Here is a 60,948-nt window from a genome sequence, read left to right as displayed (position 1 = left end):
AGTCGCCGCCGACGGGTACGTAAAACAACGGGAACTGATGCTCACAGAGACTGGGGTCTGGAAGACTGAGATCAGGAACCTGCAGGCTCTCCCTTCCTGCTTCCTCTAGCATCTGCTGGTGGCCAATAAATAGTCCTGGTGGTCCATCACTTCAGTCTGCCTGGGTCTTCAGATAGCCTCTGTGCACCTGTGTCTCCTAGGCTGGGGCACCAGGTGACTGGAGGTGGGGCCTATCCTCCTCTTAACTCTGCGTGGCAGGCCAAGTAAGGTCACATTCACAGGTGCGAGTGGGACCTCAGCATCGTTTCAGGAGACAGCTCAGCTCAGAGCACCACCTTCAGTGGGTATTTAGCAGTGGTCCTTGTGGCTTCTGGGCAGAGCATCATGCTCTCTGAAGGAGAGACAGAAGCATGGGCAGCAGGAAGGGGCTGAGACCTGGACCAGTGTGGGGCAAAGGCCGCAGAGAGCAGGGCTGCTGCAGGGTACCTTCTGGAGGAAGAGCCAACAGAACCTCGTGGGCAGGTGGGTTTGGGTGGGTAGATGGAGAGGGAAGAGAAGGATGTGAGATGCTTCCATGCACTGGCCTGAGCCAAAGTGGCTGCTGCTCACTGAGGTGGAGGAGACCAGAGGAGGGGTATGCTCAGGGGTGCTTTGTCTGAGTCCCCTTAGGACATCCAAGGGGCGGGGTGCTGAATATGCTCGGGGGTCTCCCAGCAGAGCCAGGGCAGTGCCAGGGTTGGGCATAGCTCTCCACCCAGCCAAGGCTGTCTATAATCCCATGGGCTGCAGGGAGATGATGAAAAGACCCTGGGGTTTGGCTCACTTTGAAAATAAACACGTTTCCAAAGGGGACAAAAGGCAGAAACTTTCCAACCTCCTAAAATGAAAGATCTTAATCTAATTCTGTGCTCTCCTGACAGCTGCGGCCGCCTCGGCTGGCCTCATCAGTGACCACACTGCCCAGCTTAAAGAGATTTCTGCTCTCTTTTCAGAAAACGAAGCCTCCTCGGGCATCACGTGAGCTCTGAGTGGGGGGCAGGGGCTGCTTCTATTGAGCCTGCGGTGCCTTAATGGTCCAGCATTGATCTGAGTTATCGACCTCTCGGTTTCAAATAACTGACACGGTTTCCAATGGATCCAGATAATTAAGACTTCTCAAATGGCAACTAATAATTTGCATTTGCAGCGCGGTCGTCCTTGGGAGCTTGGGGAACCCACACGAGTGAGAAATGGAAGGGAAAGCTCATCCCGGTGGTCGTCTGATTCTCGCTAATGGAGTCTTGGAAAAATCGTTTCGCCCTCCTGACCTATCTCACCAGTGCTATCAAGTGACCTCGGGGAGTTACTTTCATTTATTGGAAAACACGTGGGACCAGCTCTCAGCATGAGGGAGTGCAGTCTGCTTCTCAAGTTCATCTGTCTCTTCCTTCACTCCTGCTCACTCCCAGGGCCAGTGCGAAGCACCCAGAGGGTCAACTGACCGAGTGCCCTGCTCCCAGCTGCTCCCTCCTCTGATCCATGATGACATCATAACAGGTGTGACTCATGCTGCACCCAAGCCTTCATTCCCCTGTTGCACACCTCCACTGCATGCAGAATGTGTGGGGGAAGCTCAGTCTTGGCACATGCACATTTCACTTCCAGCTGCCTGCCTGGACCTAAGTGGATGCCCTGCGTGTCATCCCTACAGCTGGAGTCTGGGCTTGACCGGTGACCTTAGGCCTCTGGGCTGTTAGCAGATGAGTCTCATGTGAAGTCCTGAAAGGCACTTGCCTGTTGGGCTCAGCCTCTTGAGCTCTGGCCATCTGCCAACGAGAAGAGCTTGTCCCAGGCGGTTGCTGGCTCATGGAGGACGAGAGGCATGGAGTGGACTGGGGCCAACCTGCAGGGGAGCCTGGCACAGTCACACCAGTGTAGATCAGCTGCCCTGCGGCTGCCATTCCTCAGAGCCCAGGGTGGGGAACTGGTGCCCATCCGTGGGGGTTGGAGGGTGCTCGTTAGGCAGCACGGTTAGGGCGAGAGCTGACATTGATGGCCACCACATAGGACAGTTATTTGCCTATGAGTTTTTTTCTCCTCTAGGATTGAGACGTTAAAGGCAAAGACCTCACTTGTCCTCATTCTAAAGACATCTCAGGATCTGCCGTAGAGTAGGTGCTCAGGAACTCTAGAACAGAAGCAGTGCCATGGGAAGCAAATAAGGAGAGGAGAGATAACTGGGACTGGAGGATCGATGACCTCACGTGCTGATGATGACAATGCCCGGGCACTAGCTGTGTTCCAGGCAGAGTTCTCACACTCCTAAAATCCATTTCCTCATCCATGTTAATACCCGTGGGTGTCAGTTGAACCGGGGCTCCGCGGGGCTGGGGGGTGAGCTTTTCAGCAATCCTTTGCTCCTGCGATTTCTCAGGCTGTGGGGTGGGGACCCCCGAGGTGGAGGCCTGTGCTGCAGCTCCCCGGCTGGAGGCGATGGAGCCAGGACTGAAGTGGTTCCCGTTTGCTCCAAACCATGGTGAGATAAAGGTGGTTCTCCCCAGGCACAGAGGGTGAGAAGGCCAGGGAGAGAGGCACTGAGTGTGGGGACAGTGAGCCCTGGGAATGCTGAGAACAGGCCTGTGGAGGGGCAGGGCTGCAATGGCCCTGGAGGGGCCCGTGGTGAGCAGGCGGGTTCCACTCTGAGGGGTGCCAACGTGCAGAGCTTGGCAGCCAGCACAACCTCATGGTTGGCTTGTCCGGGGGGCCCTGGGTCTGGGCTGACCTGGCTTCCTGGAGCTCCTGCAGCACCTGAGGTCCATCTTTGCCGATTAGGCTTCCTGCATGCTCCCTGTCTTATTCATCCTCAGGTGCCAGGGCCACACACTCTGTGACAATAACAAGTGGTTACTGAGCACATGCCAGAAAGTGTGCTGAGCATGGTCCTGCACTCCGTGACCCGGGAGGGGAAGCTGCATCATCCCCACTTTACAGAGAGGGAAAGAAGCAGATTGCACTCCCTAATGCTGACCCACTGATGGCCCCCACATGGTTGTCCTCCAGCTCCACCAGGGAGGCTCTCGCTGGCGTCTGGTGTTGCCCTGCCCATGGTGGGGGTGGTGTGCAGGGAGACCCAGCTCCTCCTCCCAGTCCCATCTCCAGGCTGCTGCACAGGGCAGCCCTGCTGGGGACAGCGTGGGAGGACCATAGGAGGGAAGGCTGCGGTCTGCTTTATGTTGGAGTTAGACCAGCCCCTCCAATGGCTCAAGCAGCATCTTTTGGAGACCAAGAAAGTGCCGACCACTTGTTAAGAGTGGTCACTGCCATCTGCTGAGAGAGTGTTCCAAGCTGTGTTGGTGACCATGGTCCGTGTACCCCCAGGACTGGGCAGTGTACAACTTGGACAAGGTGTGTGGAGGCCCTGATCGCACATGCTTTGCAGTCTTGTTAGCTTTACCCATGAAATAGGGTTTTATAGGCATTACAGGGAGCTTTCTCATCACCATGACCAAAGGCCCAACAAACAACTTAGAGGAGGGAGAATTTATCTGGGGCTCACAGTTTTAGTCCACTGACAGCTGCCTCCATCGCTCTGGGCCTCAGGTGAGGCAGAAGGTCATGGAGGAAGGGTCCAGTGGAGGGAGGCTGCTCAGCTCATGGTGGTCTCAGGAAGTAGAGAGGGGAAGGGGCAGCCTCAGTGCCCCAACTGCTCCAGCCATACCTCACCTGTCCACAGTGACCACCCAGTTAGTCCATTCCAACTGGGGTGGACTGACGAGGACACAGCTCTCACAATCCAATCACTTTACCTCTGAACAGTTCTGCATGAGCAGGGGCTTTTAGTCCTTGTAAAAATTGGCTTTAAGTAGTAACAGTTATTTCATTATTACCATTGAAATTATCAGGCTTCAATTCAATGGAAATGATTTATAATATTGATAAAAGCATTTGGTATTTATAGCAGCTTTATAATTTTCCATTGGGGGTTCAAAATTGTTTTTTTTTTTTTAATTGCCTGGTACAGCCAGGGATCGGTCATCATTATATCCATTCTACAGATCAGTAAATTGACTCACGTTATTCAGTGACTTGGACAAGACTCGGGAATGTCAAAAGCAACATTTCAGCCCCCAGGATTCTCACCCAGGTTTTCATGGCACACCTTGCCCTGCTGAAGCAGAAGGGACATAGGCAATGGGAGTGTGTATGTGTGTGTGTGTGTGTGTGTGCATGTCCCTTCCTGCTGTGTATGCAATATCTGTGTACATGGTATGTCTGTGGTGTGTGTGCATGTGTGTGCATATGATGTGTGCATGGTATGTGTGTATGTGGGGCATGTTCAAAATGTACCTTGGCTAAAAGTCTTTGTAAGTTGGCTTTCATCACCGTCTCAGATTTATTGCTTTAATTTGCGGTGGCTTTGGATACACAGGAGCTGCATTTCTTTCTTTCTACCTCAGTTTGAACCTGCCCATAGGGTGTGAGAATATATTTTTATATTTCACCCTCTATAGTTTTCTCCTCTGGAGACCAATGTTAAGCAAGACAGTGATTTACTTGGACTCGCGGGTCAGCACACTGTGAACACATCCGTGTCTATCATGCTCATACTTTATGGCTAAAAGCCTGTGGACTGAGCCAGCCTTGAAGATCACTGCTGTCCTGTGGACGTGCCAGTGTTTCCAGAGGACTGGTGGCCTCGCTGTTCCACTTACTATCACCTCGGTACATGTCCTCTACTATGGGACCACTCCCACCAGGCCCACTCCCTGAGTGGCTCTCTGGGGCTGCTGCACAGCTGTCTGGGTTTGTCCCCAACCATGCCAATCCCCAATCAGCTGGCCACACAGAGCCATGTCTGGACATCTGTCTTTCCTCACGTGGCCTCAGAGAGGCTGCCACTGACCCATCTGCTGCTTTTGGAAAAGGGAACATGAGGCCTGGGGACTGTGTCACTCAAAACTCTGTAAAATGTAAGTAATCAAATGATATGGGGAAGGAAGAAAGGGTAGAAAAGGAGGCAGGAGGGAAGGAGGGAGAGACAGGAGCAGAGGTCTGCGCTTTGAGACACAAAGACCACATGGTTGGGTTCTTCCCTACCTTTGATCCTTCTCTGCAGATGCAGATTCCCTGTCTCTCCCCTTCCAGGCAACAGTCCCCAGGCAATCGAGTCCTCTGGGGCTTGATTCTGTTTCCTGATGTCACTCCTCTTGTCTGCCACCCCCTGCCCTGCCATGTATGCCAGACTCCAAAGCGTCACTGGTGACCCCTCCTTTCTCATCCCCATTTCCCATCCATCAGCAAACCTCATGACCTTCCTTCATTGTGTCAGTTCCCTGTCTCTATGGCAACTCCCAGCACATCCCCAGTTCCATGCTCCAACTCCAGCTGTGCACCCTGCGTGCAGCCCTAGGGGCACCCACCACTCCTGCCACCCCTTTGCACGGAGCTGCAGGGTCTGCATTGCTCTTAGGGCAGTATCTGACGACTTACCGTGGTCTCCAAAGCTCTGAAGCAAGTTCTTAGTTGCAACCACAGAATACTCCCTGTAGAAGAGGAATCTGTTGATGAATGGTTTGTAGCTTTCAGGGTCTCTGGAAGGTAAAGAATTGGGCCTGGGACTCCACTGTCACTGGGAGTGTTCTGTCCACTGCTCAGATGTCCCAGCTGCACTGAGCCCTGAGGGTCAGCAGCAGCCCTGTAGAGGCCTCCCTATACTGGCCTTTCCTCCCTCCCTGCCCCATTCTCCTGCCCTGCTTCCTGGGAAGGGATCATCTTCCAAATCAATCCAGTACATGTGAGTCCCGCTCAGGTGTGCTTTGGGGGAAATTGAAACTGAGTCAACACTATCCTTGTGTTCTGGCTTTCTGTCTGGGGATGGTTGTTCAAGGCTTCCCCCTGAGCCTGTGAGCTCCATGGGGACTCACCACACCCTGACTGTGCTTCCTGGCACATGGTGTGTGTTCAGAAGTCACCTGTGAGATGAAAGAAGGATGGCTGTTGGTGCAGCGTGCTCATCAAGGTGGTGCCGATCACCCTGCTTCTGAGAAAAACGCTTGCGGATGTGCCTGGCACAGTGTTCACTGGCACTTTGTGTGGCCTGGATAAATCTGCAAGGTGTGGCTTTCAGCTGACCTTCACTCAGCCTCTCTGGCCTAGGAAAGGGGAGCTAGTATGCTAGAGCTCTGGCCAATAGGGCTCCCAGGGGGAAAGTCAGTGTCTTGGAGGAGCGTGAGCAGGCGAGACACAGAGATGGGTGGAGCTGACAAGGTCACTGGATGCCCCATGTCCTGCCTCATCCTGGAAAGGACAGACACAGGAGCCTGGTCTGCTGGCAGGCCCCCCGCTGGGCTGGCACAGGAAGACCTCTGGTGAGTTCTCTTAAGCCTGGATTGTGGGAGCCCTGCCTGAGGGTGACAGGCTGGGGCAGGTGCTCCTGCCTGAAGGTGCTAGGCTTGGGGAGGTGTCCTGCCTGAGGGTAATAGGCAGGGGACATGCTTTTGCCTGAGGGTGGACAGGCTGTAGGAGTTCCTGCCTGAAGGAGTGGATGGGAGGGGTATTTGCTTTTATTCTAAACCAGGAGCTGCAAACGTTTTTCTGTCAAGGGCCAGATAAAAAGTATTTCAGGTTTGAAGGCTGGGTCATAAGGCCCTGCTGCAACTACATGGCTCAGTCATAGAATCAGGGCAGCAGCCACAACCATCTGTAATCCAGCAGACCTGCTTGTCTTATAAAACTACACAGGGTGTCATGTGGGCTTTCTGGCCCCAGTTTGCAATCCCTGCTTTAGAGTGACCTCAAGGCTCCATCCTGCCCTCTGACAGGCAGGCCGGTGTCCCTGTGTCCGGCACATGTGGCATCTCACCTCCAGCTGCAGGAGGTCTGGACTCAGCTGAGCTCTGACAAGTCACCTGGACTTGTTCTCCAGGCACCTCCCTGGCTCCTCCTTTTCACATCAGAACACCAGCAGGAGAGGTGCAGACCATGTCTTGTGGGGCACAGCAGCTGGTCTTAATCCCCCCAAATTGGCTGTGCGCCTTTGGCTAAGGGACTCAGCCTCTCTGAGTTGAGTTCACTTGTCAGCAGGAACAACGTAGGGAGGCACTGAAGCCAGCTGAGGGGTGCAGAGGTCACACAAGGAAGAGCTGAGCTGCACACTCAGGGGCTGGTGATGTGCAAAGGAAGGCAGAGAAAACTGAAGAGCAGGAAGAGGAAGGGCACAGGGCACAGGGACTAGCAGGCCTTTTCTGGGGGAAGCAACTCTCATTTGGGGGCATTGAACAAGCAGAAGTGCTCTTCCTGGCCAGCTATTGTCTCCTGCTTGCCTCTCCAGGGACTTGTGAAGCTCCAGTGAGGTACAGCGTGTGTTGTGGGCACCCAGGCTGAGCAGAGGCCTGGATCCAGCGTCTGTCCCTGCGGGCGTTGGATTTGCTTGAGCTAATCAGCCTGGGGAAGCAGGAGGGGATGTCCAAGGCTGCCCTGTGGCCTGAGCTGGAGGCCAAGCCCACACAGTGCTGTGTCCTCCCAGCTGTGGAACAGGGCTGAGTCCTGAGTCCCTTTCTTCACAAACTCTAGAGGGGCCCGCAGAGCCAGGATAGAAGGCTTCCAGCTCACAGGCTGGGAGCTGTGAGTCTGGGTCCTATTCTCACAACAGAAGATGCTGTGTCTGAGCAGGTAGGAGCCAAAGGGCAGGCTCCTGAACCCCATGTGGCACTCCTGCATCCCCTGGACCTGCCAGGTGTGTGTGTGTGTGTGTGTGTGTGTGTGTGTGTGTGTGTGTGTGTGTGCATGCTGTGTCCTGGTCATTCAGTCAAGGAACTGTATTACTGAAGGGCCAACCCCCTTCATTCCTCTCTGAAGGAGTGGATGGGAGGGGTATTTGCTTTTATTCCTCTCCTAGGGGAGCCAGCAGGGCCTGATGCAGACCTGGGGTGCATCTGGCTCTAGGCCTTGGACCGGTGTAGGTTTTCTAAGGCAGAGGCAATGGATCCCACAAGAGGTGGCTTAAAATAGCAGGAATCCATTCTCTCACAGCTGGGGAAGGCAGAAGTCCAAAGTCAAGGCAGGGCAGAGGCTAAGGCAGAATCCGCACCACCCTTCTCCCCCAGCTTCGGGCAGCTGCCGGCAATTCTTGGTGTCCCTCGACTTGTAGACCCATCCCCTCCGCTTCTGCCTCTGTATTCACGTGGCCTCCACTCTGTGTCTCAAATTCCCCTTTCCTTTCTTTTATAAGGACAAATGTCATTGGATTACGGTCTACCTGAAACCTAATAGATCTCCTCTTGAGATCCTTAACCTAATTTTACAGGCAAAACCCCTATTTCAAAATAAGGTGACATTCACAGTTACCCTGGAGCTGGGACTCAGAAGTGTCTTCTCAGGGCCACAATCCAGCGCACTAGAGTGGGAGTGCGCCTCGTCAGCACCTGCTCGCCGGCCCCTGATTTGTCCTCCTGTGGGGTCTCCATACAAGCCGCTCTTTCTAGCCAGTCACCCAGCCCCGGCCTGAACCCTCCATCCAGCTCTGCCTCAGGGTCTTGCTTTCTGGGTTTCCACTGGGAAAGCAAAGGGCAGAGGTGACATCCCTTTGGGGGCCACAGTGTAGCATCCGGGTGCAGGGTGGAGAACATTCTTAATAAGGATTGGGGGATGAGAGGCCACCCAGAGGTGGCCCACAAGGCTGATGAGGCCAGAGTCCACTTACCTCCCTGTCCTTCTCCCACTCTGAGGAAAGGCATTTTCTCTGGGAGTGAGTTTTCCCAGAAAAGATTCTTAAAACAATGCCCTAAAAGCTCTTCTCAAAACCACACCTAAAAACAGAAGCCTTGCTGCTCAGCATCTGAACTCCTGGCAGGGAAGGAAATTAAAAAGACACAGGAAATTGGCCCGAGTCTAGGAGGCAGCCTCGGAGGGAGCTGGTTCTGCAGCAGGGCGTCCTGGGGAGGAAGGTTCTCTGCTTCTCTGTTGCTTTCAGAAGTGGTTTCAGCCTCTCCTGGACCTGGGTAAAGAGAGGGGAGTTCCACCCCAAGTCCTGCGGCGCAGCAGGTGGTTTAGACACCTGCCACTAGCCTCAGGCAAGTCACCATGGTGCTCTGTGCCTTCGATTCCTTGTCTGAAAAATAGGAGTAATCAAACCTGCTCTCAGGACATCCCAGAGGAAAACATAAAATAAGACAGGAAAGGGTAGAGACCCGAGCCTGGCACAGAAGTGCCCAGGAGGGTTGTCCCATGCAGGGCTCTGGGACACTTGATGGATGCTTGATGGAGTCAGCAGGCTTCTCTTTCCACAGAGCTTCTGTCACTTGTCCAAACTCTCCAGGAAAAGGACAGCATCCAGAGAGACACCAGGTCTACGTGATTCCAGATGCCATGTTCTGTCTTCTTATTCTCTTCTGGCTCATTCTTTAGCCTTCGCCCTGTTTGCTCTTCTCTTTCTCCATGAAGCCAAGGTTTATGATCAGGATGGGGGCTGAGATGGGGCAGAGAAGATATAGCAGGAAACCCTGGCTTTGGACTCTGGCAGCTGAAGTCTGAATGCAGACTTGGTGTGCAGAGAGCCAGGGCCGGCACCTTCCCTCTTGGACCTCCGTCCTTACCCAGCAGCATGGAAGCAGCACCTGCCTTCGCCTGCTCTGGGTCCAGTGTTATGGTGTGGATATGGAATATCTCCTCCCAAAGCTCATGTGTTGAAAACATGCTCCCCAATGCGGCAAGGTTCAGAGGTGGGACTTTAAGACATTGCTTAGATCATGAGCACCTTGAGCTCATCAGTGGATTCACTCATGGTTAGCTGAATGGACTACTGGGAGGTGGGACCTAGTTGGAGGGAGCAGGTTCCTGGGGGTGTGCTCTGGAAGGGTTTAACTTCCCCCATCCCTCTCTGTTTCTGCTCCCTGGCTGCCAACAGCTTCACTCAAGATGCCCTTCTGCCATGATGTTTCTGTGGCGGAGTCAGCTGAGCAAGGACTGAAACTTCTGAAACTGTGAGCCCAAATAAATTGTTGCTCATCTAAGTTGCTCGTGTTTGGTATTTTGGTGGTGGCCATGAAAAGCTGACATGGTGAACGCATGGAGGAAGGGGGCGGAGCCCTCCTCGTTTCAAGCCATGCCAGGCTTTGCAACACACCACATGGAGCACTAGGAAGCCCGAAGAGGGTCCCCAATCTCCACTCTGGCTCACACGGCACCTCTGCAGACAAAAGCGTTCAAATTCATTTTATTTCTGACTCATTAGTTTCTGAGCCTCTAGAAAGAATACACAACTATAATGAGTTTTCCTGTTTCCTTCCTATTTTTTTCCAGTATCCATGACAGAGGTTTTAAAAAGCGTTTCTTTATGTATGCATATATATTTATTTACTTAATGTTTCTGAAGATGGTGACACCCACAGGCAAGGGGCACTGGTTCATGCTGCCTGACCATCACGGGTGCTCTTCCCTCTGCAGGAAGCACCCTCCTCCCTATTTCCCTTAAGTCCCACCAGCCCCTCCACCTGCAGCCTGGTCACTTTGCTCTTTTCCTCTGAGCCTGCAGGTCCCCTAGGGCTTCTGTGACTTTCTCCAGTGCTCCAGTTGGGGACTGTAATTTGCTGCCCACAAAAGACTCTGAACGTCACCTGCCCAGGTTCTCATGGTGTACGAACTCCTAGCGGTAGACCTGTCAGCCAGGTCAATATCTTCTCTAACTCTGCATGGGCACCAGTGATGGAGAGGCATCCCCCACATGCAATTTCATGAGACAGTCCCAAGGACCAGCCACAGAGGCTCAAGCAGGCAAATCAAATGCGTCTGCTTCAAATTAAGCCCATATTCTGGTCCAGTGGGGGTAGAGCTTTTTCTTAGCCAATAAATATTAATAAGGAAAATAAACCAATCTTTTAGGCTTCTTCCCCCAGCCGCCACCCCAGGGTTATAAATTATGTACTGCCCCAGTCTGTTTTGACAGCTGTGATAAAGTGGGTTTCAGATTCAGAGAGCGTTTCTCCTGAAAGAATGCAGCATTGAGCATTTTCAGTGCAATTGCCACCTCCTCCTCCCCACCTTCTCCTGTCTAGGAGGAAGACTTGCCTCCAGTAGCTATTTTTTCCTACTCTGAGGCCTTTCTGTTTCCTCTTTGCCAAACAGATTCTCTGTGATTTTTTTTTAAATATTTTCTCACCATGATAACAAACACTCAGGAGGATTTTATGAGGTAAAGCCCTTCAGTGCTGGGTACAATGGGCCATGGTCCCTCCCACGTCCCAGTCCTTGTCCACGCAGATCTTCAAGCTCAGGACCCCGTCCTATATCTGACCACTGAGTCCCCCGAACAGACTCTGAGCATCATTGAGGCCCTGGGCAGCTCCTGCTTCTTTCTGGCTGCTCCAGCTTCCTGTGGCCTCTCTCTTTGCTCCAGTCAGGACTAAGCCACACCTTGAATCTCCCCTCACCTGGCTGCTTCCCTCAGTTGGTTTCCAGTGTCACTCAGTCTGTCTCTCAGTAGCCATCAGTATCTATCTTTGCTTTAGCCCACGTAGGTTGCTGTGACAAAACACCACAGCCTGAGCGACTTGCAAACAACAGAAATTTATTGGAGGCTGGGAAATTCAAGATGGAGGCTGCAGGTCAATGTCTGGTGACATACCACTTCCCAGTTTCTGCACATGACAGAAGAGGCAGGGCAACTCTTTTATAGCCCACCCCTTCCTCCTTTTAAAATAAGGAAGCTAGTTCTATTCATGAGGATCTCATGGTGGGTTAGGGTTAGGGTTAGGGAACCCTAAAGAAATCTCCTTTGGTTACAGCATTTTAAACCACGCTCAATATTTCCTATTCATTCAGTTATAAGATGCACATTCCTGTCCTCTCTCTCTTCCCCACCTTCTGCATACATTTTGACATTTCTGACTTTGGGGTGTATCTTACAGTCAATGTGGTGATATTTTTCACTATTGAAGTAAGTTGGAACTGAGAAGATACACTCACTCATTCCTGAATGTATGCATTTGTCCAGTAAGTATATATGTGTAGTTCCTCCGAGGGCCTGTGTGCTGGGCAGTGAGCCCACATAGGGGAATGTGGTCTAGACTCAGTGTCTCAGGGCGGGTTTCCAGTCTTGGCGTGATTGACATTGAATGCTGGTGGTATTCTTTTATTGAAGGGCTGTCACTGGGGGTCACTGGGGGTCGCAGGTTGGAACACGCAGGGCATCCCTGTGAAACAAGATAATGAGAAAACACCAATGGACTGTGACAAAAGGGCTGTCCTGTGGCTTTTAGGATATTCAGCAGTCCCTGTTCTACACATAATAGATGTCAGGAGGGCCTCCACCCCAGTTGTGACAATCAAAATGTCCCTACATATTGCCACATGTCCCCTGGGGACAAAGACCGTCCCTGGTTCAGATCTTTTGCTCTTGAGGTCAGCTCCCGGGCAGCGTTTTCTTTTCTTCTCAGATCACCCATCAGGTTTCAGGTTGGATTCCCCGTCTCCAGCCCTGCAAGGGCACGCTGAAGTCCAACTCCTAATAACTCAGCGGGAGACTTTGTCTTATTGGGAAACTTCATCCACATGTAGGTCTAGGAAATTTCATATTTTTTAATTGCAGGCCTTTGGAATTGAATGATTGCTACTTTTAAGGCACTTACTATTAATAGACATAGGATTATTCTTTTTGAATCCTTTTTACTCATAAAATCTTGATATGAATATATGATTATATGAATTTATATAAGGAGATATAAATGTTAATCACCTTGATTTGATCAGTATATATTGTATATCTTACATCCTATTGTGCCTCATAAATGTGTACAATTATTATGTTAATAAAAATCTTAAAAATGTTTTAAGATGAAAATGTTAATGACCCTGATTTGATTATTACATACTACATACATGTTTAAAATGAACAGGGCTGCGGATGTGGCTCAAGCGGTAGCATGCTCGCCTGGCATGTGTGCGGCCCAGGTTCAATCCTCAGCACCACCTACAAAACAAAGATGTTGTGTCCGCCGAAAACTAAAAAAAAATAAATATTAAAAAAATTCTCTCTCTCTCTCTCTCTCTCACTCACTCTCTCTTTAAGAAAAAAAATAAAAATAAAAATAAAATGAACACACCACAGCCCATAAATTTGTACTATTAAAACAATAATTTCAAAAATATTTAAAACAATGCAGGACACACATAAAGACTCATAAAACATAGCTGCACTTTTTAAAACTCAATGATGTAGCCATTTCTATCCCCTTTTCAAATGAAGAAGCAAAAATAAGGGAGGTTAACTAGGTGTCCGAGATCACAGACCAAACGAGTGTCCCATAGATATTCAAGCCCTGTTATGTCGCATTTCAAAGCGATGGACAACCTCAAAGGGGCGCGTGACTCCCCCTGGGAGGGCCCCGCCAATGGCCACATTAGCAGGCAGCTGGAGTCTGAGGCTTGTGCGCTGCCTTATTCAGCCAGGGTCACTGGGGGTCGCAGGTTGGAACACGCAAGGCGTCCCAGTGAAACAAGATAATGAGAAAACACCATGGACTGTGACAAAAGTAAATGAGAGGTGTACCGAGAGAAAGGAGGAGAAAAAGAGGGCCCCACAGAGGACACTTGCAGCACAGGCCAAGGGCTGGCATTCCTCACTCCCTGGAACCACGGTTCTGCCTGAGATTGGGGAGTGTGCTGTCGGAGGTGGCCCCACTCTGCCCTTGCCTGGGACTTGTTGGGCTGTGTGGCCCATGGGCTCACCCTCCCAGCTCTGTGAGGATGGCCTTGCCTTGGGCTTGGAGGCGCTGACCGCTGGGGCGTGCCGTACTGTTGCCGAGTGGCCAGCATGCTTGGTTATTTCTTGTTCTTTGGAGGAACAAATGCTTCTTATGCAAATCCCCTGACTTAAAGTCTTATTTCAGAGTGAGAAAACAGAGGCAAATGAGGTTAAGGCACTTGATCCCAGGGGCAGAGAATTAGAGAGTGAGGGGATTGGATCATCCAATAGACCCACTACTCTTTCTATTAGGCTCACACAGACAGATGATTAATATCCATAATGTCTAAGATGCATTCATTCTCTTATTCATTCATTCATTTTACAGAGTTCTTGATCTTCAACATACACGGCACACACCTACTAAAATTCTTCTTTTGTTGTTTTAAATTTTTTTTTTATTTTAATTAGTCATACATGACAGTAGAATGCACTTTGATATATCCTATATAAATGGGGGTATAATTTCTCATATCAGTGAAAACATCTGCATCAGGCTGTAAAACACGCTGTAATATGCTGATTTTAAGTCCTTTGGGTATAAACTGAGGAGTAGAATAGCTGGGTCAAGTGGTAGTTCTATTGCAAGTTTTCTGAGGAATCTCCATACAGCTTTCAACAATGGTTGTAACAATGTGCTCTCCCACCAGCAATGTATGAGGGTACTTTTTTCCCCACATTCTCACCAACATTTATTGTTGCTTTTATTTTTGATAATTGCCATTCTGACTGGGGTGAGATGAAATCTTAAGAATAGTTTTGATTGCATTTCTCTAATTGCTAGAGATGATGAACATTTTTTCATATGTTTGTTCATCAATTGTATTTCTTCTTTTGTGAAGTGTCTGTTCAATTCCTTAGCCCATTTATTGATTGGAGGATTTGTTTTTTGGTGTTAGGTTTTTTGAGTTCTTTATATATCTAGGAGATTAGTGCTGTATGTGCGGTGCATGCGGTAAAGATTTTTCTCCCAGTCTGTGGGCTCTGTCTTCATGATATTGATTATTTCCTTTGCTGAGAAGAAACTCTTCAGTGTGAATCCAACCCATTTATTGATTCTTGATTTTACTTCTTGTGCTTTTAGAGTCTTGCTGAAAAAGTCAGATCCTAAGTTGACATGGTGAAGATTTGGGCCTACTTTTTCTTCTATTAGGCACAGGGTCTCTGGTCAAGTATCTAAGTCTTTGATCCATTTTGAGTTTAGTTTCATTCAAGATGGGAGATAGGGGTTTAATTTCATTTTATTACATGTGGATTTCTAATTTTCCCCACCACCATTTGTTGAGTGGGCTATCTTTCTCCAGTGAATGTTTTTGGCACCTTTGTCTAGTATGACATAACTATATTTATGGGTTTGTTTCTATGCCTTCTATTCTGTACCATTGGTCTACTTGTCTATTTTGGTGCCAGTACCATACTGTTTTTGTTACTATAGCTCTGTAGTATGGTGATGCCTCCTACTTTACTCTTCTTGCTAAGGATTGCTTTGGCTATTCTGGGTGTCTTATTTTTCCAAATGAATTTTATGATTGCTTTTTCGAGTTCTATGAAGAATATTGTTGGGATTTTAATTGGAATTGCATTAATCTGTTTAATGCTGTTGATAGTATGGCCATTTTGACAGTATCAATTCTGCCTATCCAGGAGCATGGAAGGTCTTTCCATCTTCTAAGGTTTTCTTCAATTTCTTTTTAGTGTTGTGCAGTTTCATTGTAGAGGTCTTTTAACTTTTTTGTTAGATTGATTCTCAAATATTTTTTGAGGCTATTTTGAATGGGGTAGTTTTCATAATTTCTCTTTTGGTAGACTTATCATTGATGTATAGGAACAAGTTTGATTTACAGATATTGATTTTATAATCTGCTACTTGCTAAATTCATTTATGAGTTCTAGAAGTTTGCTGGTGGAAGTTTTTGAATGTTCTAAATACAGAATCATGTCATTGGCAAGTGGTGATAATTTGAGGGTTTTTTTTCCCTTACTTATATCACTTTAATTTCTTTCTCCTATATAATTCCTCTGGCTGAAGTTTCAACATGATGTTGAATAGAAGTGGTGAAAAGGGGCATCCTTGTTTTGTTCAGTTTTTAGAGGTAATGATTTCAATTTTTCTACACTTAGAATTATGTTGGCCTTGGGTTTAGCATATATAGCTTTTACAATATAGAGGTATGTTTCTACTATCCCTAGTTTTTCTAGTATTTTGAACATGAAGCATTTTGTCAAATGCTTTTTCTGCATCTATTGAGATGATCATATGATTCTTGTTTTAAGTCTACTGAGGTGATGATTTATATTTATTGACTTCTGTATGTAGAACTGACCCTGTATCCCTAAGATAAACCCTACTTGATCATGGTGCACTATCTTTTTAATATGTATTTGAATGCAATTTGCAGAATTATTGAGAATTTTTGCATCTATGTTCATCAGGGATATTGGTCTGAAGTTTTCTTTCTTTGATGTGTCTTTATCTGATTTGGGGTATCAGTGTGACATTAGCCTCATAGAATGAGTTTGGAAGGGTACCCTCCTTTTCTGCTTCATTGAGTACTTTGAGGAGTAATGCTGTTATTTCTTCTTTGATGGTCTTGTGGAATTCGGCTGAGAATCCGTCTGGTCCTGGACTTTTCTTAGTTGGTAGGTGTTGTGTGTCATTTTCTATTTCATTACTTGTAATTTGTTTAACTCATAGCTGCCGGGATTCCCGATGCCACGTGACCTAAACCATGAAAGTCAGCTCTGGAGCAGCTTTCTTGTATCTTTGTTCCCATCATTGGAACTTTTTTCATCCAGCCAGGGCTTAGTTGTCAAGAACCCATGGAGAATCTAGACTTGATCTTGCCCTCAAGGAGCCTCCGTGAAATGTCCTGGACAGGCATGATTATAACTTCATCCCATGGCTGCTCACAATCATACAAGTCTGAAAGGAGTGATTGCTTGTTGACTGATTTTCAGATGTCTTCCTTCTTCAAGTGATGGTAAGTCCTTTGCAGGCTGGGAATGAAGCTTAGGACTTCAAATATTATGACTTTTCAGCCTCAATAAGAATCCCTGAAAAAACTTTTTCTGGGAGCCAGAGAGAAAATGAATAGGTTTAGGACTTGATTTGGCACTTGATGAGGAATAAAACTGACCAGATAATAAAATAGGTCCAAATGGGTACAGAGATCTGGGCCAGAATTAGCATCTGACAGGCCCCAAGAGCTCCACTGGTTTGTATCAGTTGGCTATCATTGCACAACAATCATTTCCTGAACTCAACTTGCAGCTGCTGTCAGCTGTGGTTGGGTTGGGCTCATACATGGAATCTGCAATTAGCCGTGGTTCATGCAGACAGCTCTGCTACTGGCCTGGGCTGGCTCACTGGGATCAGCCAGTTCTTGGCTGGGCTAACATGACCTTGGCTTGGATGAGTGCTTTTCTTCCCACGTGGTCTCTCTTCTGCCACCAGCCTACACTTTTGAGGGTATGGATTCTTATCAAGCTCACAGTCACTTTGCTACATTCTAATGACCAAAGCAAATCACAGACCACATATGAGAGGTGGGAAATACAATCCACCTCTTGGTAGGAGGAGCTTCAAAGTTACATTGTAAAGGTGTATGCCCTGGGAGAGTCGGAGGGTTAGGACCGTTCTTGCCATCTATGATATGGGTTAGAGTGAGGCAACCTGCTGGTAGATTCTATTTCATTTAATTTGAAACAAGGCTTTACCTAGACAAAGGATGGGAGCATGGGGCTTAGAATTGGAACCTTATAAAAGAAGACAGTGAGGGCTTCACCTTAGTTCGGGTCTCACCCAAGCAGGCTGAGCTACAGGATGAGGCTCTAATTTTGGTAAGAGCCCAAGTAGGACTGGAAGGCCAATACAATCACCATTTGATCCACTGGTCACATGGGATTGGATTTATAGCAGCCACAGCAATTCGGGTGCCCAGTCCTACCTCCTTCAAGGTGGCTAAGGCAGCAGCGTAGCTCCCTTCCCAGCCTGTGTTGGTGTCCAGGTGCCTGGTGTACCTCCTGCTCTGTTTAGAATGAAATCGGGAAGTGTAGGTGTAGGGTGAAGATCACAACCAAACTTCTGTTCCTAGAACCAAGTTCTTAGGCCTGGGAAAGGAGGCTTCCGTGATGGATGGGGTATTTTTACACCTGCAAGAACAGGTAGAAATAGACTCCTAGCCCTCTCAGATGTGAGCTGTTGGCTTAGAGAAGGCCTTGACCTCTCTGAACCTCACTTTTCACATATGCAAAATGGACACCGTGAGTGGTGAGGTAACCTCTACTCACAGTAGTCTGGCACAGTGTCCTAGCAAAAGTAAACATTTACAAACTGTGATTTCATTTGAAAATACTTTTCCATCTTTACTCCACCGATTTTGTAACCAAAAGAGCTTGAGCTTTGGAAGAAGTTAAATTAAAATGAAAAACTAACTCTCTTACCTGACTTGGACTGTCAATGAGATCAGCATTTACGTTCAATCTCTGGGGGAATGACTGCATTTCCATTCTATGTTAATCCTGTTCAACCAACATGGTCTCTGTGGGATGGAATTCACTGAGCCCCTGCCTGGTCCTGGGAGCCTGTGATTGATTCAGTGTTGTACATGTGACCTAAATCAGGCCAATCAAGTTTTTTTCCAGGAATTTTCAATTAAAAAAAAAAACATGTCTTCTCTTCTATAGTGTCTTCTCTTTTATGTTTCCTTTTCTAAAAGCTCATAGATAAGGAGCTTCTGGGGCCATCTTGTGAATGGACACTGAGAGTAAAGTTAAGTAGAGGTGAGCAGAGACTGAGAAACAGAGTCTGATCTGGTGGTTGAACATAAAATCTAGCTTTACCTGCAGCCAACACTACCTTTGAACTTCCTATTTATGTGAACTATTTTAATTTTCATTTTGGTTTAAGTTTATTGAGTTGTTATTCTTTCTGTTGCAACTAAGTGGCCCTAAATTATGATATGTAACCTTTCTGAGTCTCAGTGTTTTCATTCATAAGATATGTGAAAATAACACTTATGTCCCTAACTGTCTGTCTTATGAGGCTGCTCAAATCTGGAATGGCTGGCACGGGCCTGATCAGCAATGACCTGGGATGCTGTCTTTGGCTTGGGCATTTTGTTACCAGTGGGAGGCATGGAATTCTCCCACTTCTATTGGTTGTTATAAATTTCCCTATCTCTGTGACCCCATTAGTGGCTGAGAAGGACAACAGTTTTGCTTTTATCAAAACAGGGGGTAGAAAAGGTAGGTGATGAGTTTTAAGAAGGGGAAATTCAAGTGAACAACTCCTTTAAGATACCAAGACTGCCAATATCCTCCATTCATTTTCTTCAAGCTTCTTGTTTATTAAGCATCCATCCTGAATTCAGTTTCTCAGGACTCTCTGTACCAGATGGCACTAAATTACAGTAACTGAATATCCTGTCTTCATTTGCTGAGTGGCCATTTGAGGGCTGATTGTGCTGAAAGAAATCCTTTGCTCAAAGCTTGCTTCTCCAAAACCTGCTGCCAAATGCACAGGAACAATTTGTCCAAAGATGCTTTGGGGTTGGGAGGTAAGAGTAGAGCAGATCCTTGCTTTTGTGTGTATGAGTGAGTGAGTGTGTGTGTGTGTGTGTGTGTGTGTGTGTGTGCTTCCACTGCTTGGTTTCTATCTGACTTCATTTGAATGAATATTTGTTAAGTATCTATTACATGCCAGGCATAGTGCTTAGCATCTGGGAAAAGAAAGATGCGTAATTATGGATGATGGCTTAAAATATCCTATTTTAAAATATAGACAACTAGGAGATACAGTGGATAGAACATTTTTATAAGGATTATAAAATGATAAAATTATAAAAATATTATTATTCACATTAAGGATTGTTACCACCTATTGGACATCTTTTAAGGGGAGACTGCTAGGTATTTCAAGATATCTCACAGCATTCCCTTTTGGCACCTTGAAAGATTCATATTCTCATTGTATCAGAAAATTTAAGATCCAAATAATTAACTCGACTTGTCCAAATTCTGCAAAGATTCCAAGTTTCCCACTCAATGTTGATTCCACATTTTTTTTAATGTTGGAAATTCTGTATAGTTGAGTGGATGTTGCAATGTGCCCCATTATAAAAGTACATTTTCTATCCCCTTTTCTTTCATTCATATTTTTTATTTGTTCTAATTAGTTATACATGACAATAGAATGCACTTTGACACCTCAGACATAAATGGAGTATAATTTCTCATTTTTCTGGTTGTACATGATGTAAAATCACACCGGTTGTGTAATCATATAAGCACATAGGATAATAATGTCTGATTTATTCTAGTATCCTTCCTCCTCCCATGCCCCTCCCATCTCTTCATTCCCCTTTACCTAATCCAAAATAACTCTGTTCTTCCCTAGGCACCCACCCTTATCGTGAATTAGTGTCTGCATATCAGAGAAAACATGTGGCTTTTGTTTTTTTGGAATTGGCTTATTTTGCTTAGCAAGAGATTCTTGAGCTTCATCCATTTACCAGCAAATGCCATAATTTTATTCTTCTTTACCCCTCTGGCTGGTGAGAATGGCCAGAGAGATAAATAAGAAGTTGTTGGACGAGGCTTCTGGAAGGAATTCTTTGAAAGGAGATAAGTTATCTCAGAGAAGCACCCTTTATTCTGTGTCCTACTCTCTCTTTTCCTTGCTTGGGACAAAGGCATCATGGCTGGAAACTTCTTGGACTATGAGGTCAGAGAAAATGGAAATTGCAAGCAAACTGTGATGGAAGAGAAGTGAGAGAAGTCTGAGCCCTGTGTTACCACGGGGCTACCAGCACAGCCCTGGATTGCCCACGCCAGACTCATTTTAATCAGGGAAAATAGTCATTATCTCACTTACTTCACCATTCCAGATTTCTGTTCTGCACAGGCAAGACGACTTCTCAAAGTCACACAGCTAGTAAATGGTAGAGCCAGTGTTATAGATGAGGAGTTTCTTTGTAGAATGCTAACTTCATTCACCACCGTGCAGTTCATTCACACAGGAAGCATCCATGTGTGTTCTCTAGGTGCCTGCCCCTGTGGAGCTACCAAAGACATTCAGAGAAATAAGACCATATGATGATGTCGTTATAACACACAGTCCCAGCATACCAGAGAAGGAACAACTAAATACCTGTGTAGCATGAGGAATTTCAGAGTGGGTGATTTCAGCAGAGACTTGTGATGTTTGAGTTTGCTAACAGAGAGGAGGAACACCAGCATTTAAGATGGGAAATGACATGTTCAGTTAGGTGGTTCAGTTTCTGTGGAGGGCGATGGAAGGCAGTTCTTTGTGACAGTATCTTTAGCATAAACAGCTTTATGGGGGCATCAGACGTGGCTGTAAAGCAAACTACCCATAGTACAGTGACTAAAACAACAACAACAACAAACATTTCATTGCTTAAAATTTCAGCAGTTGGGACTGGATTCAGCTGGGCATTCCTCAGGTCTTGCCAGACTCCTCAGGATCCTGAATGATAGAATAGGAGCATGGATTCACTGTAGGGATGTGTTTCCTGGTGATTCTTGCCTTAGAAACACATTTATGATGATGTTTTCTTATTTTTTCTTGTTTTTCCACTGATCTCTGACATACAAACTTTGGGTTCACATGATGAGTGCATAATTTCTATTGTATTAGATGATTGTTCAACATTTTTACCCAAAACTCATGTTGTCACCTGCTCCCCTTGGATCTTTAAGTAAACTGTTGTCTTTGAGCTTAAAATACTATTACTGCTCTTAAAATTACTGAGCTTTCATAATATGACCCATGAACTTGAAGAACCTTGTAACATGCAAGACACAGTGTTGATCTTTACGAACCCAGAAGTGGTTAGGGTGGCTCCCCCCGCAGTCTGTAATTTCCCTTCTTCAGCTGTTCAGTCTCCACGTGAACAAGACCCCCTGGAGGACTGCTGGAGGGAATGAGGGATGCTGAGTGTTGAGGTTTAGATATGAGTTGTCCCCCGACATCTCAAGTGTTCGACAGTGCAAGAAGGTTTAGAGGTGAAATGATTGGCTTATGAGAGCTTTAGCCTACTTAGTGCACTAATCCACTTGAATGGACTGAGTGGTAACCGTTGGCAGGCAGGGGGTGGCTGGAGGAAGTGGGTCACTGGGGGAGTGCCTTTGGGTTTATTTTTTGTCCCTGGTGATCACAGCCGTCTCTCTGCTTCCTGGGTTTCATGTTCTGAGCTGCTTTCCTCCTCTACACTCCTGGAATAATATTCTGCCTCACCTTGGGTCCAGAGCAATGGAGTCAGCTGTGTATGGACTGAATCTCTAAATTCATGTGCCCTAAACAAACTTTTCCTCCTCTAAAATTGTTCTTGACAGGTATTTTGGTTGTAGCCGTGAAAAAAGATGCAAGAGTGTGCAGGGAGGACTTGGAAGTGTGGAATCACTAACATCAATCTGAGAGTAGGTTCCAGTTGGGAGGGGAGGGGGCTCTGTGTGAATGACTTCCGGGGTACAAGTTGGCTGTGGAGTAGCCATGTGGTTCAGGAGAAGGCCAGGAGTTTGGGCTGGGTGCCTCTGTGGTCAGAGGCAATGGTGGGTGTGTGGGTGTGCACAGATCATGGAAGCTGGGAAGTGGGAGCTCTGGGCAGAGGAAGCACAAACCTGAGAAAGAGTAAAGCAGTCTAATGTCACTGGAGGGGACATCTCTGCAAATTTTAGCCACAACCTGCAGATCAGTGTCCCTTCTCTTGGGAACAATGCATCTCATGAAGGATCCATGCCATCCTCTTGATTCCGTTAGGCCCTTTATTAACACTCATTAGCATTTTACCTTCCTTCATGTTTGTTCACCAATGATACAGACACAAAAGGAGAGTCTCACACTTGTTCCCATTTTCCAAATGAGGAAAGTGAAACTGGGAAAAGCTAGTGACTTGGTCAAGGAGACTCAGTAAGGGGAGGGACCAGAACCTTCATCTTCCGTGTTCTTCTGACTCCCACCTGCTCCTTCAGAACTTGGATTCAAGTCTCCTTTTTACATCCTCCCGATTGCCAGCATGTGTTCGTGCTTAGTGTGTGCCCCACAGTGCTCGGGGATATGATACTAAGCAAGAACATGTCCCTGCCCTTGGGGCTGGGCTTGTGGTTCAGTGGTGGAGCGCTTTCCTAGTGTGGGAGGCACTGGGGTCAATCCTCAGCACCATATAAATATAAATAAAATAAAGGTATTGAATCCATCTACAACAAAAAAATATTTTAAAAAATGAAGACGTGTTATTGTATACACTCACACTCATTTGGATTTTCCAAGTTCAAGGGTGGCCCAGTGGGGCTACCCTTCCATTCAGGGCAAGCTGAAAGAAAACAGAAAATCATTTTAATTGCATGAACAATAAAAAAGCATAAAGCAGAGTGAGGGGCTGGGATTCCAGGAAGGTGGACAAGGAGAGCCTCCTGGAGGCCTCCGAGCAGGGCACCTGGCTTCCGCCTCACTTTCTTGTCCTCTGGCAGGTCCAGGCTCTGTGGGATCCGAAGCTTATACAACTTCAGAGTCTGTCTTTAAGAAAAGGAATACAATAAAAAATAGATTAAAATGAATGTATATTGAAAAGACAGAAGAGATGACAATAAGTTTTCTATATTGAAAAACTACAAAATCTAAAATAATCTTATAAAACCCAGACAATTAACCTGATTTTGGCTATGAATTTCTGGGCGTATGTCTATAGTGTGTTTTCCTGGGATTCCAGCTGAATCCTCTTTAGTTTCTTCTTCACACGACACCAATTTCATAATAATTTAAAATGAGAGATAGAAAGTAGACTTGTTTTCCGTGGTGGATGACAAAGTTAATACTGACAGTTTCCAAAAGTTGTTGTAAGCACCCCGAGCCATCGTTGTCCATGCCATGTAAATCTTTAGGATCGTCATCAACTTTGGGAAAATTCCACCACATGTATAAGCTTTCAGGGCATTTTAAGTTTTCTTGTGTGATGATTCAATCTTAAATCATCTTTAAATTTCTGACCCTCATTAAATAGCTTGTTAATAACATCCCCTGTTACGAGAGTATGCTGAATTTTACCTGGCTACCTTTGATGTCAGACTTTGGCTCAAACCATCCAGAAATGAGAATATCTCTGCAGTATGTTTGGATGATTCCTTCGTTTACTCTGAGAAAAACCAGAAGATCCAAAAGTCAACTTCCTATCTCTCTGAGGGAGACAATTCTTCCTTTTAATGAATGTCCACATTTTGTATGATCTGAACATTGTTTTTGCTACAATTTGCTTCTAGGTGTCAGGATAATTTCTCTTGCTTTTCTTCTTCATATTTTAATTTTGTTTCCATTAATTTTTAATTGAATTTCCTCTCATCTTCTTAATGTATAAACTTAATGATTATAAAAGAATGTGTTGTTTATAACATTCAGTGCAGGAGCCTGTGATTTCTTGCTTGCTTTATGAAAATATTCCAGAATGCCTTTTCAAAATGACTAAGTAAAATGGTGTTTTATCAACTTTTTGAACCCATTTTAAGAACATTTTGTTTGCACTAAGTTTTCTCCTTTGTTATCAAAAACCTATGTTAATATCCATTAAAGGTCTCTGTGATCATGGTCTCCTCTTGAACAGCTCTATAATCCCAGACCACTAGGCCACCCTTAAACTCCTTAAAGGAAAATCCAAATGAGTGTGGGTGTATAAAACAACACATCTTCTGTGTAAACTTGAAAACATGTGCTGTAGCAGAATTATTAAACCCAGCACAGAACAGGCAGCTTTTCTACAGAAGTAAGGAGAAAAATGCCCACTACCCATGTTGTGGCACTTTAAAATGGCCATAAAAGCATGTGGAGAGCTCCTCTCTCTGTAGTGGCAAGGTTTTCATGCAGCTGACCATGAATGGCACTCAAGGACAGCCACAGTACTCCAAACACTGTTGCACTTTGAAAAATGTTGTAGACAACTGTCGGTTGGCAAAAGCATTAACAATTGCTTGTGGGTTTTGTGTTAGAAGCGCAGCACACAGTGTTCACGGGGATCAATGCTTGTTACAGCCAACTTGAGGTCTACTACAGTGGAGCTGAATTCAAGGTCTGGTCACTTGATGTGCCACGTGATGCAACCCAACCCAACCACACCAAGCCATGGGTCTCTAGATGGGCCATCATCATCCCAGCAGAAAAGGTGATAGATGCCTGTTCCAGAAGTACCTTGTCTATCGTAAGTTCTGCTTTATTCTTCGTAAGTATTACTGGATCACAATATTGATAAAGCATAGTTGTTTTTTAGAGAAACAGATAAAAATGAAAATGCTTCTCACTGCAACAGGCCATCATGAAAGACCTCAGATCTAGCTCTGTTGGATGAATGCAGTGACACGGAGATGCTGGTGACCCTGGACACGGGTTCTGGTTTTTTTGGGGGGTGAGTGGGTATTGGGGATTGAACTCAGGGGTACTCCATCACTGAGCCACATCCCCAGCCCTATTTTGTGTTTTATTTAGAGACAGGTTCTCACTGAGTTGCTTAGCGCTCGCCGTTCCTGAGCTCGCCGTCCTCCTGCCTCAGTCTTCCTAGACGCTGAGCTTACAGGCATGTGCCACGGCGCCTGGCTGGACGCCAGTTCTGGGTCGCACAACTGTGTTCCCCTTTGCTCTAGTTTTCTTGTCTTTCCTGCGTTGGTTTCTGTTTGGAGGTGCCCTGACTCTCACAATCTTTGTCACCACCTGTCATTTTACTTTTCTATTTTTGCCTACCACACATTGTTTCCTTTTCTTTACAACTTTCACCATCAGCGTCTTAATTTCAGATATACTAAAAAAGTTTTTGGCATCTTAAAGATTCTGCCAGTCTATTTTATTTTTATTTATTTACTTTGACTTCTAATTAGAGATTTCCTTCCAGTCAAACCTGAAGTTTTGTATGGCCCATAATTCTGAAAACATATATAATTAATCTGAAATTATGGCACACAGGAGAACAATTCAAATGCTTTTAAAAACTGCCCGAGCTTTGAATTGAGCCACTTAATTGTGTGATCCAATTATCTTTCATCCACGTGCATTGACTTAACTGATGAATGTGTAGGAGTTTGTCACTTGCTTCTTCAGGCTGTTTTCCTCCATCACTGACAATCTCCTGTTGGCTCGTGTTGATCTGGAGCCAGGAGATCCTTTGGAATAAGACACATTGGGTGTGCTCTGCACGACCCAGATCCAGTATAATTGTAGGTTGGGATGTTGTGAACACACAAATACTTTCTGTTTACAGCTGCAGGCTTATGCTCACAGGTAATATGATAATTTTGTATAATTTTGTAAGGGAGGATACGCGTACGTTATATGCAAACACTATGCCAGTTTATGCAAGGGACTTGAACCTGAATAGATTTGGGTAATTTCAGGAGTCTTTGGAATCAGTCCTGCATGGTGGATGCTGAAGAACAATAGTAGATCCTAACAAGTGCCCACCACACATGCCCCACACTCAACATCTGCTTGGGCAGATCCCCCAAATTCCATTGCCATGCCGCCGTCCCTCACCATGAGTGGATGCCTGGTGGTGGACACAACAGCGGAAGCAGTGGTGATCCTGCAGATTGAGGTGCAGCGACTGACTCTGGCAGATTTCACCACACATATGACCATGAAAACATTTTGCTATGACCTGCTTCCAGGGCCTTGTGTGGCTGGGGAGAAAAAAAAAAGACCCTGATATTATATCTTTATTGGCTCTGAAGTCCACCTCATAGACAGGGGCAATGAATTCATGTCTGAAGTAGGAGTTCTGGTGTACTAAGATGTGGTAGTATTCAAGGGCCACGTTCTCAGCCACCAGAGCCCCATCATGAGTTAATATCAAGGCAGCAAACGTCATGCAGAAGGACATGGTGGAATGGAGCTGCTTAGCTCAAAGCAGCTGGAGAGCAGAGAGCGAGAGGAAGGGGCCAGGGGAAGATGAACCCTTCTAGGGCACATCCCCGGTGACCTACTTCCTCCAACCGGGTCCCACTTCCAGCAGTCCCTTCAGCCATTAGTGGATTAATCCACCGACGAGGTCAGACCCTCATGATTCAATCACTTCCTGAAAGCCCCACCTCTGGAAGGACCCCTCTTTGTGGGTCCTTCTAGATTCAAACTGTAACGCTCTCCCAGTCCACTCAGACAGGAGGGGACTCAGCTCTTCCTTGATATTCACAGCAGACAGGGTAGATGACACCCTGGAGAACAGGAGGTCACAGGCTCTGAGGAGGAAGAGACCTTAGAGAAACACAGTGGGCAAGGCCCTTCTCAAGGACAAACACTGGGGGTGGGGGTGGGAAGCAAAAGAAAAATGAGCAAAATAAATATGCTTCAGGGGACAGGGCCAGCTTTTAAAAATGGGAAATGAGAATTTTAAAAAATCATAGACGAAAGTCACAAACTAGGTACAAAGTGAAATATCAGGTATAAATGTATAAGGTGGTGTGACTTAAGACTTCCGAAGAACTGCACTGATCAGGTGGAGAGCCAACAGAACAGAGGAGGAGTGAAGGAGTGAAGACAGGCCGTGCCTGCTTGGGGCAGGGCCTTGCTCTCACAGAACCTCGGAGCTGTCCAAACATAGGGCTTTCTTCCTCTAGAAAACAAAGACTTCATTGCTAAGCAGCTGAGAACTAGTCTGGCCAGGCTTCCTTTGAGGCAAATGGCAGCCCTTCCCACTCCCTGGCAGACCATAAGCCTGTGTCACTGAGGATGACCAAGCACCTCATTGCAACAGGTAAAAGTGCTGGGGCTAGTTGTCTCCTCCAATTAAAAATAAGAATTACATAAATTGATTTCTTAGGTTTAAATTTACACTGTGTAGAATACTGCCTAGTCCCTTATGTTGCTTCCATGCAGGGCATGGCCCTTCCCAAGGTGGCTTTAGTCACTCCTCCCACCCAGAAGTGGGGTCTGTTCTACTCTCTTGAGTCTGGAATGACCACATAACTTGCTTTGACCATACATGCAGGAGGCATGTGGAGCAAGTTTCAGGACCTCTGCACATGATGGCTGGCAACATCCATCTTGACCTTTTGCAAGGCTTCTTGGAGACCTCCATGCAGCAAAGAAGACAGAATGGAAGTCCCAGTGGAGAGAAACCCAGACATCACAGCTGCCACAGCTGCGGAGGCCCTGCTGCCCTGCTGAGCCCAGCCTCAGCCACTCACCAGCAGGCTGCAGCCACATGAGTGAGCAGGAGAGACAGGAGAGCCACCCATCAGGAGAGTCACAATAGCACAGCACTGATTGTTTTAAGTGACTATTTCATGGTGGATTATTAAGCAGAAATTGTTGGGAACACATCCATTATTATTCTCTAAAAACATCTTAGAGTGCTAGGATATAGATTGTTGATCCCTTTGTTCGGATGAGAAATGAAGTCTCAGGGTGTTTATATGGCATGGCACAGCCTCGCGGGTAGGAAGGTATGGGCTGCACCATGTCGGAGAGAGGGATGAAGAGCCACAGGCTGGCATGGGGGCTGCAGTGGGGTCAGGTATCAGGGGGTGCCACTGGCATGGGCCAGCCACACAGTTTGGCCTCTCTCTTGCTTCCTTCTCATATCTAAGGCATTTTCCTGGCACAGAGCCTTGAAGCCAGACAGATGAGGCTTGACTTCCTCTCTTTGCCACCCACTTCCTAGCTGTAGGACCTTGACAAATGATACCACTTCTGAGCCTCAGTTTCTTCCATTGTAAATTGGGGGCTATGGTATTAAGCACTGGGTTTCCCAAGATTTTATGGGTTGGCATTTGTGTGTGACCATGCTCCAGGCCAGCACCCATGTATTGCCCAATAAATATTTATTCAGACTCTCTTTCCCAGCTTCATTTAACCACTCTTTTGAGTGCCTCTTGTAGAAAGTAGGGGAAAACATAATTTTTAAGCTCATAGTTTTTTTTTTTCCCTTTTTTCTGAGATGGAATGATATAATAATGGTGACAAAGAATTTTGTAATTTGTAAAATAAAATTAATATGAATCTTTGAGTCCTGTATTAATCAGCTTTGCAGCACTGTGACCAAAATACCTGAGAAGAACAACTTAGAGGAGGAGAAGTTTATTTGGGCTCATGGTTTCATGGGTTCAGTCTATGGACAGCTGGCTCCATTGCTATGTGCCTGAGGTGAGGCAGAACACCATGCGGGGGTGGGTGTGGCAGAGGTAGGCAGCTCAGATCATGGTGCCTGAGAAGCAGAGAGAGGGACAAAGGCATCCGGGACAAAATATAAACCCAACAGCACACTCCCAGTGACCTACCTCCTCCAGCCATGCCATACCTGCTGCCAGTTTTCACTCAGTGTGGCAGTTCTTCCAGTCAGTAATATGAATTAATCCACTGACTAGGTCACACCTCTCACAATCTAATTGCTGCATTTCTGATTATCCCTCACATGAGCTTTTGAGGGACACCTCATATCCAAACCATAACAAGCCTCAAAGACTAGTTAAGGGGGCAGTAGATTATGGTGGTTGATGACCTGGGCCATGGTAACACAAAGACCTAAATTATGAACAAGTGATCTAATCTTACCAGCTTTAGAACTATGGACCAGCTAACTAACTAATTCTATGTGCTTCTGTTTCCTGACATTTAACTTGGATAGAGTGTAAGCCCCACCTCAGATACTTGTTGTGAGGATTAAATGAGATTGAAAATGTTCAGCCTTACCCTGGCACAGCAAGTGCTAATAATTTTTGTAGTGGGAACAACTGCTTCCCTTTTCCCACCATTTTTCTTTCATCTTCAACTCATTGTGAGGCTGGGAGCCCTGCTCCAAATGTGAACTCTTGGTTTTAAAGAAAGAAAAGATATAATATCAAAATTTCTATCAGTACTTTGGAAATCATAGTGTGAACGGCTGGTCTATATGGCTCTGTGCCAGCAGAGTGCCAGGGATCACCCTCTACCCACGCCTGAAATCTGTTCCAGTTCCAGGAGACAGTGAAGCTCCCGGGGGTCCACTTCCTGTGCACTCTCCTGGGCACTGCTCCTCCCCACACAGCGACCCGTAAACTACAGATTAGCTATCCGCTCTACCTCTCAGCACACACACCCGACAACCCATAGCTGTGTGTGCTGAAGAGTGTAGATAGCTGTTGTAGACACTCCAGTTCAAAAACAGGAAGCCAGAGTCACACAGACATCGCCGACCACAGCAGTTTTGAAATCTTCAGTTCCTCCATTAGTGCCCAGGCCCAGTCCTTGGGAGCCGCTCCCCATGCAGCCTGGCTCTGCTCCTGAGCACCTGATCCCACTCAGTCTCACATCATTTCCCCCAAGATGCACCTGGGTGTTTTCAAAGGAAGGAACGTCACAGCCTGCTCTCTGAAGATGAGGGTTAAGTGTCCTTTATTGTTAAGATTTTTTTTTTTTAATTCTACGTCTCTATTTCAATCTGAATGTGCACAATTATTTTGAAAATTTTGTGAGCTTCTGGTGTAATGATTTATAATTACTCCAGTCGACAACCCTGGGACACAGCTGTCCTGGGGGTACACCTTTGTTTTCCCCTGGAGCCCTCAGAGGGCTGTGTAAGGAAGCCCTGTTGTTTAATGCAGATGACCTGTGAGGAATCCCTTCAGCCTCAGGAGGCGTCTGTCCACCTGGATGTGTCTCTTGGCTGCACCTCAGAAGCCACATTCCCAGCCTGGGCTAATATTTTCTCAGAGGACCTGTCTTACTTCGAGAGTCTTCCACTGAGAGAGACTTGGAATGAGACATAGTTTGCTTTTTGTATCCAGCATGTCCTGGTATCTTTTTCTTTTCTTTTCTTTTTTTTTTTTTTTTTTCAAAATTTTGCTTAAAAACTGAAGAGTGTAGCATTTTCCCTTGTCCGTATCTGGTCCTCTCCTAAAGGAAACCAATGGGTTCTTTTAACATCCTGTCTTGAAGTCTCCTCAGACCCATTCATCATTTTATTAGTTCTATTTCTTATTTTCTATGTCACTTCAGCAGACGGTGTTGACGAATAATGAGACATTTTTTTTCTTCTAAAGAAGAAATTTCACACTCATGCCCCTAGTGCACCCCAAGGCGGCAGGACCCTCCCTGCTCCTGCTGTTCTCCCATCCCACAGCCAGAGCCACAGGCAGAGGTTTTTGGTGTGTCAGTCTGCACTTTTACCTTGTTTGTGACAACAAATCATGGTTTATTTGAGCCACATGTAGGTTTAGGGCATTGAATACATTTTAGAAATTAAAGTTGTCTGTACTTGGAAATTGATGAAAATTAAAATTTGATGGAGTCATTGTATCACCTCCAAACTCATTGGCATAAAACAAAACAATTAACATTTATTATTTCTGGCTGGGTCCAGTGGTGCAAGCCTGTATTCCAACAGCTTGGGAGGCTGAGGTAGGAGGAGCTCAAGTTCACAGTCAACCTAAGCAACTTAGTGAGACCCTGTCTCAAAATAAAATAAATAAATAAAAGGGCTGGGGATGTGGCTCAATGATTAAATGCCCCTGGATTCAATCCCTGGTACAAATCAAATACATATGAATATCATTTCTCACAGATCCTGTGAATCATAAATTTTGATGTGAATTTGTATGGCAGTTTTGGCCCAGAGTCTCTTGGGGGATGTGGCAAGGTGTTAGAAAGCCTGCAGAGAACTGAAACCCCAACGAAGCGGGAGATCCACTCCCAGAAGGCTGGCTTACAGCACTGGACTGGTGGTTCTAGCTTTGGTGAGCCCCTGAGGGCCTCCCCACGGGGAGGGTCCTCAGAATGTGTGAGGGGCCTCAGAATGCAGCAATTGGTTTCTCACAGAGGCTGGTGAGCCTCTAGTAACCCAGCCTTGGAAGTCACCACCACCACTCTCACAATATCTCAGGGTGACCTAGCCAGCTCTGGTTCCAGGGGGAGAATGCCCGCAGGTGAGGTCACCTGGGCCATCTTGGAGACTGGCTACCACGCCTTGGGTCAGAGACGCCCCATCAGAGCCTGTGCCATAGCTGGATGGGTTCAGGAAAGGCTTCCTGCAGAGGCCACAGGAGCTGAGACTGGAAGGACACGGTGTGAACAGGAAGCTCATGGAAAGGCCTGAGAGAGTGGGGTGTCTGGGAGGTGCACTGGTACACAGCAAGGGGAGCAGGAGACGGAGGGCTCAGGAGTGAGGTCCAGAGCACTTTCACTCTCTCCACTCACTTCCTCATCTCCAAAAAGGCAAAAGTGATATGAAACTGATATGGCCTGAGCGTTTGTCCCCTTCAAAACTCATACTGAAGTGTCATTGTCCTTGTGATGGCATCAGGAGGCGGGACATTTAAGAGAGAGTGGTAGGTCAGGAAGCCTGTATCAGGAATGGACTGACACTGTCCTCCTTCATGCAGGAGGGCTCTCTCCCCTCGACTCCTTCCTCCTCCCCTTTCCTGGAGCACCGGATGTCTTCCAGGTGACCCTGTGGTAAGAAGGTTCTCGCTGGGTGCTGGCACCTTGGTATCTACATTTCCAGCCTCCAGAACTGTGAGCCAGGACATTTTTGTTCATTCTAAATTCCTCAGTCTGTGGCATCCTGATATAGAAGCACAAAACAGAATAAGATATAATCAGTTGCAAAACACTGTGAAGTTTAAAAGGAATCAGGAAGGGAAAGCATAGGTACTTGGTAGAGCAAATTGACTATATTATTAATCTTATAATGTGATTGCAAAGATTGATTTCCAGAAACATTAGAGAGTCATAACTACCATGTTTCAGGCATGGAGCCCTTGGGGCTGGGTGGACTCTGCAGCTCTTTGGGAAGGGCCAGGAGGCTTGGCAGTGGCAAGGTCACATCCTGTCTTCAGTGAGCGTGTTATGGTGGAGGCCAGCCAATTGGCAGTTGGATAGTGAAAGGGAGTCTCCTTGTTTTTTTCACCTGTGCTCAGTTGTCAATCACAGATGAAGTGGATAGTAACTTTACTCCTCATGCAGTGGAGACTCAAACCAGAGACAGATGCGCCTGCTCTTCGCACTTCGCAACAGGCCAGTAGTCACTCTGGAATTAGGGAAGGACGCTGGGAATGCAGGAATGTGATCCAGGCTGGAAGCCTGTGGGAAGGTCTTTGTAGAGCAAAGGTGCCTACAGTCTGCTTCCTACAGAAAGCCCTCTGGGTGTCTGAGCCAGTCCTTCTGCACTGCGTCTGTACTCGGAAGCTATGTTTAGTTTGGACACTGCAGAATGACATTGGAAGTTGGAGCTGGGATTTGAACTGAGATTTGCCTGATCTCAAGCAACAGAATGTTTTCTAGTTTCTTGAGATACTCTAGTTTCTCTGTGAATATTACATTTCTGACTGGAAATATAGAAACCGTAGTCTGGAGTTAATTAGCTAATAAATAATAGTGACTTAGAAGGTTAAAAATAAGAATTGTAATGCAAAAAAAAATAAACATTTATTCTTCATTTAAAAATAAATAAATAAATACATAAAGACCTATCAACAACTAAAAAAAAATAAAAAATAATGGTAATAGATTGTTTTCATTTTGAAATGAAGATATTGTATAATATAATATAAAATGCAAACATTGTGTTAATAATATAAAATATAATATAGCTAAGTGAACTGATGTTAGGTGTTCATATCTAACAACTCTTAAGTGCTTGCTGCTTTTTACCTACAGCATTAATCTAATTATCAAGAATACTTAACAAAGAAATACTCAAAATTCACTCAAAAAAAGAAGGTTAAAAATAAAAGGGTGGAAGAAGTATTCCTTGAGAAATAAAATGAAAATAAAGCAGAATGTCATGCGATATCAGCCAATGCCACAATCCATAGTAAAGTACATGATGTAAAGCAAAGGAAAATTACTGTATAAAGGAAAAGGGGGACTTTGACAGTGTGGATGTAAGAATTAGGAATTGCTCTGCACCACTTAATACAACAGAATAGCATTCATCCTCAAAAGGTAAAGCATACAGGAGATACAAGGAGAAGCAGAAAGCATATATCAAAAATAGGAGACATCAATAATAGGAGACTCAGTTAATGTATCTCAGAAAAATCAAGAGGGGGAAAACATGCAAAATGATGGGAAAGCCAAATAAAATGATCAGGCATCTGGGCTACTACTAAACTTTATGCATTAAAAGTCAAAAATGTTCCACAGAGCAGGTGCTACCCTTGAGCAAATACTAACCCAAAGGAAACTTCAATAAATTGCAAAAAGTAGGAATAATATAGATGTGTTCGATAAGAATTAAATAATGCTAGAAATTAACAAAATAAAAATAATATTTAATTCTTAGAAGTTAAAAGTATCTGGCACAAGTGGCTTTAGGCTCTAAAAATAATCTACAAACTCAAAAGTGCAGTCTATCTAGAAACATCGTTAATAAAAATGTTGCGTATCAGAGCTTGCAGGGTACAATGAAAACATTCAGGAGAAAATTCGTAGTTTTCAGTATTGAACTTCACAGAGGAGAAGAAATGAGGATGCATGAGTTAAGCACCCAAAGCAAAAAAATTAGGAAGGGCTAGTGACAACAACCACGGTGGGAAACCAGAGAAATGCAGAAGAAAATAAAGCATAAAGAAGCTAGAAGCAGAAATCAATAAGTTGGAATAGGGGGAAAGAAGAAAATTGGTCAATAAAAACCAAGAGATGATTCTCGGGAACAAATATGCTGTGAGTTTATCTCATTACAAATAAAAGGTGGTGAGATTAAGTGAAAACCCTCAGCATTTAGAAAAGGGGAAATAGCAACAGAAAAAGAAGAAATTAGAATCAAAATGTTTTTAAAAAATGTTGCTTAAATCTGTGTAAATAAAATGAATGTCCTGAGTGAGGTTTTAATTTTCTAGGGAAACATGTGTTCCCAACTGACCTAGAAGAGATGAAAGGAACCTATTATGTGGAAGAAATAGAGAAAATCATCATGGACAACCTCTTCCACAAATTAAGTGCCAACAAGTCAAGGTGTTTTCCAGGGACCTCTGCCCAAGGTTTAAAGAGCAGACACTTCCAGCACAGTTAAAACTTCCCCAGAATGTACAGAAAGAAGAAAAACATCCGAATTATACTTTGTCATGAATAGAGCCTTGAATCCAAAACATAAATAAAATATGGTACTGAAGTGAATCTTAAGAAAGTCTCGTTTCTGCAAATAATACAAAATCCTAAATAAAACATTAACGCACAATTCAACAGCACATTAACAATAGCTCAGCAAGACCGTGTGGTATTTATTTTAATAATTCAAGAGTGCTTTGTTATCAGGCAGTATGTTTCAATCATCATGTTTATGGATCCAAGGAAGACAGTCAAGATAATCTTCATACATGCCAAAAAGGCATTAGACTAAATTGAATATGCATTTTTGATTCAAAAGATTCCATAACACAAGAACTCACAGATTTTTCCACAGCTTGGTAAATGATGCCTCTATTCTCCCAAAGGCCATTTTAGCATATATGAGGAAATACTAAAAACATTCTCATTAAATTCAGGAAAAAGACAAGGCTGCTCACCCGTTACTATCATAGTTTATCACAATATTAGATGAGCTAGTGGGGTAAATAAAATGTATGTACAAAAATTTGAATGGAAAAAGTAAAATTATCACTAGTTAACAATGGTATGATGACATACCATTTAGTAAATTTCAAAGCAATTTACTAAAAATGAATAGGAATAGTAAAATATTTCAATAATATACAATGATTAAAAATTAACATATGAAAATCAATAAATCAATTGCCTATATATACATAGATCTATTATATATAATAAACCATTCCTTTTTGATAGATGGTGGAGGAAAACAGTTAGATGCAACTCTGGAGCCCAGGGTACGTTCCTGACTATATCCCTCTGAGAGTTTCTCAGAGACCACTTCATCAGGGAGCCAAGGGCTCTGTATCTACAGGAACCCAGATTCCCTTCCAAAGACTCTCCAGGACTGCATCCTTCCTGGCTGTCCCTGTGGACATGCTCAGCAGCAGAAATTCCAGAGCCAGGAGGAGATCTTCCCACTTGGTAGGGGAAGCAAGCCAGGAGTACCACAGACAGTCCAGGAAGAGCTGATGAGTGCTGAGCACTGGCAGGGGTTATAGAGATGTGAAGCAGATGGACTAAAAAATATAAAAGAAGTGAAATTGGACAGATTGGTGAATGTCTCCAGTATTTGTCCTTGTAATAGTATATTATCACTTTAGTTATTATTATTATTGTGGCAAATGAGAGAAAGCAGAGACTGGTGTTTACATCTTGGTAGTGATAAAAATGCCTTGCTCACTCCCCAGTAGCTGAACCCAACTATGTGTTACTTGTAATTTGCAGTGAGTACCAGATGTTTTCATAACTGTAATGGCTAATGTGAATTGTCAACTTGATTGTATTAAAAGATGCTCATAATTAAGAGGCTTATGGGTGTGTCCATGAGGGTGTATCTAGAAATGATTGGCATGTGGGATGGCCAACTGAAATGGAAGCCGTCCCTAAGTGTGGGCAGCACCATCCAATAAACTGCAGGCTTGGATGGAATAAAAGTTGGAAGAACAAAGAAGCAGCAGCCCATGCAAGCTTGGTTCTTCTTGAATGGGTTCTTAATTGCAGCTGAGATTGTCTAAGGATATCAGACTCTAGCTTCTTCACTCTTACAAAGTGGACTCTGCCAGTAATTCTCCAGAAACCTTCGGTCTAGGACTAGGGTAGCAGTGTCGATCCCTCTAGTTCTGGGGCTTCAGCCCCTTGGACTGCGCAGCTAATGGTTCTCCTAGCTCTCCAGCTTGTAGGTGGCCACTGTGGACTATGGGCTTCTGGTCATGTAAGCCAATCTAATAAGACCCCTTTTATAATTATACTTCTTGTTGATTCTGTTCCTCTAAAGAACCCTAATACAATAATTCTTCATGGGGTGTCTCAAAACCTAAAGTTACTGATGGAGTTTAAACTGAACAGTAAAATACTATGTTGAAACTGAGAGAATGAATGAAATGCAAGGAGTTTGCACAATCTCCACGCATGGCCCTGCAGTATGTTTGGTTCAGTTTGAGCTGTGCTTGTATACATGGTATGTGGGGGGCTTAAAGGTACGTGTGTGTCCATGAGCATGGGAAATACAAGGTACTTTGGGACATAAGAGAAGGAAAGCAACAGGTGCCTCTCTGGCATAAGCAAGAGTGGACATCACATTTTTCAATGAAATTTTATGTGCAATCACCTGTTGATTGATCTGTGGGTTGACTTTTGCCAATGAGCCCATCAAATGGAAGAAAGCAGACTGATTTGATACTTTAGGAAGTTTAGCAAACCAGCACATTAAAATAAAATTGTTCATTTGGGAAGCAGAGTTACACAAAACTGGAAAACCATAATTTTTGAAAGTCCTCAATACCCAATTCTCTACATTTTTTTGACCAGAGTTTTACATTCAAGTCCAGACTAACGATACAGTTTATCACCACTGAACTCTGCAACCTGGCTTAATTTCCCATTCAGATTGGCTTGGTAATAATATCTGCTTAATGAAATCCCATCTCCAAAGTTTCTAGTCATCTCTGCATAGCACAATGGACAAAGCTAATCATGTTGTAAAGAGAATAAGTGACATAAAAAGGTTCATTATGTCTTAGTCTGGAATATTAAACATCTGTGACCTGGGAGAGGAAAAAGGCAGAGATCAAGTTTGATGTTTGAGTGGAAATTAGGTGATAAAGACAATTAGGGCATTAATGGAGGGAGATTCTGTGCGTCTAGTGTCATTGACCTTTCCAAGCCCACTGCCTCCTTGTGCATCATCTCTTTGACTGCAAAGGTCCTGAGAGGCGGAAAGAATAATTCAGGGAGTGAATGAACATTCGTTCAATTTCTTTGTCTGAGGAGGGTTGCGACTCCACCCCATTACCCTGGGGATTTTTCCTAAGCACTGAGCTTCTGGACCTTTGGGACTTGAGATGATAAGGATTGTAGGGTCCAGGTGACCTGTCTGACTCTTAATGCCCTCCAGTGTGTTCACTTCCACTGGATTGTAGACTAAACGGAGGTTGGTTGGGGGGTGGGAAAGTCAGATGATGGTATTGTCAGCCCCGTAGTGTTACCAGCTGGGTGTCTGCAGGATCTGCCATCATTTACCTCTTAGAACCAAAAACCGCATTTCCTCCTCAGTAAGAGGGGTTGTGAGATCAAATGAGAACTGTAAATAAACATCTCGCATAGCCCTTGGCACAGGGGCCCAAAGTCAACTACATCTTTCCTCTTTGCTTTCTAGACTCCTGGGAAGAACTCTTTTTTTTAAATTTTTATTTTTAAATAAAGATTTTTGTTCATTTCCTCACAGAAGGCCAGACACCAGGGCTATGTGCTGGGGATTCAAAGATCATTAAAGGCGTATCATGTTCAGTAGGTTCAAGTTAAACCTATCAGATGACAGAGAGAATGGGGCTGAGTTCATCACTATAATGTGAAGATGTTTTGTTTTATATTCTCACTTTAAACAATTAGTAACTGATACTGAGTGAGCATCTGTTTTAGTCAGTTTTTTTTTTCTGCTGTAACTAAAAGATCTGATTAGAAAAACATAGAGGAGGAAATGTTTATTTGGAGGCTTATGATTTCAGAAGTCTCAGTCCATAGGCCACTGTGCTCCTTTCCTTGTGGATCAGGTGAGGACGGACATCATGGTGGAAGAGTGTAGTGGAGGGAAACAGCTCAGGACAACACATCAGGAAGCAGAGGTAGACTCCATGTTCCAGATACAAATATATACCCAAAAGCACACCCCACTGCCCACTTCCTCCAGCCACATCCTGCCTGCCTCCAGTGACCACCCCATTAATAATAACTGTCAGGGGATTAATCCACTGATTGAGTTAAGTTTCTCAAAACCCCCAAATTTCACCTCTAAACCATTTTGCATTGTCTCACACATGAACTTTTGGGGGACACCTAATATTTAAACCATAAGAGCATCTGTTGTATCCTAAGTACTACACTCAGAATTTTAAATGTGATAGAAAACTTGGAATGGAATTACCATTTGACCCAGCTATCCCACTCCTTGATCTATACCCAAAGGGCTTAAAATCAACATTCTATAGTAATGCAGCCACATTGATGTTTATAGCAGCTCAATTCACAATGGCTAAACTGTGGAAGCAACCTAGATGTTCTTCAATACATGAATGGAATCTAGAAAAGAATACTAAAGAAACTGTGGTATATATACAGAATGGAATTTTATTCAGCATTAAAAGAGAATAAGATTATGGCATTTGCAGGTAAATGAATGAAGTTGGAGAATATAATGCTAAATGAAGTAAGCAAATCCCCCAAAACCACAGGCTGAATGTTCTCTCTGATAAGTGGATGCTGATCCATAATGGGGGGAGGCATGGAAAAAATGGAGGAACTTTGATTGGGCAAAGGGGATAGCAAAGGGTATGGGGGCAGGAAAGATGGTGGAATGAGATGGGCATCATTACCTTAAGTACATATTGTGTGACACTACATCATGTACAACCAGAGAAATGAAAAGTTGTGCTGTAATTGTGTACGATGAATCAAAATGCATTCCGCTGTCATAGATACCTAATTAAAATAAATAAATAAATTTCAAAGAATGTGATTTTTGTTTTTATTTTTAAAATATTATTTTCTGATTGCATATAAGATTCATTAAATTATAAAGTTTTTAAAAATGCAGTTAGGGATACATTGAAACATAAGAAGAATGGTGCAAAATAAGAATACATGTGCAAGGCTCTTGGTTTAATGCTCAACACTGAAAAAAAAACAATAATGATTAATATGATTTCCTGAAAATACTATTATGTAGAGTTATCTAGTAGTAGAATTTGGGTATATAACTTTCTAGAACTTTCTGATGCTTTCTTTCTATTAAAAATTTGTGTGTGTGTGTGTGTGTGTGTGTGTGTGTGTGTGTACACATACATGAATCCCAAAGCATGGAAGAGTTTATATGTGTGAATGTATATGTTAGATATTACACAATTTTGAAAACAAAATGGAATCACAGATTATAAATTTATAGCTTTTGGCTCAATAGTGTACTATGAATCTCTATTCATGTTCTATAAGTTTTAATTGCTTCTACTTTTATAAGCAATTCTGAAACGTTCTGTACGCACATCCTTGCCTATTTAGCCAATGGCCTTCTTAGGATTAATTAATTACTAGATCTAGGACCCCTGGGCTCACTTTTTACCTAAGGGGCTTCTATGTCTGGAGCCAAATTCTCTCCTGATATAGAAAAGCATTGTGTTACTTTTCTCATCAGCTTTGCCTAAGCTCTATTCTTTTTTTCTTCTTTGCCATTTAATAGTTGAAGCTACTTTCTTATTTTAGTTTTTATTTCTTCACTTTTTGGCTAAGCTGATTATTTATTTATTTATTTATTTATTTATTTATTTCGAGTTTTTGGGAATGGAATGGAAGGCTTCCCAGATGCCTGGCAAGTTCCCTACCACTGAACCACTGAGCTACATCCCATCTTTTAAATTTAATTTAATTTAATTTTTGAGGCAGAGTTTTGCTAAGTTGCTGAGGTTGGCCTTGAACTTGTAATGCTTCTTCCTGAACCTCTGGAGTAGCTGGGATTACAGGTGTGACCACCACATCTGATTTTAGCTTATTATTGTGTTACTCTCTTTTACTAAACTTAAAGACCTGAGTCTGGGTGCTTCATAAAGAAAATAGGTTATTTGGCTCATAGTCCTGGAGGCCCAAGCTCCTGGTTGGTAGTGGTATTGGCTTGCTCTGATGAGGGCTCCCTTGGCCACATCCATGATAGATTGTGGTACCGTGGCAGGAATGCATGTGTGCGGGAGAGATCACAAAGGGAAGCAGGAGGCCAAAGAGGCTGGCACTAGTCTGACCCTCTCTTTATAAGGACACTCTTGTTAGAACCGCTTCATGGTCCCATGAGGTTGAATTGCCCTCAACCAGTCTGAGATGGGTGCTCTGGTGACCTCACACTTGGTACCCCCTGTTAAAGGTCCACTGCCTCCTCACACCACCCTGGGGACCTCTCTGGGACAAACCACACCAAAACCCCAGCCATTGTTTGTTGGCCATTTATGTTATCTTAGCCAGTTCCTAAAATCATTTAATAAAATTTGAGTTACTTTCCCAGTTTTAAAATAAAATCACACTCAGATCCGCCTCTTGATGGAACTTACACTATTTTCTCTATGTCTTACCTCTACCTTTTTGCCAATCCACAAGGGGAGCCAGGGGCCTGGACGACACGCCTGACCAATTTCTACATCCTTTTCTTTGACAGTCACAGCAAACGCCCCTACTGTAGAGCCCTAGTAAGGCAAGATCATGGAGAGTATTTATGACCACTCTGTTTGGCAAAAATTCCATAGAGAATCATCAGAGCAACACTGGGATCAAGATGTCAAACCTAAGACTTAGACCAGGGCCTGGGTATGAGGAAGCATTTGTAAAAGTTCAAGAAGCAGTTATGCCAGGGCTGGGGATGTGGCTCAAGCGGTAGCGTGCTCTCCTGGCATGCATGCGGCCCGGGTTCGATCCTTAGCACCACATACAAACAAAGATGTTGTGTCCGCCGAAAACTGAAAAATAAATATTAAAAAATTCTCTCTCTCTCTCTCTCTCTCTCTCTCTAAAAAAAAAAAAAAAAAAAAGAAGAAGCAGCTATGTGATATGTGAAGTAGAAGCACATTGGGGCCAAAGCCACCCAAACAGGAGCAAATATCCAGCCCCTCACAGACAATGAACGGAAACAGGGGCTCTGAAAACAGGGCATGGAGCTGTTCTTCCCCTGCTTCCCCAGCCTGAGCACTGCACAGCAAGGGTTGGCTCTGACACGTGTCAGTTAGAGGAATGGGTCAGGATGGCCTGTGTCCCCACTGCCACCCAGCACCCACTTCCACCAGCATCTGTGCTCCTCCCCCGGTGGGAGATGCGGTCCTTTCCCTTCCCAAGCTGTTCCTTTGACCTGTGCTCATGCTGCCGTTGCTTAGGGACCCTGCCGGCTGGCCTCCACATCCCCTCCACTTTTATCTCACCCTCTGCCTGTTTAAATGTGTTTAAATCTCTCCTAAAGTAAAAAGAACCCCACCTCCAACATCACAGACTATCTTCTTCCAAATTTCCCTTCTTTCCTAGAAGTTCATGCTTCTTTGGAAGAGTGCGAAGGGCTTAAATTCTCCCTTCCTTTCTGTTTTCCACCTGATCTGATGCCTGACTTCTTCCCTCACCACTCCAGTGAAGTAGCTAGTGCGGTCATCAATAGCCTTCCATTGCAAAATCCAATGGTCAGTTTTCACTGTGTGCCTTGCTTGACTCCAAGGACTCCACAGTCTGTATGTACCTATCCTTGTAGACCCCTGGGTTTGCTCCCTAGCCTGGTGTCATCCTGGTTTACCTTCTTCCTCTGTTGCTTTTATTCAAACTATGAGCATCTGAGTATGATGTGGCAGGTGGGGCTCCTCAGGAAGCCACTTTTGAGGTGCACCTCTGTGTGTAGAGGGGTATGAGAAATGCACTTGGGATGCACCTGAAAGGGAGTGGGAAGAAGGAGAGACAGGTGAACTGATGCTGTTGCAGCAGACACCTAGCACTGAGTCATTCCAGGGAGGTGACAGGGTCCTGCCTTTATGAATCTCTCCCTTGCTCACCCCCTGGATGAGGATTGACCTTGGAGAGGGGTGATTCCAAGAGGAGGCCCCACCTCTGGGCGATGAGTGCTTCAGAGCCACAAACACCCACTGCAATCCTTGAAATTTGGTTCTTGGCCTCTTCTCATCTTACTCCATGAGTCCCACCTTGGTGAATAATCAACCCCTACACATTTCCTGATCTGTTCTATCGGGACTTGTTACTCCAGCCCAGACCTGAATCCCGGGTCCTCTGTGAGACTTGCCAGTGAATATCTCCAGTGGTTAAAACCTCAACCTTGATGGGCCAGATTAATAACAATGACACCCAATTCATTATTGCTCTTTTCCAACACTTCTTACCACTTTTGAACAGTTTAGAGACTTGGGAGCTACACGGACACTTCCTCCACGTTACTTCCCAGATCATCTATGAAGGCGATAGATTCCACCAACTGAATATGTGCTGTGGTGGCTCTCGTGTCTCGCCCCTCCTGCAGGGCTGCTGACCACAGGCTCCTCTCTGCACCTGCACTCTTCCAAAGGGTCTGGGTCTCTCCTCGGGCCTTTTTATTTGCAACCTATTTTTCAAACTTTAGGGGGATGCATGGCTTAGAAGTGCTCAGGTCTGCTGTCATTCACCCACTCACACAGTCTTCAACGGCTCCTCATTGCTCATTGATTAATTCAGCAGGTAGTCCCTGGATGCACACGGGGTCTGGCACTGTTCCAGGAAATAGTCATGATCAGAGCAAAAGGTCACTAGCCTTGTTGGTGATGGTCCACTGGACAGAAAGAAGTAACAAAGGAATCGAGCACACGGGAAGGACTTTAGGGGCTGGGGAAACTGAGAGTCAGACAGGTATCAGGGGGCTGCTCCTGCAGGGCCCCGAGGCCCACAGTGAGGATTTCGGTTTTATTTTGTTGATCAAGGAAGAGGTAAGGTTTGCAGCTGGAGGAACAAAGTGATCTGACTTATGTTAAAACAGACCCCTTTGGGGGAGAACTGTCTATATGGGGGCAAAGATAGGGGTGGGCACCTGCATCCAGGTTGCTGTGATGTCCAGGTGAGAGACCAGGGCACGGAGGGTCGGCGGGAAGCTGATTTGCTGTCTCAGGCGCTACTCTTCCTAATAGCCTAGTTCAGCCAGCCCAGGGCAGCCAGGCTTGGGGATCTCCTGGTGGGGGAGAACAGGTGCCCAAGTGCTCCATGGAAGAATGACAGAGACCTGTATTTCTAATGCCTTGAGGTAATGGATGTGATCTTTGATTAAGAAAGAGTCCCTCTGGGATTGGAGGTAGAATCTGTCCAGCTCAAGAGCCATCAAAGAAGTGATTCTGGAGGCCGAGGCAGGAATACTTTGTGTTCATCGTCAGCCTAGGCAACTCAGTGAGACCCTGTCTCAAAATTATAAATTAAATAAATAAATAAAAAGGGCTGAGGATGTGGCTTTGTGATAAAATGCCCAGTATCAGGGGGGAAAAGTTGGGAAGTAATAAGTAAGCAAGGTTTTCTTCTTTTTCTGTCTTCTATGTTAAATTTTCTTGCTCCACCCCTGATTTCATTGAACCCTTGGACAGGTCTATGTTTCTGGGGTCCTCCATCTGACTTTGCAGCAGTGGCTCCTGAGACCTCTGTGCGTAGGAGTCCCCTGAAGCATAGCAGAGCCCTGAGCCTGTGTGTAGGTGCCCTAAGTAATGGGAGAGCCAGTGCCTTTGGGGTTGACCTTGAACCAATAGGAGATCTGAGATGTCATGTGGAGGGGTGATTCTAAAGGGCATTCCTGCATTCATTGGAGTGAACATCCAGCCCCTCCTTGAGCTTTTCTAATTGACACGCGGAACAGTATTATTTTCTTTGTCATGTAAGTCTGAGGTTGTTGGTGGCTGCCTGACTGTCATGTGGAAAATGTTAAAGTAAAATAAGACAGAACAAAGCTGGTGGCCAAAGAGAATCAGACATGAATAAAAATAGACTGAAAGATGGAGCAGAACTGTTATTATCTGGGCTGTTAGGTAGAGCGAAGGCTGGAGGCCGCTTGGTCCCCCGACTTGCCCTTGGTGTGAATCAATAATTTCATCAATAATTTCTCTTTATTGAAACATGCTAAGCCAGTTGGTCTTAGAATTCTGTCCCTTTCTGGCCTTGGGTAGGTTGAGATCTGGAATGCATGTAAATGCTGTGCCTGATGCTGGTTCCCCGCCCGTCTCTCAGCCACTTCCCCTCACAGTGGACGGGGTACTTGCATGGAATCAGGCAGATGGGGGTCTATAGTCTGGTTTTGCCCAAAGCTATTGTTACAGGCAGTTTATAGATAGATATGATGGTATCAGGGCAAGAAGGTGTATTTGGAGCCACCTGAACCTGGGGTTCAATCCTGTCTCTGTTATTTTCTAGCTTTGAGTTATTGAGCAAACTTCCTAACCTCTGAGCTGGGTCCCTCACTGTAATGTGGGATCATGCCTCTTAACTTTTGGGGTCAACTTGATGATCCGAAATGATCTGCTTTACAAACTTGATAAATAATAATTATACATTGCTGCAAATACCTCAACTTATTTTATTGCTTAAAAACATTTTCTTAAGACATTCCTCCACAATGTTTTTCGTTTTATTTTGTCTTTTTAAATTTGCAAGACAAGCAAACTGACAAAATACAGACAAAAAAGCTCAACTTCAGTACCTTCAGGTCTAGCTAATAAAAGTCCCAGGACCTTTTGCCTTGAGTGTCCTTAATATAGTTTCCATTTTTGTATCCTCAACAGGACAGAATATTGCGTGTTTATTATTCATTGACATGTAAACTAGATTCATGATCTTAGCAAATCTAATAAGTCCTATTGTTTGCAACAGTTCTGTGGGTCATTGGTGCTTTTCCTTCCAAAATACAAAAAGAGAATAAAGCCTTTCTACATTGCTTTCACCCTCATATTGTGTCCCAAATCTTCAGCAATATTAAAAGCAGATCTGAGCTCTCATTAAGAAAGGGAATTTCACAGGCATTACCTGTGCAAAACCTGTGCGCCAGGCATTTGGGAATCACTTTGGACTCAGGCCTGCCACCCCTGCAGGGTCCAGGGAGGCCTCCCTACTGACAGAGCTGCTGGGGGACTTTCCTGGCAGTGTCTCCAGTGCCCTCTCTTGTCAACGTCATATGGGAGATATTTAAAGGGCCCAGATACATTTTTCTTTCAAGAGTTGGCATTGAAGGATTGATTTTCAGCTGAGATGCAATAAATTGATAACTTGCAAATTTGTAAGACATAAATTATAAGAGCTTCTCAATAAGAAAAAGCAATTGGTACCAAGAAAAGACACCTGAAGATAATTTTATCAGAAAAAAATGCTGTATAACATGATACAGAAAAAAGAGTTTGGGATCATAATTTGAAAATATGAATTAGAAATTTTAAAAGTAGGTGTATTTTCCTTAAAACAAATCATAATTAGGTAATGATTATAATTATCATTGACTTCTCTATACCTTGGTTCTCTTCTCTGAATAAAAAGAAAAAGAGAACTGGTTTCAATAACAGAACTTGCTTTTCAGGTTGCTCTGAGAATCTCAAGGGCATATTATCCATGGTGGGTTAGACCAGTACTTGGCTTATATTAAGTGACCAATGAATCTTAGGAATTATTTTTCAATATTTTAGGATGCACAAATCAGTTAAGTATTTATTTGACTTTATAAAATCATATTATAAGAAATATATTCAATCATTTCATTGAACATATATTTATTGAGCATCCTATGAACTCCTATAGATATTTAGGCTCTTCAATGAGTCTTTCAAAAATCAATAAACCACTCTTTGCAAAACTACAAACCTGTCACTTTGGGCTCAATGTCTCTGCTTATCATCACAATACTCTCTCAGGAAAGTCAGCTACAGACTGAGAATCCCCAGGACCTGGCAGAACTCTATCTGAAAACCATGACAGAGGAGGGAGGGAGGTCACTGAGGGCTTTGGAGCAATGGAGTGACCTGAGAAAATGGGTGTTTCAGCAAGATCACTGGGTACCATGTGAGGATGGACCGTGGAAGGAGAAACTGGAGCTGGGAGAGCGTTCAGGAGAACTGCTTCAGTGTTCCCTGAAGATGAGTTCTGAACCGAGAGAGACACAGACACTTTGCCATATATGTGGGTTGAAAAAATCCATAATCTGTTTTATGTCTTATTGGAAGAGAAGAATCTTTATGTTTATTGGTCAATTGTCATTGATATGAGCGCTCATGGGCGGTCTTGTCTTGCTGTCCTCTTTTAGGGGCATGAAGATGTGGTTGAGAGGAGGGGCGTCTGCTCCTCCTGGAGCATTCCAGTGGGAGATGAGAGCTCTGAGCTCCCTGCTTATAAACAGCAGAAGATGAGCAGAGAGATGGCTTTGGCCAGTCAACTAAGTTCTATGAATAAATGCTAAGCCCGAAGCTGAACAAAGTAGGAGCTCAGTACTCTCCAAGCCCATCTGTGCCAAAGCTGCTAATGTGACCACTGTGTGGTTGGAATGCCATACCAATCTCAAGCTCATATGCCCAGAGGCTGCAGTGTAAAAACAGCAAAGGCCTGAAAGAAATAAAATGGAAACATGACAAGTGACTTACGTATTTGGGACCAGCCACAGAATTATCATTATTAGCTACCACTTGTTGAACTCCATTCTGGACCCAGTGTTTGGCTTCTGTTACCTTTGATCTTTCTAAGCACATGCTTAGTGTACAGGCACCCCATAAGGTTCGGTTCCTGGGCCACTGGTGGTACTCTTGTCCTCCAGCCGTAGTTGCTCTCCCGTCTACTTCTAAAGGCTTTCTCCAGGTACGCCTCATCATCATCATGACTTTGCTCATTTGGGGCTATTACTAGTTTCCCTTCTAGAATATTGATTGCTGGTGGCATCTGTGTTGGATTCATCTTCTCCTCTTTTGCCCTTGTGTGTTGACAAGCTTCCCAATACTACAACAAAGTACCTGGGATCATTACATTAAAACAGAAAACCTTGACTTTGGCCCACAGTTTTGGAGGTGTATCCATGGTTGATTGTCCCCATTGCTTTTGGACTTGTAGCAATGCACTTGCTATAGAGAGGACAGGGAGCTTGAGGAGCAAGCTCCTCAGACCTCATGGCAGCCAAAAAGCAAGAGAAGAGGAAAAAGGGAAGAGCCAGGATCTCAAAATTGCCTTCCAGGGCACACCCCATGTGACTGGAAGACTTTCAACTAGGACCCCTTCTTAAAGTTTCCACAGCCTCCCAGGAACACCATGCCTGGTGCTCAGCCTGGGCCTCTGGGTGACACGTATCCAGACCATGGCACCAGGCACTCTTCAAGGGAACCTACCTTCTCCTGTGTTTTCTAAGAATGTGACAGGTACAGGGGGTTCTAAGTGAATGAGGCCAGGGGCCCTCAGAGATTTGGTTCCCACTATCATGGAGGAGTCAGGCATGTACACCTATTTTTGGAGTGGCCAAGGTGACCACAGACATTCAGGCTGGGGCTGAAGGGTGGAGGTTAATAACCCAGACGTTGGGTCAGCATCAGTTTCATTTGGGCTGTGAACTGCCTTCGGCATGGCTGGGGCATGGGGTGGTGACGGGGAGGGAGGGAAAGATGGTCTTGAAGGTCGTGTTCTGCCACAGCAGGAGCTTCTGCTGATGGTGGTCCTGCTTTGCCTCTCAATGGGCATTTCTTGCAAAGCCCTCTGGTACCTCGCAGGTGGCACTTCAACTGACAATGCTGAGGAATGTTGGCTAGAACAAGAAAGTAGTGTCTGGAAGAACTGTGTTTGGGGTTTGGTTTCTCTGCCCTCTCTTGGCCTCTTCTGCTTCTGTACTAAGTGAGATGCCTCCTTGAAGTCAGCAGAGAGTTTGGGCTCTTGGCAGGACATGAGTTCAGGACCTGGGACATTCTATTTTTAATAGACAGGCATGGTTGAGTTTCTATAAATGAAAAAATTCAAAGAGACTTTGATATAAAGATGGATCCCCACATCCCCACCTTAATCCTTTTTTGTTTTGTTTTGTTTTGTTTTTAGTCCAGAGTAAAAGTCACTCTGGACCAAAAAAAAAAAAAAAAAAAAAAGGTGTACAGATGAAATATGTTTCCAGTGATGTGTTTTGATCCGCTCAATGCATGCCAAGTGCTCTCAGGGACTCGGGATCCTGCTGGAGCTGGGCAGGCATGTGCAAACTGAATCTGTGCATCCGTTGGCAGTTTTGTGGACTCTGTGATTATTTTAAGGTGCCTGTTGGAAGTCAAAGTTTTCATGGTTTATTAAATTTAGAAATAGAGCTCACCAGATAAAAGGAGCCTCCCGTCTGCAGGGCACGAACTCTTCCCTCAGCCCTGGTACATGCCAATTATTGTACACTCTTGGTGTCAAGCCTCAATGGGTGGCTCCTCATGTCACTCCTTGGTAATCTTTGATGGCCTCCACTGTTTTGGGTACAAAAGCCAGATTCCTTAGGCTGCTCTTTGTGGCATGATACAATTTGGCATCAACCTAAAGCTCTTGGCCAGGACTGAACAACCCAGGTTCAAGGTCTGGAGAGGCTGCTGCCTGATCATGGGACAATGTCTTCACTTTAGGCCTCCCTGGGTTTCAGAGCCTCCAAAAAGCAGCTTTGTTGGGCAAGGTGATCTCTAAGCCCTTTTTAGAATCCTAGCTTTTGTTTGAACATTCCCTCTCTGTGTCTAAAATTTTTAAATTCTTCTCCCACCAATATTCCCCAAAAGTCTCCTGAAGTCCAGAAACTGTAATTCATTATTCCTTCTGCTGTTTACTTAATTAAAAAAAATCACATGCTAGAAAAAAGCAAGCAGAGACTCGTGGTCACAGAGTAGAGACGTGGCAGAACTAGGGCAGAAGGCGGCTTAGGCGATGTTCTAGGAAATAGTGTCCTCTTTCGCTCTGCTCCGGGTCTGGGATTCTGAGACTCACCAAACTGACTTGGTGTACACAGAGGCCACCAGAGGGTGAGAACTGACTAAGAAGCCCAAAGTAAAGTAGCTTTATTTTTATTAAGAGAAATAAAAATAAATATGTACGTATGGTTTGTTCTAGTGGAAATAATCTTATATTAACCACAGGACAGAAGGTTTGTCTGTTTTATGTGCTTACTACCTGCTGAGTGGACTGCTTTTAAAGCAGGATTTAAACCTTAGACATTACTTCTCTCCCCCTTGCTAATTTATTGTGTAATATTTGTTTCCACCTTAACTAAGTGGAATAGACTTCTAGGGTCACAGTTTTCTCTTGGGTAAAGTCGGATGGTAAGACATTAACTAATACTTTCTCCTTCTCAGTCCCCAGGATACCACAGGGAATGCCATTTCAGTAAAAGGTACAAATATTAGAGCCAAAGGACTCAGAGACGATGCCCTGTTCCCCAGAAGGGCCTCTTGGTGTGAGTAGGCTGACTTTTCCTCCCTCCCGCCCTTCTTATCATAAATCGGTCCTTGAGTATTATGTTCTGGGATGCTGCTTAGACAAAATAGTGACTGGAGAGAGCTGAACATGTAACAAGCTAGGACACACATGGTCTCTCATTCAAAAGGCTCTTAAAATTGAATACATTGAGAATACTTCTGTTCTTTTTGGAGAACACCAGGGATGACCAAAGAGCTTGGGTATGATTTCAAAGCAGATCCCTATCACGTCTTCACATAGTCAGGTTTTTGCAACATCCTCAGGATGCACATTTTGCATACTCATTTTCTTAGTCTCCAAGAGTATAAGCATTTTGCTTTGTGAGCCAGGCCTGCTACCAGCCTGTCTTCCAGGTTCTTTTCCTTCAGCACTTACTGAGTGCATCATCTCCTTGACACACGGAATTAAGGACAGGGTGGTATTCAGGACAGGCAGCCCGGGGCTGGGAAGGAGTCAGGATGGGGCATCTTGCTCAGTGTCATCCTATCTTGAGAGTCACTGCCATGTTAGCAATTTAAGTGTTCTGAAAACTAAAGACATGGGGACAATTTTTGTTAGAACTTCCATTTCTGGATTGATTTAATCCAAATTCAGGAAATACTATTTTTTCCTTGTTTGGTATGTGACCTATTAACATTTCCTGGAGCTAGTGCTCTACAAGACACTCTTTGAGGAATGCCGAACCAGAAAGTGCATCTGCTCTGGCTCAGCCGAACACGCTGGTGTTGGTGGGACCAGAGAGTGGTACTTGCACTCATTCTGCAGTGGTTGGTGTTGAGCTCTAGTGTGGGCTGGGCTCCGGAGTAGATGCTGGGGACCCCAAGGAGCAGAAACAGATGTGGTCTTGCTTTTGAAGAGTTTATAGAAAAGATGAGCTTAGGTCAAATGGATGTCATGGAATCACAGCAAAGAGAACTGGAGAGGACCTTAATAAAACAGGGTCAGGTCTCAGCCTTGACAATCGAAGAGAAATTTCTTGGAAAAAGCAACCAAAGAGCCAAAGTCTGAAGAAGAGTAAATGAGCTTAGGAGATAAAAGTGGAGCCTGGGAGCAGGTGGAGGGAAGGACCCCCATGCAGCCCCGTGGCGGGGAGGGCAGTGCCCGTGGAGGAAGCAGAGAAGCAGGCTGAGAAGCAGGCGTGTTCCATTCTCGGCTTTCTTCTGGAGATTTCTGGATGTTTTCTTTCTCCAGTACCATGAGGATAGGCTGACTCACCTGCCTGGATTGCTGGAGATCCTCCTGCTCTACACCTGAAGGCACTCCAGAGCCCAGGTGTGCTGTTTCCATGCCAACAGCACAGGGGTCAGGAGGCAAGCACAACATCTCCTGTAGAAAGGCCAGTGTGTGATCTGCTCTCTCACCTCAGCCAGGGAGGGTCTCTGTGTTTATTCCCTGCATTTCAATAGAAGGGTACAACAGGTTACTTTTCTTCTTTTCACTTTAAAAAAATATGTTATTTTATTCATTTATTTTTTTCAAAAGGTGTTGGGCGCACTGGTTTGGAAGGTCTGTCCTGTGTGGTGGGATGCCATGACCATAGCCTTGGCACTTGGAAGACACTCACTAAGCACATAGTTAGGAAGAGATGCCTGGGAGTGTCTGAGTTGTCCACGAGGCCCCTGCTCACTTGCATGTGTTTGATGCTCTGCTTGTAGCTGTGTTCCTCGGGTTGATCTGACATCTCTACAACTTGTTCTTTTGTGGCTTGGACCCTTTCTTCAGCTCCAAACCCTGCACAGAAAGGCAAGAGAAACCCTCCCAGAAGCCTGGATTAGATCTACAGGGCACTCCTGCTGCCAAGACCTCAGAGGTCCGGGGCCCTGCTCCGTGGGAGGGGTGACTCCTTTGGAGAAAAGTCTGAAGCAAGACTGGCATCCAGGCCAGGGTGTTGGCCAGAAACGGACCCTGCGTTCAGACTCCAGTGCTGGTGATTAGCTTAAAAGATGAGTCCCAGAAACACCAGTCAGGAAGGGGCAAAGTAAGACAGCGAAGAGAAGGAAGCCAACCAAATGTAAATTGTCACGAAAGTCACTGCCACAGGCAACGAACAGTCAGTCCTTCTGGGGACACCAGGATGCAGAGCAGAATATGAACCCTAGTTGTCCTGCTGGAAGTGGGAAGAGGTTGGAGTATTTAGCCACCACCCCTGCACTTTTCACCACGGAGAGATCTTGTAGGGAGAAAGCCCTCCCCATGCAGAGGTGGGTGCTGGGTGGTCATAAGAGGTCGCCAAGAGTTCGTGCCAGAGTTTTCTTCCTCATGAGCCTGGATGTGCCGGAAACAAACAAACAAAGTACATCATTAAAAGTGGCAGAAATGAAGGGCAAACAGGCCATGCATCTTGGACAGAGACACTTTGGGGAAGGGAAACCATTTCTTAAAGAGGAGATGACAGTGAAATGGAGGGAGATGTCTCCATTCCATGCACATGGGACATTCCTCAGAATGGCTTGTGCTAGGGTGGGGTGGGGTGCTGTGTGCTGGCTCCTTCTTATTTTCCAGGGTGATGCTCCTCAGGGTGCTTTTTGAGCCATAAGTACAAAGAAGCTGCCAGAGTTCTTTTTCTTTCTTGCTCTTTCTAAGTATTACCAACATTCTTTGACTTTCTCTTGTCACTGAACAAGACATCTGAGGTCTGCAGATTGGAAAATCAATCAAAGAGGGCACACAGGACCAGCACAGGGTAGGAGAGACATTTTATGGCTTATTCAGATGTGAGAATGTACACTTTTTTTTTCCCTTAAAGCACCACAGCTGGTCATGGGGAACTGGGTCTTCCAAAAGCTGTTTTTAGGGCAATAGGTGATGTTTTCTTGGGGCTTTCTCTAAATGGTGTTTGGTAACTGTATTATCACATTGACCTTAACCCTAACATACACTTACACTTGGGTCTTTGTGTGAGAAACTTGCTGGCTTGCTGCTAACGATCTCTTAGAACACTGGGTTAGAAAAAGCAGAGGTGGCTGAGTGCAGTGGTGCACGCCTGTAATCCCAGAGGCTCAGGAGGCTAAGGCAGGAGGATCACGAGTTCAAAGCCAGCCTAGCAAGGCACTAAGCAACTCAGTGAGACCCTGTCTCTAAATGCAATCCAAAATAGGGCTGGGGATGTGGCTCAGTGGTAGAGTGCCCCTGAGTTCAATTCCAGGTACCAAAACAAACAAACAAACAACAACAACAACAACAACAACAACAAATGCAGCAGTGGGTGAAGCTGTGAGCAGGTCACTGTTGTTTCAATCGTAATGATAAGAATGGTTAAAGTCACTTCTGAAAACTCTTCACTGCTGACACTAAAAGGTCACTTCTGGAGAGGAGAGAACAGGCTTGGATGTCTCCTCTCCCAACTTCACAGACATTTTGAGGGGCTCCTCCAGGCAGAAGTCTGCAGGGAAGGACACTGATCCACAGCAGCAGCCTTTGCTGGTCCTGCCCCTGGAAGCTGACCACCCAGCAGGGAAGGTGATGGGTAGTGGCCATGCTTGCAGGGCAGCTGGCAGCTGGTGGAGCTGGGGAAAGGAGGCGCAGGCCCTAGATGGGATTGCTGAAGCACTGAAAGGCGGCCCTCGGGGGCTGGTTTCTGTGGGATTCACTCACACATTTCCTGATCCTCTCTGTCCTGGGCTTGTTACTCCAGCCACATGTCTGATTCCTGAGTGGGTGGCACGGGTTGAGGGCTTGGGTTCAAGGAGATGTGCTCCATTACATGTTACACGTGGGGTGCTCTTGGGATCCCTTCATGGAGATAAAAGGTGGGATCCAAAGGGGAGATGGGTCCTGGAGATTCAGATCTGAGTGTTCAGGTCTGGCTGTGACTGAGCGGGCAGCCACTTGGTGCTTGTAGGAATGTTCTAGTTTCTTCGCTCTATTCTCTCCACCATGCTGTTGAGCAGGAGCCATTGAGTAAAGTGGGAAGCCAGGGCTGTTTGTTCGGCACCCTCGTTTGCTGACGGGAGGAAATCCTCCTTCCCTTTGCCTTGGGTTGGTTCTAGTACTAACTCAGCACCACTGGTTGAACCCGTGTCAACCCTACTAGATGGATGCCAGCTCCACTCAAGGGAACTCAACCAGTTCAGAGTACCCTGTGAGCGAGGAGGCTCAGGGTTCAGCAGGAGGGAGCTAGCGTCACCGGCCAAGCATTTGTGGAGCACCGACCAAGTGCTGGGTAAATGTGCTATTGGAATAAGTGTGGGATGTCATGGAGATACCAGGGAGGTGCCCTTGACCCTCACTGAGGAGGTCTCCAGAGGAAGAGGTATTTGAAATTTCTTTTAAAGTATGATTCAGAGTTGTCTAGGCCAGGAGGGAAGACAAAGACATTCTGGATAGTGGGACAAACGAGCCTCAGAACCAACAGAAAGGGTGGGACACTCTAGACAGCCCCAGGAAGTGCAAAGTGGCTGTGGTAGGGGACACAGGTCAGGGAAGACAGGGCTGGATGAGGGGGAGGAGGTGGGATTTGGGGAAACGGCCGCAGTCAGGTCACTGATGGTGCTCTGAGGAGTCAGGGATCCAGCACGAAGGAGCTGGCCCTCTGCAGCCTGGCCCCGTCTCTTCCCACAGATGGTATTTCCTGAGGTTGCATGGAGCCTTGGATGAAGGCTCAGCACGCCTACTTTGGACTGTAGCCCTCACTCGTGGTTGGTCCCCTCTGCCCTGTTCCTCCTCACCTTCGGGTAACTTCCTAATTCCCACTGTTCTGGATTGTTCCTTTCCAGGCTGCCCAGCGATGATATGGCACCATCCTTCACTGGGAGCACAGAGCCACCTGGACACTGGTGTTTTGTGTCTGATGATGAGAGTGCGAGGCTGCACCTCCCAGGCTCCTCTGTGTCCATGCTGCATGGAATAGCCTCCCACAGTGGGGCCACACCAGCCCCCCACTGCCCCCTCTTTAGGGCACTCAAGCATTCTAAGGCAGAGAAGGGATTTGACACGTCTGCCACTGGCAGTGAAGAGACGAAGGAGAAAACTGTAGAAAGACAAACACAGTGTGTTTGAAATGACCTACGACCTTCCCCAATTCTCAGTGAAGTCAGAGCTGTGGTGGGCGGGGCAGAGCAAGGAACAGCAAGCAGCTCTCCCACTGCCTGAGTCCTACACAGGCCACAGCCCCACAAGATGGAACCGTGAAGTCTTTGGGAAAACAATGTCCTGCAGATACTGAGAGTCCCCTCGTAGCTCAGTGCATGGTACCACAGAGACCGCTCGGAACCTGGCTCCTTCTACCATGAATAATGTCTAATTACGTATTTCCATACTTACTCTGAGAGATAATAATGAGTCCCCCAACCCCCTAAAAAATCACAAGGACTCTACGAGGCACGTTGAAGGGAGACAAAACAAAACCACACAATTACCATATTCAAGCAAATAATCAGAGGCGAAATTGGCTACGGTGGCATATTATCTCTCACTAATTATCATTTTAAATGATGAAAAACTCGAAATAAATGGTACTTTCTCCACCCCTGTGCTGCACAGAGCACTCCTTTCCCCAAATCCAGGAACTAAGGGCCTAATTATTTGCACTTAATAATTCAGCCCCATCTTCTTGGCACGGATTCCGTTTGTTGCTGTAAATGGGGGCCACGCTTCTCACGGAAAGTGCAGTCGTTAAAAATAAAACCCTCACTCTGCCTCCTCGTCCCACTCCCTTGCATGAAAAATGACTATAATTAAGAATAGACCAATTAGCGGCCATAGCTCAGATGCTTTTGATCCCCAAATCTGGCAGGAGAACCTGCTCTTTGCCTTGAGGAGTCTGTCATTCCCAGGGGACTGGAATTCAGACATGTGCTCCGACTCACTTCAGGCCCAATAAAGCCTCCTGTGCTCTGTGCCCTGCCGTGTACATCTAAAGGCAGTTTAAATTCAGGAGAGAAGGCGGGCTTCTCAACTCATTCCTAGTTGTTGTTATTTGGATGAAAACGAGAAATGGCTCATTGTAATCCTCACAGATTGGGCACTTCACCTGCTGAGGAAGCGTAGGTGAGCGCCTGCCACAGGGGACGCTTGCAGGGAAGGTGGCCCGCGCAGATGCCTCTGACTAAACGCCTTGGTCAAGTCGCTCAGTCAAGCCAAGGTGAATGTAGCATGGGTGTGGGTCTTGAGACTCCCCAAGTCCACCTCTGGAATTAGTTCTGGTTTTCCACATGGGGAATATGGGACTGCTGTTGTTGAGTAGTTACAGGGAGGTTGGAACCATGAGGTTGAGCACCAAGCAAAGAATTTCAAGGCGTTTCACACCTTGCCCGGAATCTCCTTTATGACTGTAGCTCCCACATGCCTATCTTCACCCCTCTGCTGTGGGTTTGCCAGGCACTCTTGGTTCCCTAAAGCCATGCGCTGTCCTGCCGTTGCCACATCAGTTCTTACTCTGACACCCTTTCTTTCTGTTCTGTGTGTGTGGTCTTCTTAACCAGCCTTTGAGGCCCACTGGAGGTAGCAAGCTGTGCGAAGGGAACATGGAGGAAAATCCCATCTTCAGAATTAGTATACCAGGGAGTATACTAATTAGTATACCAGGGAATTAGTATACCAGCCACAGGAAAGTTGTTTATTGCCTTTGAACTGTTGTCTCATCTGTCTGGAAGTAGGAATAATGGTCCCTTCCTTCAAGAGCTGTTGCAAGGATTAAATGAAAAAATGCAGGGGACTCACAAGATGTATGGTAGGTGCTGAGCGGGTGCTTCTTTCTTCTCTGTCTTGTGGAATCCAATTGCAGTAAATTAGATTGAGGAAGCATACAAGGAACTCAAGTCAAACTCACAAGAAGACATCAATTACTTCTTGTGGCCCAAGCCCAAACCAGTAACTATGGGCAGGCTGAGATGTGAGACCCAAGCTTTCACTAAGGTGCTGATGGCCCAGGTGTGAGAGAAAGACCACTGCACACAGGAAACAAACCAGTCCCCTGTTGTGTTGTAGTAAGCAACTAGAGAGTGAATAGCATGGTGCCTTTCATTGAACTGAATGAGTAAAAAGTGTTGAGAGCCACAGCCAGTTGGAATGGCCCCTGGCATTTTGCCAGAAGTAATGGTTGAGAGGAGAGCCATTAAGATGATGATAATTAAGTTAAGCTGTGTATAATTGCTGTGACTGGATGATGCTGGATTGAAACAGGCTGTGTATTCAATTGTATATAGACCCCTGCTCTCTACCTTGGGGCCTGCTACTTTGGAGTTCTCTTGGGGAATCCTGGGGAGTTTGCGTTGTTTGGTGAAGTTCCCATGGAGGGAGTTCCGGGTGGTGTGTGGTGTCCCTGGAAGGGCCAAGTGGGTGTGCATTCGGGGGAGCTCAGAAATAAAGTTTGTTCCTGCTTGAGTGGCTCCTGATTTGTGCCCAGCCAGACTGCGGCATAAAAGAATACTCTATATTCCGGTATCCCCCATAACAACTGATGTAAAATGTGCTTAATTATCGATCTTCAAGTATTTGAATTAATGAAAGAATGTTATGCATTAGATGTTAGAGGCAATTAGTGACTTAGATCTGTAGGGAACTGGATTTCATGTTAGATCTGTCTATCACTCACTCTCTTTGGCAAGAGACAATTAGTAACTATCCAATAACTAGGAACAGTTGAGGTCACAGAGGGACAGCTCCCTCTGAGCAGTTTAGCTTGGTCTAGTGGTATGCCGCAGTTACTCTACTCTCCATTGTCATGGTCACAACCTGCACATTAGTCACTTAGGTAAAAACACAGGGCACTTCAGAGAGGAGGCAATGCATGGGTTGAGTTTCAGGGTATGAAGAGGAGTTAATGGGAAGTCACAGGAGGAGAGGGAACAATGGCTTAGAGTTCTCAGTTCACTCTGGAAGTAATGACAGGTATGCTGATAAAGTGAAGGTGATGACATTAGGGCTGGGAGGGTGGGCAGAAAGGTCCAGGGATGGCTGGAGACAAGGAAGAACTGTGGGTGAGGCTGGAGAATTATTCTTGTACAACACTCTTAGGAGTCTTGCTTCAGACCGGGTAAAACACAGTTATTCCATGAGGCCCTGTTGCGTGCCAGACAGTGGCCTCATCTCTGAGTGGTGACGGATGTCATTGTCCCTGTGTTGGAGCACACAGCCCCACTGGGGATAGGCACACAAGGAACAGAAAATTCCAATGTAATTTGGTGGATACCATGAGGAGGGAAAGTAGAGGTGGCTGGGTGCACAGTGGAACCCCCACCATGTTGCTCTGATGTAGCTCTGACCACAATTGCTGTTAAAGATGGAGAAACCAAGCTCTGCTTGACTCCCAAGCTTGGGCTCATTCCATGGCAGACAAAGTGCCAGCAAGAGTGGCTGAGTTTCAGGCTGTGCTTTTGGTATGGCTTCTCTCTTGCTGGCTTCTAGGCCATGGGAATTCAGCTCACCTCCCAGGTTGCCCTCCCATCAGGGGAAGGGGTGGGGGGTGGTGCCCCAGGCAGGTCTCAGCGTGTCCTGGGGTGCCCAGGCCTCCGTGTCTCTTTTGCCTTCCATCTCCCTTTGCCCCCTGACATGCTGCCAGGAGGTTGCCTAGCAACATCTCTAGCAAGACTGTGCATCCTGGAATAAATTGCTGTTATGCTCGGGAGAGAGTTCTCCCTCCTCTCTTTCCTGTGTTTTAGGCAAAGAGACATCCTAAAATAGGCCATTTTTTTTCTATTTCTTTTTTTTTTCTTTCTCTCTCTTTTTGACAGACAACTTCTGTGTAAATGTTGAAATCTGTGTTGTCTGTCAGGAGCAGTCAATCTGAAAACTTTGCTGAGGAGAAGGTATATTTAGTAACAGGTGACAAAGAGAGGGAGATATTGAGATGTCAATTATTCTAGTGAGTTAATACAAAAGTTGGGTATTTAAATCAAGGGGTTTAGGGAAATCAGAAGGAAAAGAGAGCCAGGCTCAGCACAGATTCTTGTATTTTGCACAGCGCGGGGCTCTGTTTTGTTTAACTCCATCTGTTGCGAAGGATGTCCACGGTGTCAGCCTAACCTTGAGAAGATCTGTGAGAGTGTTTGTGCTGCTCAGTTGGCATTCACTCTGGATTCTTACAGGAAAGGTGCTGGATTTGGTAGGAAAAAGGCAGGATCGGAGCCTCAGTTCTGTGGATCTTTGTATTTGGACCCTGGTGTGCATGTGCCCTTTGTTAAAATTTGGAAGATTTCCAAATGAGTTGGTTTAGCCTGTCCCCCACTCTCCCGGGATCAGAACCTCCCTGTCTACCTTCTGCCTCACTCTCCACCTTCTCTGCCCCGAAGCAGAACCTGGGGACTCTGGACCCTATTCCCATGCTCTTCTTCACGTCAGTGCCAGGAATATCCTGCTTAAGAAATTCATTCAGCCCACATTCATGACTCTTTACTTGGAATGATTTTGTCTTCTGGAAACATTTGGAAATGTTTACAGTATCTTTGGCTCTTACAACTGAGAGGTAGAAAGCGCTGCTGGTATTCAGTAGGTCAAGGCAGAACACGGATAAACATCCTGCTATGAACAGGGTATATCTTCACAGCAAAGAACAATCTCGCCTCAAATGCCAGTGTGACTGGGGCTGAAGACCCCAGTGATCACCCGAGGGGGAGAACCTGGCCGAGGTTCACTCCTCAGTGCACCGTTGCATCTTTTGGCTTTACCCAGGGCCTGGCATACCTGGGCTGCCCGGCAAATCATTCTTTAATGAGTTATGGCTGGATAAAAGATGAATGCACCTAACTATGAGCCCCAAATCCCCCTTTTAGACACTAAAACCACAGTCTTCCCATAGCTTGGTTGGTATATTATTTCATGCCAGATTTATTTTGGTTATCAGCTAGGAAATCAAACATAGTCATTATGTGAATATAGGGAATGAATTTATTATTGAGCAAGAAATGGTTATGGGTTAAGGATCTAAACTAGTCTCCCAGAGGGGATAAGGCGAGAAAAGCAAGGCAGAGACTGGAGTGATGTGTGTACAAACCAAGCAGCAGCAAGAATTGCTAAGAGCCTTGGGAAACTAGAAAGGTATAGGGTCAGTTCTCCCTGTGAAGCTTAATTTTAGGCCTCGATTTGACTGGGCCTGTAGGTATCTGGTTAAACTTCCCTTCTGGGTATGCCTGAGGGTGTTTCTGGAAGAGATTGGCACTTGAATCCATGGACTTCTAAGGCAGATGGCCTTCTTCAATGTAGGTGGGCTTCATTCAGTCCCCTGGGAGCCCGACTAGAATGAAAGATGGAGGAAGGAAGAGTTTGCCCTTTTCCCCTGACTACTTGAGTCAGAACATCCGTCTTCTCCTGCCCATGGACTGGTACTAACACCATCATTTCCCCTGGCTTACAGACTTGGGCTTTCCTGAGCCTTTACCTTGCAAACAATAAACGTGGGACTTCTCAGCCTCCATAATCATGTGGCCCAGTTCCTTGTAATAATTATTTTATGTATCTGCATGTATCTATATGTGTATGTATGCATCTATCTTTTTGTAATCTAATTTATTATCTGTTATCTATCTATCATCATCATCATTTTACCTACCTACCTGTTGATCCTATCAGCTCTGTTTTTCTGGAGAACCCTAATACACTTCCTCAGAAGTTTCAGAAAATTCCAGCCCCGCTAACAATTTCTTTCAGACTTCTGCCCTCCAAAACCATGAGATAATATGTGTCTGTTGACTTATGGCCCCTGGTTTATGATAATTTGTTTGGCAGCCTCATGAAATGATATGTCCCACACACCTCCTGCTCCTGGCTCCTCTCCTTGGATGGCATCATCCACCTGCCAGTTGTCCAGGTCCAATCATGCCCTGATGCCACACCTTTGGACCTATGGTATCCAGGCAGCTGGTGAGTTCTGCCAGTTCTGCCCACTTCATGGCTCGGCACTCTCCTCTGCACTGCACACACTGTTCAGCCTGAGCTCTCAACCAGGACCACTCACCCCACAGCAGCAGTTTGCTCACACCTGGCTTGTTTCTCCCTGCATCCCTAGCCCTGCTCCCTCCTCCTCTAGAGCAAAGCTGACCAGACCCTGATTAAACCTCTCATCAGATCCTTCTTACCATCAAGAAACATTCAAACTCCCCAGTGCACCATTTCCCTCTGTGTCCATGGGGACTGGTTCCAGGACAATGGACACCCAAATCCACAGATGGTCAATCCTCTTACATGAAATACTATAGAATTTGCACACGACCTACTTACATCTCCTGTTAAACTTCCAATCACTTACAATGCCTAATACAATGTAATGCGGTATTAA

The 60,948-nt window shown here is 45.4% G+C and overlaps 1 long non-coding RNA gene across 1 annotated transcript; it reads left to right on the top strand.

The window, feature by feature from the left end:
• The first annotated feature begins 6,215 nt into the window (after positions 1 to 6,215).
• On the top strand, positions 6,216 to 34,592 carry LOC113196138 (uncharacterized). The gene is made up of 3 exons (XR_003302517.2): positions 6,216 to 6,347; positions 24,759 to 24,924; positions 34,526 to 34,592. It is a non-coding gene; the product is annotated as an uncharacterized LOC113196138 (long non-coding RNA).
• Positions 34,593 to 60,948: the final 26,356 nt, after the last annotated feature.

This window comes from Urocitellus parryii, chromosome 7 (genome assembly GCF_045843805.1).
Source record: "Urocitellus parryii isolate mUroPar1 chromosome 7, mUroPar1.hap1, whole genome shotgun sequence".
Classification (NCBI taxonomy): domain Eukaryota; kingdom Metazoa; phylum Chordata; class Mammalia; order Rodentia; family Sciuridae; genus Urocitellus; species Urocitellus parryii.
This window is presented reverse-complemented; position numbering and strand designations above follow the sequence as displayed.